Source organism: Bufo bufo, chromosome 4, assembly GCF_905171765.1.
Source record: "Bufo bufo chromosome 4, aBufBuf1.1, whole genome shotgun sequence".
Taxonomy (NCBI): Eukaryota; Metazoa; Chordata; class Amphibia; order Anura; family Bufonidae; genus Bufo; species Bufo bufo.
In genome coordinates, this window is record NC_053392.1 from 363,745,990 (window position 1) to 363,818,078 (window position 72,089).

At 43.9% G+C, this 72,089-nt stretch overlaps 1 protein-coding gene across 1 annotated transcript; it reads left to right on the plus strand.

Annotated features, from left to right (window-relative positions):
- Positions 1 to 17,267: 17,267 nt before the first annotated feature.
- Positions 17,268 to 49,521, plus strand: CENPW (centromere protein W). Its single transcript, XM_040429107.1, has 3 exons — positions 17,268 to 17,446; positions 17,529 to 17,642; positions 48,665 to 49,521. Exons 1-3 carry the CDS (start codon positions 17,357 to 17,359, stop codon positions 48,689 to 48,691), a joined length of 231 nt encoding a protein of 76 aa, XP_040285041.1. The 5' UTR covers positions 17,268 to 17,356; the 3' UTR covers positions 48,692 to 49,521.
- Positions 49,522 to 72,089: the final 22,568 nt, after the last annotated feature.

Below are 72,089 nucleotides of genomic sequence, written 5' to 3' on the forward strand. Positions count from 1 at the left end.
GAAGAGGTAAAATACAGAATAGGCTCAGCATTTATATAAAACCTGCCTTCCCTGAACTTATTGGAGGTTAGTTGGCAGCAGAAGAGGTAGCATTTAGCATAGGTTCCTATCCAAAAGAGATCACCTTGCCATATGGACAGGCACAAATGGTTTGTACAAAATGTGTTTTCTAAGAATCTTACATTTATATGAGTATAGCATTAGCACTAGTATATTTTCTATAAAGAGTATGGCAGAAATTTCTATATATATATTTTTTTGTTTGTTTGCAGAGTGCTGTTGCATTGTGTTTGCTTTTGTATTTTCAGCCATGGCAATGTGCGCCTGTGCATTGGGATGGGCTGACTTTTTTTTTTTAACTTAAAAGATTGTACAGGGGAACAGAGATGATGCTTTCACTCTGAATGCAACTGGGCAGCCTGTATTGTATGTGAACACACGCAGACTGTAGATAACAAATTAAGAATTTTTATTCAGAAATCACTGCATAAATAATTCAATTAAAAAGCCTTTAGGTTGTGCACGTTCCGGGTTTGACCAGGTTTTCATTGTAATAATAATTCTGGGGAACTATTTCTGATGTCTCAATGTTGTCCCATTCTTCTTATATTACAAGTTTATGGATAAAGGTACAGATGGGGGAAGGGGGGTGTCTCAAGTTACATATTATTAGTCCTAATGGCCAGTGTGAAAACTGCACAATTTTACATACACTGAACAAAAATATATACACAACACTTTCGGTTTTGCTCCCATTTTGCATGAGCTGAATTCAAAGATCTGAAACATTTTCTACATACACAAAAGACCCATTACTCTCAAATATTGTTCACAAATCTGTCTAAATCTGTGTTAGTGAGCACTTCTCCTTTGCCGAGACAATCCATCCCACCTCACAGGTATGGCATATCAAGTGCTGATTAGACAGCATGAATATTGCACAGGTGTGCCTTAGACTGCCCACAATAAAAGGCCACTCTGAAATGTGCACAGTTTTGCCTCACGCAGTGCAAAACATCTCCGTCGCATAGAGTTGATCAGGTTGTTGATTGTGACCTGTGGAATGTTGGTCCACTCCTCTTCAATAGCTGTGCGAAGTTGCTGAATATTGGCAGGAACTGGAACACGCTGTCGTATACGCCGATTCAGAGCATCCCAAACATGCTCAATGGGTGACATGTCCTGTGAGTATGCTGGCCATGCAAGAACTGGGTTGTTTTCAGCTTCCAAGAATTGTGTACCTATCCTTGCAATATGGGGACGTGCATTATCATGCTGCAACATGAGGTGATGGTCGTGGATGAATGGCACAACAATGGGCCTACGGATCAATGCCATCAATAAAATGCACCTGTGTTCGTTGCCCATAACATACGCCTGCCATTACCATAACCCCACCGCCACCATGGGCCACTCGATCCAGAAACGCTGACATCAGCAAACCGCTCAACCACACGACGCCACACACGCTGTCTGCTATCTGCCCTGAACACTGAAAACCGTGACTCATCCGTGAACAGAACGCCTCTCTAATGTGCCAGACGCCATCGAATATGCATTTGCGGTTACGACGATGAACTGCAGTCAGGTGCAGACCCCGATGAGGACGACAAGCATGCAGATGAGCTTCCCTCAGACGGTTTCTGACAGTTTGTGCAGAAATTCTTTGGTTATGCAAACCGATTGTTGCTGCAGCTGTCCGGGTGGCTGGTCTCAGACGATCATGGAGGTGAACATGCTGCATGTGGAGGTCCTGGGCTGGTGTGGTTACAACTGGTCTGCGGTTGTGAGGCCGGTTGGATGTACTGCCAAATTCTCTGAAACGCCTTTGGAGACGGCTTATGGTAGAGAAATGAACATTCAATGCACGGGCAACAGCTCTGGTAGGCATTCCTGCAGTCAGCATGCCAATTGCACGCTCCCTCAAACGTTGCGACATCTGTGGCATTCTGCTGTGTGATCAAACTGCACATTTCAGTGTGGCCTTTTATTATGGGCAGTCTAAGGCACACCTGTGCAATATTCATGCTGTCTAATCAGCACCTTGATATACCATCTTGGCAAAGGAGAAGTGATCACTAACACAGATTTAGACAGATTTGTGAACAATATTTGAGAGTAATGGGTTTGTTGTGTATGTAGAAAATGTTTCAGATCTTTGAATTCAGCTAATGCAAAATGGGAGCAAAACCGAAAGTGTTGCGTTTATATTTTTGTTCAGTGTATTTTGTTAAAATCTAGACAGTTACATGGAAACTAAAAATAAAAATGCAAAACCAAATATTCTAAAAAATATATGTTTAACATAAAAATGCGTTTTAAACAACTGGCCATTTTGTGATGACACGTTGGGGGAGATTTATTCCACTGGTGTAAAGGAAAACTGGCTTAGTTGCCCATAGCAACCAATCAGATTCAACCTTTAATTTTCAAAAGCAGCTGTGAAAAATAAAAGGTGGAATCTGATTGGTTGCTATAGGCAACTAAGCCAGTTTTCCTGTACACCGATTTAGATAAATCTCCTCCAGTATCTTTAAGAGGTCTGCTTATGAGTGGACAAACCCCATGAGAGGCAGGGTATTTGTTGCAGAGCCCATGAGAGTAGGGTTGGTTAGAGTGCCGGCATCAGATACATGGCAGATGTTAAGATTTTGGTTTGAGACTGTATGGAGCAGTTTCTGGTTTGCCTCACATGGACCACACCGGTCCATGTGAGGCAAACCAGAAACTAGGAAAGCAGGTTGTACCTATTATCTGTGTTTCTATAGGTTTGGTTTTCCTGTAACATTAAGAGATTGTTCCTTATATGAGGCTGAAACCAATAAGCATATTGTGCCTCTTAAAGTGACAGTATTATAATGTTTTGTATGCCACTGCATCTACAGTTGTGTTCAGTGAAGTTAAACTGTTCTATCTATCTGCAATTGACTTCTTTTAAACTAGAATGGCTGAAGGGAAGATACCTCATGATACATATGTACATCGATGGCTGCAAAAATAAAAAGGATATCTTTGTAAGTTTGTAAAAAGTCCTACACAGATCTGGTAGCCTCTCCAGTATATGAACCTTGTCATATAAAACTGCAGTATATGGATGGGAAAATTCAATTAGCCGAGAAACCGAATTTCCTTGTGCTTCGTGGTAACGAATCAATTTTCCCTGAAATAAGGAGGGGGCGGGGATGAAATAATTTGCACGCAAAGACACCGCCGTGGTTATCTTGATTGAAATCTTGCACACGATGACGTATGACGTCACGGCGTAGGATCTTCAAACAAGATGGCTGTGGCGGCCTCTATGCGATCAAATGGATAAGGAGAGTATTTTTTATTTTTCCACTGGATTAACCCCCTGAAAGCCCTCAATGTTCATCTCCGATGCCGCGATCAGCGATGAACACAGCATCTGAGGGGATCAGTGACGAGGAGCAGCACAATCGCTGTTCTCCGTCATTGCACCCACTAATTACAAAGTAATGCACTTTGTGACAAAGTAATTTGCCACAAAGCAAATTTCTTTGTGAAATTCAGCGAAGCATGAAATCGAATTTTTGATAATTTTGCTTGGCATAATTTGCACCAAATTTATCAAATGTTGCATGTTGTTTGATACATTTGGTGTATCTTCAAACCTTTTGTCAAGAAATGCTACTCCAGTTTTTCAACTCCAGTGCTCGTAACTTTTTTTACTTTTAAAGTTGATAAATCTGTTGTGAAACTCACTCTTATAGATAACCATGCCCATTTTCCCACCTACTTTTTGAAACAAGAGTAAGTGGTGTTAAAATGCAAACAAAATGAAAAATTTTTGTGCAAGTAACAGTAAAAAAGTAAAAGTTTTGTAACATTTTAAAGACAGATTTCTGGAGTACAGGGAGAGATAATGTTCCCCCAGCAACTTTATGTAGGAAGCTTCAGCTTGCGACCATGCATTTCAATACAGAATGCAACTTCAGATTCAAATGTATTCTAATTCACGGAAGCGCTATGAACTACATGTGTTTTTGTTATCCATGATGAATTGGGAACTGTGCTTTATCAGAAACCTACGGGCTGTAACATTTCAAACAAGACTTTGCGGTTCGCTCAGACAAAATGTTTGGCTCAGGATTTGGCACTGGTTGTAAGTATACTCAACCACAACAATTTATGAATGGCTTACTTTATATTGAAGCCGGATGGTAGCCCGCTAACTTATGTGCATGCGCACTCGCTGTTGGAGCATAGCTGCATAAGTAGCTAATTACTTATGTAACGTATTTTCTCTATTTTAGTAAAGAAAATACTGGAGTAAAATTTCCCATAAAATTAAATGATCGGTGCACTTAATGCAGCAATAAATAATGTGGACAGATGTGATTTAGCAGGTCAGGGTAAAGCATTTAAACTAATATAAAAGGTATTAATAAAAAAAAAAATTTATATCATTTATATTGGCTTAAAGGGGTATTCCAATCATAGACAATGGGGGCATATCGTTAGGATATGCCCCCATTGTCTGATAGGTGTGGGTCCCACCTCTGGGACCTGCACCCACAATGAGAACGGAGTGGGGAAATGAACGGAGGGCTCACCGCGCAGGTGCATCCGCCCTCCATTAATTTTTATGGGGCCACCGAAAATAGCCGAGCAATTTTCCTCTGCCCCATAGAAATGAACGTGCGCGGTGCACTCCCATTCACTTCTATGGGAGCAGCGGGGAGCAGCGCTTGGTGGTGGACGGATCCCGGAAAATACATGGTCCTCCAGCCACAGCTCTCCCCACTCCTCCGTTCTTGTTGTAGGTGCGGGTCCCAGAGGTGGGACCCGCATCTATCAGACAATGGGGGCATATCCTAGCGATATGCCCCCATTGTCTGTGATAGGAATACCCCTTTAACACCTTCACAAACTTTAAATACACATTTGGACAGCAGGGGAAATCTGAACTGTGAATGGTGTGATTTGCCTAATACTATTATAAGCTGACTTTGACCCCTTCATGGAAGTAGACAGTAGGGACAACATTATTAAAACACGACTTGTACAACATTAGTTATGTAACATGAGAGAACAAAATCAAGTCAATACACTAAATTTCATTGTAAGGGTACCAGCCATAACTTTAAAACTACTTGCCTAATATCGTGTAGGTCCTCCTCGTGCCACCAAAACAATTCGGACCTGTCAAGGCATGGACTTTACAAGACCCCTGACCAGTCTTTGGATAAATTTACACATCGTTTTTACTAGCAACAGCGAGTGTAGCCCTTTTTTCTATTTTTGGATTTATTTTGGGGACCGTTTTGGACTGGGCCCCCACTGGGTGTGCACTGTACCGCTCTCTGGCTTTATAATAGGGTGCTGTTTCCTTTTTTGTTTTGCCAGCACATCCCACAGATGCTTGAGCAAATGCAGATCTGCAACAATGTTTAGGTAGGTGGTACATGTCAAACTAGGGCAATTAATTTGACCATTTTGCTTCTGGCAGGAGGAAGATTCCATATAAAAGCTCTGCCTGTGCAGAGCTTTTCTATTTCTCCTGCCCACACCAGGATGAGTCATTGGGGGTGTGGTACAAATGCTTGCCCAGCGGACTCCACCAGAACATTCTAAGAACAATATTGTTAAGATTGGTCAGCTTTTAAAATTGCGTCTATGTTGCAGACTGAAGCTAAATTGGCGGACCGATTATCGGCTCAGACCTCTGTTCTGCCTCCTCCAGCAGTTCCTGGAGCATGGGTGACCCCCCTCCCTCAAATATCAGACTCCTAAGAGGTTGGAGGAATGCTTCCTTCAGGTCTAAACAGCAGGCCTCATCCATGAGAGACCTGCTGGAGCATCTTCTTTGGGGACTATGTCAGGTCAGGAGATTTCTGCCTTGGTCAGCATTCCTCTGACTTCAAGGGAGTGTATTGGGGTGTATTTGGCCATCCTGTCCACCTGATCACTCAGGGGAGTCATGGTAGCCCCTATGCTCTTGAAGTCCCTTAGTTGCCTGTTGTCTCTAATTACTAGTGCAGCACCTTAAAGTGTGACTGTTATTTCAGTTTATGTTTAACTCCTTAATAACCGGGAGATTTTCCATTTTCGTTTTTTTACTCCCAGCCTTCCCAAAGCCATAACTTTTTTATTTTTCCATTCACATAGCTGTATGAAGTCTTGTTTTTTTTTGCGGGACACGTTGTACTTTCTAATGGCACCATTTACGGTTGGATACAATGTAGTGGGAAGCAGGGAAAAGTTCCAAATGGGTGGAATCATAAAAAAAAACCAGAATACCGCCACAGTTTTATGGGTTTTGTTTTTACAGCGTTTCCTATGCGATTAAACTGACCTGTTACTTTCCTTATCTGGGTCAGAACGATTAAAACAATACTACAGATATATATAGATTTTCTTGGGTGTTAATATTGAAAAAAAAATTACAACTGTGGAAAAAAAATTCTTTGCATCATCATATTCTTATTACCATAACTTTTTTATTTTTACGTTTACGAAGCTGTGTAAGGGCTCATTTTTGCAGGGCGATCTGTACTTTTCATTTACGGGTGTGTATGACTTTTTGATCACTTATTATTAAATTTTTTTGCGGGAGCTGAAGCGACCCAAAAAATGGCAAATCGCCCATTTTGACTTTTTTTTTTTCCATTTCACCTTTTGCGATATAGGATAAACAATTTTATATTTTAATAGTACGGGCGTTTTTGCATGTGCAGATACCCATGATGTTTATTTTTGAAATTGTTTACGTACTCTTATTTTAATTTTAGCGAAAGGGGGGTGATATGAATGTTTATTTGTAATATTTTTAAAAACTTTTTTTTTTTGTGCCGCAATGTGTGACTTTTCTCCGCTCACGCCAGGTTTAAAAAAGAGGCGGGCATTTCCTACGCCTGTTTCAGGCACAGAAAATGATCTAAATCAGGTATGGCCAACCTGCGGCTCTCCAGCTGCCCAGACTGTCTACAACTATCAGCCTACAGCAGAGCATGGTGGGAATTGTAGCTTTACAACAGCTGGAGAGCCACAGGTTGGCCAGCCCTGATCTAAATCTATGCCAGCAAAGCCTCATGCAGACGTCCGTGGAACACGGTCCGTGAGATACCGGACTGGCATTGCAGGAGCGCACGGCGTCATAGCAACCAATGACGCCGTGCGCTCCTGCAATGCCAGTCCGGTATCTCACGGACCGTGTTCCACGGATGTCTGCATGAGGCTCAAGAGAGCTAGTGTAGATTTTGACAGGTGGTAGATACGCCGAAGTTATGTTGAGGCCGGCACCTCTACATAATTCGGCGCATCCACTGCCAGCTAAAAGGGTATTTAGACCTGCGTCTAAAATACCGGTCTTAATAAATGACCCCCTATGTTCCTATGGAGCCCTGCCACAGGCAGGGGCTCCATAGGTACTAATGTGCAGCAGCCTCCTGTCACACAGGAGGACAGCGGCTGCTGCACACACTCTCCGCTGGGGGGAGCCGGAACACTCCCGGAAGTGTGCACTTCTGGGTTTTTGAGCCTCCAGATGCCATGGTCACATTTGACCACGGCATCTGAAGGGTTAAAAGATCAGATTGGCATTACCGCCGGTCGCATAAATGAGCCCCGGGTACCTGCTGTTTAAAACAGCAGGCACCCGGCGGCTATGGAGCTCGCTGCACACGCGAGCAGGCGCCATATTTAAAGTCCCAACCGCCGATGTATATATACGTAAGGCGGTTGGGAATGGGTTAATATGGTATAAGAAAAGTGATTGTAGTATACTTCATTAATGAAAGATGTTTCTTTGTACTAAAAAACAGAATGTATAGTCTTCCTTGGAAAGCTCTAAAGGAGCGTCCCTAAGGAGAATCTGACTTCAGTCTTCAGTTCTGCTAAGCGCTGAAGATGCCTGTGTGTAACATACAGAGGCTTCCAGGGGCCTCTTGTCTCTACCCCAGTCTCTATGTATATGTGCCCTATCACTGGTATGTTACCCAGCCTAATCTGACCTGTTACACACAGATGTCTTCAGTGCTTAGTAGAATGCTGAAGACAGACTCTTCTGAGCAATTCTCAGTTACAGCTTGTGACTGAAATGCTGTCTGTGTTGTGCTGCTGATTCCGTTAAGTAATCAATCAAAAAGAGCTGCTATTATTGCTATATATAGAGAGAAGAGACCTAGATCCACTCCAGCAAAATAGCATTTCTTCATGACTTACTTCATGGAATCTGCATGCCATGTCTCACATGATCACTACTTTAGAAGAGTCTAGACTTAGCTTGGCTCAGCTGCAAGTGCAGACATACTGGGAGATTTATGAAACTGTCCAAACGAAAACCTGTCTGTTGGCCAAATCAACAGATCACAGCACAGAGCTTTCATTTCTTATAGGGTTCATGGAAAATAGACTGTGAGCTGTAGGAGAGAGAAGTGGAATACAATTCAAGATCAGTGTTATGTAATAAATGTTCTACAGGCTTCTGGTCAGACAGGGAGGTTTCTGGAATCAACCTTCCAGACATTTGGAAGGAATGTTCCAGAGACTTCCACTGGCAGGACAAGTGTTTAATATGGGATAATGATTGAGTGAAGGGGCCATAAAGCACAGCAATTGCTATTTAGACAACGGCCCGGGAGTTGTAAACAGGTGCCATGTTGTTAGAGTAAACAATGGGTGTTATTCAGCCCTTACATATCTGACCAATATCTGTCCAATAGCTGGTGTGTATAACAAAAGATCTGTGTGTCTAATTGGCCATCTGACCAATGATTTTTCAGAAAATTTGTCAGATAATCTGTTGGTGCAATACAGCCCTAAGACTACTACGAATAAATGTGGTTGAAAAATTAATCTAGTTGTAACAGTCTGCACCCTATTCTGCTCCTTGCAGTTACACACTGTCCGCTGACTCCTATTATCACAGTCAATATTTTCCATCAGTGATGACTGTTGGCCAAAACAAAAAATGGAGCCTACAAAGTCAGAGATAAGGTATAAAATTGCACCTGCTTGGTGTTTTTGACCCACTTAAATGAACACGGATTCAAAACACTAAATTCATACTATTGTATATTTGTGGTGTGCGGTCATAATCTGAAAAATCTCCCGATGTATGCTGACATGGACAGCCCAAAGACTTAAAGGCTATGTACACCTTTGCGGGCAATTTTTTTATTATTGCATTTTACTCATTTTGAGCTAAAAAAAAAAAAAATTCAATTGTTTTTTATTAAACATATGGAGTCTTTTTTCTGTACAGAGCTGAGATACTCTAGTAGCAGCCTTTGGATCTTCTGTCTTTTCCATCAGACCAGGAGCAGACGGGCTCCATATCGCTGCTCTCTGACATTATAAACCCTCATTATAGCTCAGTTCTTATCTTACTGATAGAAATGTGGCTTAACAACCTCCCGTCTGCACGTTGACTATAAACGTCTGGGAGGTGGTTCTCGATCGCTGAATGGACGTTTTAAAACGTCCATTCAGAGATCGCAGCTGCACGCTAATCATGCAGCTGCTGATCGGGTTGCCCGCTGTCAGTGACAGCAGGGCAACCCTTAGAGAAGGCAGGGACAGTGCCCAGGTGTCCCTGCCTTCTAGATAGCTGTATACACAGTGCTCGCCGAACGCTGTGTATACAGAGCAGGAAGCGCTATGCGCTTCCTGTTCCGGCCCGGCGGTCATGTGAGTGCAGGAGCGTGAGGTCTTTCAGAGACATCGATCAGCCCTGCACTGAGGCTGTACAGCGCTGTATTGCGCTGTACAGCCTCTCTGGGGGGTGTATTTCTCCTGTAACTGGGGCTACTATGTCAGTTCCAGTTACAGGAGAAATCAACTGTGAAAAAAATAAAAAAAGTGAAGTTAAATGTCCCCCAGAGGTCTTGTATGACCTTATGGGGGACGCAAAGTGTAAAATAAAAAATAAATAAATAAAGAGTTAAAAATAAAAAAAAAGGTTTCACATGTAAAAAAAAAAAATCCCCAAGTAAGGAATAAAAAATAATAAATTAAAAATAGAAAAAATAAAATAAAATAGACATATTTGGTATTGCCGAGTCGGCTCTATAAATATATCACATGATCGACCCAGTCCAAAACTGTGTCAATAAAAAGCCATTTTTGTCACCTTACATCACAAAAAGTGCAACACCAAGTGATCAAAAAGGTGTATGTCCCACAAAATGGTACCAATAAAACCGTCTCCTCATTCCGCGAAAAATGAGCCCATACATAAGAAAATCGCTCAAAAAATTAAAAAAAAACTATAGTTCTCAGAACATGGACACATTAAAACATAATTTTTTTGTTTCAAAAATGCTATTATTGTGTAAAACTTAAATAAATAAAAAAAGTATACATATTAGGTATCGCCGCATCCATAACAACCAGCTCTATAAAAATATCACATGACCTAACCCCTCGGGTGAACACCGTGAAAAAAAAAAAAAACTCTGTCAAAAAAAGCCATTTTTGTCACCTTACATCACAAAAAGTGCAACACCAAGTGATCAAAAAGGCGTATGTCCCACAAAATAGTACCAATAAAACCGTCACCTCATACCGGAAAAAATGAGCCCCTATATAAGAAAATCGCTCCAAAAATATAAAAAAATATAGTTCTCAGAACATGGACACATTAAAACATTATTTTTTTGTTTCAAAAATGCTATTATTGTGTAAAACTTAAATAAGAAAAAGTATACATATTAGGTATCGCCACGTCCGTAACAATCTGCTCTATAAAATTTTCACTTGACCGAACCCTTCAGGTGAACGCTGTAAAAATTATTAAATAAGTAAAAACTATGCTAAAACAACCAATTTTTTGGTTACCTTGCCGAATAAAGTGTTATAATGAATGATCAAAAAATCATATGTACCCAAAAATAGTACCAATAAAACTGGCACCTTATCCCCTAGTTTTCAAAATGGGGTCACTTCTTGGGAGTTTCTACTGTAAGGGTTCATCAGGGGGGCTTCAAATGGGACATGGCATCTAAAAACCATGCAGCAGTCCTTTCCTTCTGCGCCCTGCCATGTGCCCTTACATCTGTTTACGACCACATGTGGGTTGTTTCTGTCAACCGCAGAATCTGGGTAATAGATATTGAGTTTTGCTTGGCTGTTAACCATCGATGTGTTAAAGAAAAATTTGGATTAAAATGGAAAATCTGCCCAAAAATTTTAAAATTTGATCTCCATTTTCCTTTAATTCTTGTGGAACGCCTAAAGGGTTAACAAGGTTTGTAAAATCGGTTTTAAGTAACTTGAGGGGTATAGTTTCTACAATGGGGTCATTTATGGGGGTATCCACTAAGTAGGCCGCACAAAGTACTTCAGACCTGAACTGGTCCTTAAAAAGTGGGTTTCGGCAAATTTTCTTAAAAATTTTAAGAATTGCTTCTAAACTTCTAAGCCTTCTAACGTCCTAAAAAAATAAAATTACATTTCCAAAATGATACAAACATAAAGTAGACATATGGGGAATGGTAAATAATAAATATTTTATGAGGTATCACTTTCTGTTTTAAAAGCAGAGAAATTGAAATTTAGAAAATTGCGCATTTTTCTAAATTTTTGGTAAATTTGTGATTTTTTTCATAAATAAAGGTGAAATATATTGACTCAAATTTATGACTATCATGAAGTACAATGTGTCACGAGAAATCAATTTTAGAATGGCTTGGATAAGTAAAAGCGTTCCAAAGTTATTACCACATAACGTGAGATATGTCAGTTTTGCAAAATTAGGCCTGGTCAGGAAGGGGGCAAATGGCCCAGATGTGAAGTGGTTAAATAAGTGTTTATGACCTCTCAATAGTTTAGAGATAATGTTTATTAGATGACCGGCACAAACATTATTTTTAGCCAAAAATGAGTAAAATGCAATCATAGAAAATTGCCCCCGAAGGTGTACATAATCTTTAAAAGGAATCTTCTAGGACCCAGAAGGCCCTGTAGAAGAATTTCAAGTACATATACAGTCTCAAAGTTGTGTGGATTGGCTGCTCAGGCAGGGGTGTAACTACCATAGCGGCAGACCATGCGACTGCTATGGGGCCCAGGGCAAGAGGGGGCCCAGTTGGGATCATCTCCTCTTCTACTGGGAGTAAAAACCTGGTCAGAACTCTACCCTTTAAAGAAACAACTTTTAGCAAACGAGGCAGTGGAAAAAAATGGCCCATGGGTCATTAAAAGGGTTTAGGCAAAAATCCTTCTGTCCTGTGTGGGGGGCTGGTTTGGTCCTTGCTATGAGGCCCTTACTTCTCTAAGTACGCCACTCCGCTCAGGAATCTGGGCACAAGACACTCTGCTTCTGAAAATCCTGCATCCTGGGCTATGGATGGGATGTCGTTTCTGCAGACCAAGACAGGGGAGGTGTTGTGTTTCCACTTCTTGCCTTATGCACAGATAAAGTGGACTCAGGAGTTTGCGCATGCGCCAGGGAACAAGACAGTTTGGGCCAGTCCACAGCAGTTTCCCCAACCTAGGCAGCAGGCGTCATGTCCTATCCATAGTTCAGGCCATAACCTGGTAAAGGATGTCACATTGGTGAATAGAGGACTTTTAGAGGAGCGTCATGTGATAGGATTTCTGAGCATCCGAACCAATGAGTAACTTTCTTCTATAGGCGAGATATGAGTAGCTAAGGTGAGTCCAGAAAATCCCTTTGAATTGTCAAATGTAAGGCTCCATTCACACGTCCGCAATGTGTTTTGCAGACACACGGAGCCACGGATCCGCAAAACACGGAAAGCGGCAATGTGCGTTCCGCATTTTGCGGACCGCACATTGACGGCACTAATAGAATATGCCTGTTCTTGTCCGCAATTGCGGACAAGAATAGGACATGTTCTATTTTTTTGCGGAAACGGAAGCACGGATGCGGAAGTGCGGATCCGCAAATGTGGATGCGGACAGCACATTCCGGCCCCATTGAAAATGAATGGGTCTGCATCCGTTCCGCAAAATTGCGGAACGGATGCGGATCCATTTTGCGGACGTGTGAATGGAGCCTAAGCCAAATTAGGCAGTATACCGTGGGATCCCACAACCTAGACTGTATTGTAAAGCAGTCAACTGCACTTTTACAGAAAAAAATATATATATTTCTCTCTTCCAAGATCCTAAGCAAGTGGGGAAATGTATGACTAGAATTGTGGGAAAAAAACCTATACAGTGACTTTTTATGTCAATCATATGGAGCTTTATAGATAAACAGCCCTGCTAAACATAAACACCAAGGGCCTACCATTTTTTGGCCTACAAAAGTCACAGATTTTGGCGCAAATGCCGTTCTGTGGCAATTTTTTTAACTTTTTGCTGTTTTACACCACCCGTAAAAGTTGGTTTCAAAGTGCTCATGGTTAGGTATGGTAATTAGCGACATGGCAGATTCCTTATTGCACTTTTTTTTTTAAATCACTCCAGTAGGGTTGGCATAGGTAAAGTAGAGTAGCATTTCTAGACAAAAGTGTAAGGTTTAAAGATGCTTCAAATTTAACAAACATTGTGCGACTTTATTTGGCACTCCTTTCACCAACTAAAAGGGTTAAAGCAAAACTGACATCAAAAAGTTCAATCCTGATACATTCCCCCAAGTGCAGTGTGAACGTAGCCTTAGAATTCAGGCGAGCATAGCCTTTTTGTGAAAAGAATCAATATGGCTAAAGTCAAAAGGTTGTTTAAATTTGAATAGTGACCTAGAAATAGTGCATAATATATTCTGAAGATTTCTCTCTTCCAAGATCCTAAACAAGTGGGAAAATGTATGACTAGAACCGTAGAGCGTGGAGCTGGTGAAAATAGTGAAAGTTGTGTCAAACAGTCAAAGAGGTACTTGTGGCGGAATATATTTGGTATGTTTTCCTTCCTTATGCCACCTCATGACTATTACGGTGAAAACTGTGCATCTTTGGAGTTCATTTTACAACCAGTATAGATGGTCTGACTCATTTAGGAACATGTCACCAGTTTTATGGTGCTCTAACTAAGGTCAGCATAGACTATTGTCACATCACCTCAAAATGCTGGGTCACTTTCTTTCCTCGTTTTCCTAAGGACAGCATAAAACTGGTAACACTCTTTAAGGCCCCTTTCACACGGGCGAGTATTCCGCGCGGATGCTATGCGGGAGGTGAACGCATTGCACCCGCACTGAATCCGGACCCATTCATTTCTATGGGGCTGTGCACATGAGCGGTGATTTTCACGCATCACTTGTGCGTTGCGTGAAAATTGCAGCATGTTCTATATTCTGCGTTTTTCACGCAACGCAGGCCTGATCATTATTATTTTCCCTTATAACATGGTTATAAGGGAAAATAATAGCATTCTGAATACAGAATGCATAGTAAAATAGGGCTGGAGGGGTTAAAAAAAATTAAAAATAATTAAACTCACCTTAATCCACTTGCTCGCGCAGCCGGCATCTCTTCTGTCTTCATCTGTGAGCAATAGGACCTTTAATGACATCACTCTGGTCATCACATGGTCCATCACCATGGTGATGGATCATGTGATGAGCGTAGTGATGTCATCAAAGGTCCTATTGCTCACAGCACAGATGAAGACAGAAGAGATGCCGGGCTGCGCGAGCAAGTGGATTAAGGTGAGTTTAATTTTTTTTTTTTTTTTTTTTAACCCCTCCAGCCCTATTGTACTATGCATTCTGTATTCAGAATGCTATTATTTTCCCTTCTAACCATGTTATAATGGAAAATAATACAATCTACAGAACACCGATCCCAAGCCCGAACTTCTGTGAAGAAGTTTGGGTTTGGGTACCAAACATGCGTGATTTTTCTCACGCGAGTGCAAAACGCATTAAAATGTTTTGCACTCGCGCGGAAAAATCGTGCATGTTCCCGCACCTTTTCCCGCAACGCCCGTGTGAAACCAGCCTAATAGTCAAGACAGCGAGTTTTGCATATCTCAATAGTAGCTCACTAAATACCAAGGAGAAGGGGCTGACTCTGGCCAAGTGCGGTTTACATTCTTTATCTAAGGGCTCATGCACAAATGTATTTTTGTCCGTGTCTGTTCTGTTTTTTTTTTGGTCCGTATGTGAAACCACTCACTTTAACGGAGCCGTAAAAAAATTAAATAAAATGGAACATGTCCTATTATTGTCCACATTTCCTACAAGGATAGGACTGTTCTATTAGGGGCCAGCTGTTCCGTTACGCCAAATACAGATTAAACACGGCCGGTATCCGTGTTTTGCAGATCCGCAATTTACAGACCGTAAAACATCCAGCGGTATCGTGCATCAGCCTTATCGGCCAATCACAAAGCCTCTTAGACGGGCTGAGCTGCTGTGTGATTGGCAGATACTTGAGCAGTCTGCTCCTGTGCCTTGGGATAACAGAGCAAAAGAAAGACAAAGATCCCTGTAGCCTTTAGTAGATATGATGATGTATGGAAAGTCCTGCACTATTCTAGACCTCCAGGGATATTCCAATCTTAACATTATGTTTGTCCATGGTTTATGGGTGACACAAGCAAGCCTCTGTATTCACGTAGAGATTTGTATATTATATACAGTGCATTTGGAAAGTCTTTGGACCATTTCACTTTTTCCTATACCTTGTACTAAAATAAAAAAAATCAAGTTTGCCCCATCAAACTGCACTCAATACTCCTTAATAAGAACATGACAGAATTTTAGAAATGTTTGCAAATGTATTATTTTTTGCGGGTAGGACACTTTTAGACAGATTTATCATTGTGGCTTTTTGACCAAAAAGTCACTCCAAAAGGTTATATGGAGGCACACAAACAGTCATAAACCTCCAAGACACTCAGTGTTCAACTACATTACCCTCCACGCCATCTGCAGGATTAGTGAATGTGGGTCATTGTTGTAGATGCACACAAGCCATAAAGGGGCGTAAAGATTTTAACAGTGGGACCTCTCTATTAGGCCTCTTGCACACAGCTGTTGTGCTCCCGTGGCCGTATTGCGGGCCGCATACGGCAGTTCCGCAATGCACGGGGCACCGGCCATGTGCATTCCACATCACGGATGCGGACCCATTCTCTTTAATAGGTCCGCAAATCCGGAGATGCGGTGCGGAAGCACGGAATGGAACCCCATAGAGACACTACGGAGTGCTTCCGTGGCGTTCTGTGCTTCCACTCCGCAAAAAAAATAGAACTTGTTCTATCTTTTTGCGGAACAGACGGATCACGGAGCCATTCAAGTTGAATGGGTCTGGATCCCTCTCGGCCGCCGCATAGAGGTTTCCCGTGCATTGGGGACCGCAAATTGCGGTCCTCAATGCACGGAACGGAACCACAACGGCCGTGTGCAAGAGGCCTTAAAGGGACACTGACAGGCCCTATAAACATATTTAGATATTTCAATGCAGTCATAGGTCTTTTAAAGTGTCATTATTATTCACTGCGCTGGGCGGCTTGAGGGTGCCGGGTAAGGTATCCGGCGCATGCGCAGGAGGTTGGGCATGCGCGGGATCTAACAGGATCGGGGGACTAGAAAAGCCGCCCAGCGTAGTGAATAATAATGAGCTGGGCGGCGCAAGGAAACGACAGTTGGGGCGCGGCTGGGCACAAATCTAGGAGAAAAACCGCCCCTTGGGCACAAAGGCAAGTGATTGACATATGAATATAAAGTTGATTTTACATGGTCTGAAATGCGGACAGGGGGTACACTTATATCATTGGAATACACTTTAAAAGACCTATGACTGCATAGGAATATAATCTAAATATGTTTATAGGGCCTGTCAGTGTCCCTTTAAAGTAATTATCTCTGGCGCAATTGCACTGGAAATCTGGTGCCCATGTTAAGCCCACTATCTTCCCTATACCTTATTTACATGTGTTTTCCACCATTTGCAAAAAAAAAAATCTAAAATATATACCGTAATAATTGACAGTAAACCAAGGCAGTTTTGGAGGCGCGCTGTCTTGGGGAATAAGACAATGCTCTATGAAGGAAGGCTCTGTTCACACCAGCATCAGGCATTCCATTTTTACAGAATCCCTGACAAATCTTACAAACCACATTGATGTATAATTGTACTATGGAAGCCTAACAGAACCATGATACCATTGTGAACAGAATCGAACATGCCTGACCCTACATGCGCCATTTTCCCTATTCTCAGTAAATGAGCGCAGACAAGAGGCTCATGTCCACAAGTTTCTGGCGACATGTACTACTGCTTGTGTGACAGAACTAACTACTGCTGGCTTTTCCCGCTACAGGGAATGGAAAGACACGATACTTCCGCCCGTACCCGCGCTCGTCAGCTGACGTCATCAGCCCGCGCCGCTGTGTGTACGTCACGTGACAGGCCCGGGTAGTTCGAAAACGAACAGCTAGGAAAGTCGGGAGCGCCACAGAACAGTGCCGATTACCGCTATGTTGCGCACCGTGCCCCGGGCCACCGTCAGATCCGCCATTAGAAAGCGCCTTCCTCAGCTGCGGCTGGATGCCAACGTGGACCTGCTGGTGAGGAGTGGGTGCTCTGCATACAGGTGGCACTGGTAGAAGAGTTGCGAATGGTTCTAATGTTAGAGTTCTTCTTTCTTAGATCTATTTGAACTGCGTGCTGTTCCTGCAGAGACTGGCGACAGAAGCCCGCCTAAAAGCCATAGAGCAGAGATGCTCGGTGATAAAGCCTGCGCACATCAGGGCAGTGGCCAAGGTAGGGGACCAGTCAGCCACGTCCGGGTAAATGGGGACCTATGGATGCAATCCTGGTGCATGACTGGGTCACATGGAGGGTGCAAGCAGAAAACCTCTATTTATAGATCATAGCGGCCAATCTCTGCGCAGCTTTCATTTTTTTAAAGACCATGAAATGAAAGGTGCCCTATGCAGGGCCGTCTTTAATACTGATTGGACCCTGGGCAAAAATTTACTTGGGCCCCCTGGATCCCGCCTTCCCACACCCTAGCAGGCAATCACGCCCTCCACCATAACACACACACAAAAAATCCACACATCTGGTAGAGTACAGTGAATGACTAAATACTTCCAGTTCTGAAGACTCCAGCGGCTCAGGATCAGTGCTCTGGGCAGCTGGGTTCAGGCTGGAAGTGGGCACCGCTCTGCAGGAAGGAGACCGGGGCTCGGCTCACCCTAGTGTTACAGTGCACCCCAGCACCCCACAGTATGCAGTATAGCACCCTATAGTATACAGCAACCCACAGTATGCAGTATAGCACCCTATAGTATACAGCAACCCACAGTATGCAGTATAGCACCCCACACTATACAGTACCCCACAGTATATAGTAGAGCAGTATAGCAGCCCACAGTATACAGCACCATACAGTATGCAGTATAGCACCCCACACTATACAGTACCTTACAGTATATAGTAGAGCAGTATAGCAGCCCACAGTATACAACACCTCGCAGTATACAGTAGAGCAGTATAGCACCTCACCGTATACAGCACCCACAGTATACAGTACAGCAGTATAGCACTCCACAATATACAGCACCCACAGTATACAGCCCCCCAGGGTATACAGTACAGCAGTATAGAACTCCACAATATACAGCACCTACAGTATACAACCCCCCACACTATACAGTACAGCAGTATAGCACTCCACAATATACAGCCCCCCACAATATACAGCCCCCCACAGTATACAGTACAGCAGTATAGCACTCCACAATATACAGCATCCACAGTATACAGTACAGCAGTAGAGCACTCCACAATATACAGCACCCACAGTATACAGCCCCCCACACTATACAGTACAGCAGTATAGCACTCCACAATATACAGCCCCCCACAATATACAGCCCCCCACAGTATACAGTACAGCAGTATAGCACTCCACAATATACAGCATCCACAGTATACAGTACAGCAGTAGAGCACTCCACAATATACAGCACCCACAGTATACAGCCCCCCACACTATACAGTACAGTAGTATAGCACTCCACAATATACAGCACCCACAGTATACAGTACAGCAGTATAGCACTGCACACTATACAGGCCCCCACACTATACAGGCTCCCACACTATACAGCACCCCACTATACAGTAGTTTACAGTATATTAGCATAACAGCCCCTGTCACCTTTTTCTGATGTAATCTTCACAAAAAAAGCTCCACAGTTAAGGCTCCATTCACACGTCCGTGGTGTGTTGCGGACCCGCAAATTGCAGATCCGCAACACATCCGCCCGGCAACCCTATAGAAATGCCTACGCTTGTCCGCAAGATCGGGGCCGCGCTCCGTAAATGCGGATGCTGACAGCACACTGTGTGCTGTCCGCATCCATTCCGTCCCCATAGAAAATGAATGGGTCTGCACCCGTTCCGCAAAATTGCGGAATGAATGCGTACCCATTTGCGGACGTGTGAATGGAGCCTAAGGCAAACTTCTCCTGCAACACTCCTGGTAGAAAGGACCTTGATGACCTCATAGCCATGTGACCAGTAATATTGCTAGGTTACTGGTCACATGGTGATGATGTCATCTAAGGTCCTAGAGAATCACAGCTCTCACAGTACGCTGCCTGGAGTGCCGGCAGGCATGGCATGGCAGCACCCCCTGTGTAGCTGACAGCCTGACACCCGGGGCAGTGGCTAGCAGGGCTCAAGAGGCAGCTGCCTTGTGCCCCCAGGAGCAACTGGGCCCGGGGCAGCTGCCCCTTTTGCCCCTTGTTAAAGACAGCCCTGGCCCTATGATTGGTTGCTGTGGAAACCAAATACATAGTTGCCAACTGTCCCAAATACGCCTGAACTGAGGCAGTCCGCCAAAGGAGTTCTCACTTCAGGAAATGGCACTTACTAATGTATAGTGATTGTCCATATTGCCTCCTTTGCTGGCTTCATTCATTTTTCCATCACATTATACACTGCTCGTATCCAGGGGTTATGACTAGGGATAAGCGAATCGACTTCGGATGAAACATCCGAAGTCGATTCGCATAAAATGTGGTTCTAATACTGTACGGAGCAGGAGCTCCGTATAGGATTAGAATGTATTGGCTGCAATGAGCCGAAGTTATTGCTTGTGAGAACTCTCATAACTTCAGAAATTGATTTATACTGTAAAAAAATCATTTCCCAAACTTGGGTTCGGTTCCAAGTGGTACCTTCCAGTGGCATGAAAACACTACGGAGTGCTTCCATGGGGTTTCTCGACATGCCGCTGCACTGCAAAAAAAATATAGAACTTGTTCTGTTTGTTTTTTTTGAGGTGCGGACGGATCTTGGTCCTGTTCAAGTTGAATGAGTCTGGATCCGTCTGCTGCAGTCTAGCACCCATTCTCAGGCTGCATCATACCTCAGCCCCCAGCAACCATGGGGCTTCTTTGAAAAGGTCCCCATTTACTGTAAATAAAAAAAACTTCCACATACTGCGCTTTCTCCAACAGACGTGTTCGAGGTGTTACCCTGTCAGGGCTAGCATTCCTCCCTCATATGCACAGGCAAGGCTGTCATTGCACAAACCATCTCCTGGGATTCGGGGGCACACATGTTTGTAAGCAGGATCTGAGCTCCACTCAAACAAGTGCCGTAGCCTCACTCCATTTTTACCATAAGCACTGCCTACAATGCCTCTATTAGGCCTCTTTCACACGGGCGTTGCGGAAAAATGTGCGGGTGCGTTGCGGGAACACCCGCGCGAGTGCAAAACATTGTAATGTGTTTTGCACTCGCGTGAGAAAAATCGTGCGTGTTTGGTACCCAAACCCGGCTTGGGATCGGTGTTCTGTAAATAGTATTATTTTCCCTTATAACATGGTTATAAGGGAAAATAATAGCATTCTGAATACAGAATGCAAAGTAAAATAGCACTGGAGGGGTTAAAAAAATAAAAATAAATTTTTAACTCACCTTAATCCACTTGCTCGCGTAGCCCGGCATCTCCTTGTGTCTCCTTTGATGAAAGACCTGTGGTGAGCATTAACTATAGTTCAAGGACCTGGGATGACGTCACTCCGGTCATCACATGGTACGTCACATGATCTTTTACCATGGTGAATCACCATGGTAAAAGATCATGTGACGTACCATGTGATGACCGGAGTGACGTCACCACAGGTCCTTAAACTATAGTTAATGCTCACCACAGGTCCTATACAGTAAAAGAGACAGACGGAGATGCCGGGCATCGCGAGCAAGTGGATTAAGGTGAGTTAAATGATTTTTATTTTATTTTTAACCCCTCCAGCCCTGTTTTACTTAGCATTCTGTATTCAGAATGCTATTATTTTCCCTTATAACCATGTTATAAGGGAAAATAATAAGGTTCGGGTCTCCATCCCGATCGTCTCCTAGCAAACGTGCGTGAAAATCGCACCGCATCCGCACTTGCTTTCGGATGCTTGCGATTTTCACGCAACCCCATTCATTTCTATGGGGCCTGCGTTACGTGAAAAACGCACAAAGAGGAGCATGCTGCGATTTTCACGCAACACAAAAGTGATGCGTGAAAATCACCGCTCGTGTGCACAGCCCCATAGAAATGAATGGGTTGGTATTCAGTGCGGGTGCAATGCGTTCACCTCCCGCATCGCATCCGCGCGGAATACTCGCTCGTGTGAAAGGGGCCTTACATGCCCACCCTGCTCCATATACAGTGGGTACCGGCTGTTTCATACATACGGCACCTGCCTGCACCAACGGGGAGCACCGCGTCTGTCATTTAATCCCTCAGGTGCTGCGATCAACGGTAATCGCGGCACTTGTGAGTAAAGGCAGAGGAATGCGGCTCTCTCTGCCTTCGGACTCAGTGGGACTCCTATCGGTTGCCATGGCTGTCTGAACACTGCTGAAGCGATCCAGTCCTGTCATGGCAATCTACATACTGAGCTATGCATGAGGCATAGCTCAGAATGGAGACTGTAAATATGGGGGCTAATATAGTAAAAAAAATGTGAAAAAAAGTTAATAAAAAACACCTATAAATTAAAAGGTTAAATCGCCCCCCCTTCCCAATTTTACACATAAAAATATATAAACAATAAAAATAAAACATATTAGGTATATATGTCTGAACTATTAAAATTTTAAAAAAATAATTCCTGTTCGGTGAATGCCGCAATGGAAAAAAATGAAAAACATGAGATTCGCCATTTTTTGGTCATCTTGCCCCCCCCCCCTCACCCCCCAAAAAATTGAATAATGGTGATCAAAGAGTCATACATACACAAAAATTGTACTAATAAAAAATACAGTTCGTTACAATAAAACAATCCCTCATACAGCGCTGTAGACTGAAATATCAAAAAGTTATGGCTGTCAGAATATGGCAATGCAAAGAATTTCTTTATTTTTTTTTATTCTTTTATCGCCGCATTTATATTGAGCTGCAGAATAAGGATGTCAGGTCATTTTAGAAGACAGTGAACGCTGTGATGTCAAACCCCCAAAAACCTTGGTGGAATTCTGTGTTTTTAATTTCAATTTTGCTACACACAGAATTTTTTCCCCATTTTCCATTACAAGGCATGGTAAATTAACCACCTCAGCCCCCAGTGCTTAAACACCCTGAAAGACCAGGCCACTTTTTACACTTCTTGGCAAAAGACAACTTTTCCCATTTTTTTATACAAAGTTGGCATTTGACCAAGATATTTCTCTCACCCAGCATGGGTATATGTAAAAAGACACCTCAAAACACATTCCTCAACTTCTCCTGAATACAGAGATACCAGATGTGTGACACTTTTTTGCAGCCTAGGTGGGCAAAGGGGCCCATATTCCAAAGAGCACCTTTCGGATTTCACTGGTCATTTTTTACAGAATTTGATTTCAAACTCCTTACCACACATTTGGGCCCCTAGAATGCCAGGGCAGTATAACTACCCCACAAGTGACCCCATTTTGTCACACATGTGGTATCTCCGTATTCAGGAGAAGTTGAATGTGTTTTGGGGTGTCTTTTTACATATACCCATGCTGGGTGAGATAAATATCTTGGTCAAATGCCAACTTTGTATAAAAAAATGGGAAAAGTTGTCTTTTGCCAAGATATTTCTCTCACCCAGCATGGGTATATGTAAAATGACACCCCAAAACACATTCCCCAACTTCTCCTGAGTACGGAGATACCAGATGTGTGACACTTTTTTGCAGCCTAGGTGGGCAAAGGGGCCTATATTACAAAGAGCACCTTTCGGATTTCACTGGTCAGTTTTTACAGAATTTGATTTCAAACTCCTTACCACACATTTGGGCCCCTAGAATGCCAGGGCAGTATAACTAAAGTGACCCCATTTTGGAAAGAAGAGACCCCAAGGTATTCGCTGATGGGCATAGTGAGTTCATGGAAGTTTTTATTTTTTGTCACAAGTTAGTGGAATATGAGACTTTGTATGGAAAAAAAAAAAAAAAAAAAAAAAAAAAATCATCATTTTCCACTAACTTGTGACAAAAAATAAAAAATTCTAGGAACTCGCCATGCCCCTCACGGAATACCTTGGGGTGTCTTCTTTCCAAAATGGGGTCACTTGTGGGGTAGTTATACTGCCCTGGCATTTTCCAGGGGCCCTAATGTGTGGTAAGTAGGTAAATGACCTGTGAAATCCGAAAGGTGCTCTTTGGAATGTGGGCCCCTTTGCCCACCTAGGCTGCAAAAAAGTGTCACACATGTGGTATCGCCGTATTCAGGAGAAGTTGGGGAATGTGTTTTGTGGTGTCATTTTACATATACCCATGCTGGGTGAGAGAAATATCTTGGCAAAAGACAACTTTTCCCATTTTTTTATACAAAGTTGGCATTTGACCAAGATATTTATCTCACCCAGCATGGGTATATGTAAAATGACACCCCAAAACATATTCCCCAACTTCTCCTGAATACGGAGATACCATATGTGTGACACTTTTTTGCAGCCTAGGTGGGCAAAGGTGCCCAAATTCCTTTTAGGAGGGCATTTTTAGACATTTGGATACCAGACTTCTTCTCACGCTTTGGGGCCCCTAAAATGCCAGGGCAGTATAAATACCCCACATGTGACCCCATTTTGGAAAGAAGACAGCCCAAGGTATTCAATGAGGGGCATGGCGAGTTCATAGAAAAAAAAATTTTTGGGCACAAGTTAGCGGAAATTGATTTTTTTGATTTTGTTCTCACAAAGTCTCCCTTTCCGCTAACTTGGGACAAAAATTTCAATCTTTCATGGACTCAATATGCCCCTCAGCGAATACCTTGGGGTGTCTTCTTTCCAAAATGGTGTTATTTGTGGGGTGTTTGTACTGCCCTGGCATTTGAGGGTCTCCGCAATCATTACATGTATGCCCAGCATTAGGAGTTTCTGCTATTCTCCTTATATTGAGCATACAGGTAATGAGATTTTTTTTTTCCGTTCAGCTTCTGGGCTGAAAGAAAAAAATGAACGGCACAGATTTCTTCATTCGCATCGATCAATGTGGATGAAAAAAGGAGGGGAAAGGCGTCTGCCAGGACATAGGAGCTCCGCCCAACATCCATACCCACTTAGCTCGTATGCCCTGGCAAACCCGATTTCTCCATTCACATCAATCGATGTGGATGAATAAATCATTGCCGGGATTTTTTTTTTTATATATATACAAAGTGTTTGCCAAAGTATATGAACACCGCCACCTCCTCAGCTCATATGCCTCGGCAAACGTATCTTTTACTGCAGAGGAGAAATCTCGTCTTGCAGCGCCGCATACACCGACTTGCGTGTAATCTGACAGCAACGCAATGCTTCTGTCCGAATGCACATCAGTGCTGCAGCTAGTCGATCGGTTGGTCCACCTGAAAGGTAAAAAAAAACAAAAGAATAAACCAGGCCGCAACGCAATAACTTTATTAACTTTAGAACAGAACATATTAACTTTTTTTTTACTTTTTAAACTTTTTTACTTACCGGTAATTTTTTTTTTGTTTAGTTTTTTTTACCTTTATAGAACAAACCTCTCCTTCCCCATGGGACAATGTGCAAAGCGCAAATCGCCCAAAGATGTGGCAAAGTACGTTATGCACTTTATCCCAGGTGAAAGAAGAGGTTTGCAGCAGCTGTGAGTAAAAGGGCCCTAATAGCCCTGTGTGCCTGTCCTGGTGAGATGTGATCCCTATGCTAGGTGTACCTGTGTGTGGTACTTCCGGAAACACTCACCAAAGCATAGGGCAGGGTGGTCAGGACAGAAATAGCGGGTGTCACGCCTTATTCCACTCCTGCTACAGACACGACATCTTTTTCGGGGTGACGGTTGGGTTGAGGTACCAGGAACGACACTGGGGAAATGTCGCTTGTGTAGATGGCTAACTACACTGGTGGATGGGGCCACGGAACCTCCTGGGTAAAGGAGGTTCTCGATGATCTCTTCCTGGAATTTGAGGAAGGATCGTGTTCTCCCAGCCTTACTGTAGAGAACAAAACTATTGTACAGCGCCAATTGAATTAAATATACAGACACCTTCTTATACCAGCGTCTGGTTCTGCGGGAAACTAAATACGGAGACAACATCTGGTCATTGAAGTCCACCCCTCCCATGAGCGCATTATAGTCGTGGACACAGAGGGGCTTTTCAATGACACGGGTTGCTCGCTCAATTTGGATTGTCGTGTCTGCGTGAATGGAGGAGAGCATGTAAACGTCACGCTTGTCTCTCCATTTCACCGCGAGCAGTTCTTCGTTACACAAGGCAGCCCTCTCCCCCCTTGCAAGACGGGTGGTTACAAGCCGTTGGGGGAAGCCCACGCGACTAGTTCGCGCGGTGCCACAGGCGCAAATCCGTTCTAGAAACAAATGCCTAAAGAGGGCCACACTTGTGTAAAAATTGTCCACATAAAGATGGTACCCCTTGCTGAATAAGGGTGACACCAAGTCCCAGACTGTCTTCCCACTGCTCCCCAGGTAGTCAGGGCAACCGACCGGCTCCAGGGTCTGATCTTTTCCCTCATAGATCCGAAATTTGTGGGTATAGCCTGTGGCCCTTTCACAGAGCTTATACAATTTGACCCCATACCGGGCACGCTTGCTTGGGATGTATTGTTTGAAGCCAAGGCGCCCGGTAAAATGTATTAGGGACTCGTCTACGCAGATGTTTTGCTCGGGGGTATACAAATCTGCAAATTTCTGGTTGAAATGGTCTATGAGGGGCCGAATTTTGTGGAGCCGGTCAAAAGCTGGGTGGCCTCTGGGACGGGAGGTGGTGTTGTCGCTAAAATGCAGGAAACGGAGGATGGCCTCAAATCGTGCCCTGGACATAGCAGCAGAGAACATGGGCATGTGATGAATCGGGTGCGTGGACCAATATGACCGCAATTCATGCTTTTTAGTTAGACCCATGTTGAGGAGAAGGCCCAAAAAAAATTTAAGTTCGGAAACTTGGACTGGTTTCCACCGGAAAGGCTGGGCATAAAAGCTTCCCGGGTTGGCGGATATAAATTGTGTGGCATACCGGTTTGTCTCTGCCACGACTAAGTCCAAGAGCTCCGCAGTCAAGAACAGCTCAAAAAATCCCAGGGCCGAACCGATTTGAGCCGTCTCGAACCGAACGCCAGACTGGGCGGTGAAAGGGGGAACTACAGGTGCGGCTGAAGTTGGTGACTGCCAATCAGGGTTTGCCAGCACCTCAGGGATTCTAGGGGCTCTACGGGCCTGTCTGTACGGTGGCACGTGCAGTAGTTACCCCGTCGCAGCCACCGCACCAGCTTCAACTGCCCTTCTGGTGCTCGCTACTTCACCATGTTGTACGGCAGTGCTGGTACTAGGTCCAGGGAGGGCTGCGCTGCTGGTGTATGCCTCACCACGTGATCCGGCAGCGACAGCCCCACTCTGCTGCTCTTGAAGCGGATCTTGCGTAACCTGTGGTCTAGCGACACGGGGCCGGGTACGCCTGGTGCTGCCAGGGACCTCAACCTCCTCGTCCGAACTTTGGGTCAGAGAGCCACTGCTTTCCACAGGTTCATATTCTGACCCGCTAGATTCGTCAGATGAGGGTTCCCACTCCTCATCCGACTGGGTCAGAATCCTGTAGGCCTCTTCAGAAGAATACCCCCTGTTTGACATTTTGGACTACTAAATTTAGGGGTATTCCCTGAGACTACCCAAGAAAAAAAGCAAACCTGTCTTACAAAGGGGAGGCTAGCGAAGTACCGGAGGCCGCTGCGGTTGATAAAAAATATCAAAACTGATTTTTTTTATCGCTGCAGTGCGTGTAAAATGAATGTGCAGTGATCAAAAAAATATATATTTTTTGTCACTGCGGTGGGGCGGGCGTGGGTGAACGCACGTGTGGGCGACCGATCAGGCCTGATCGGGCAAACACTGCGTTTTGGGTGGAGGGCGAGCTAAGGTGACACTAATACTATTATAGATCTGACCGTGATCAGTTTTGATCACTTACAGATACTATAAAAGTACAAATGCTGATTAGCGATACGCTAATCAGCGAATAAAAGTGACTGCAGTGGGGTGGGCGCTAACTGACGCTAACTACCTAACCAAGGGGCCTAAACTATCCCTAAAACCTAACAGTCAATACCAGTGAAAAAAAAAAAGTGACAGTTTACACTGATCACTTTTTTTCCTTTCACTAGTGATTGACAGGGGCGATCAAAGGGGTGATCAAAGGGTTAATTGGGGTGCAGGGGGGTGATCTGGGGCTAAGGTGTAGTGTTTGGTGTACTCACAGTTCAGTCTGCTCCTGTGCTGGATCCAACCGACGAAAAGGACCAGCACAGGAGCAGACAAGCCATATAACAGATCATATTTACTAATATGATCTGTTATATGACTTGTGATTGGATTTTTTGAAAATCGCCAGCCTGCCAGCCAATGATCGTTGCTGGCAGGCTAGTGACGAACTTGTTCTTTTAATTTTGCCGGCCCGCGATGCGCATGCGCGGGCCGGCTTTGAGCGAAATCTCGCGTCTCGCGAGATGACGCGTATATGCGTGATTGTGCGCAGCGCTGCCACCTCCGGAACGCGAATCTGCGTACAGCGGTCCGGAGGTGGTTAAAATGCATTGCAAAAAATAAGCACTAATATAGCTATGTGAACGGAAAAATAAAAAAGTTATGGTTATTGGAATGTGGGGAGGAAAAATGAAAATAGGCCTTTGCATTAAGGGGTTAAGGCAAGTTTCACGCGAGTGTAATACGACCACATTTGTGCTCCCATATTATGACTACAGGGCCTGAACTGACAGCATGATAGATGCATTTGATGATGGCAGTTGTGGGTGGGCCAGAACTTGCGGCCATAATACAGGTGTACACATGTTACTGTACTAGGCTCATATGATGCTGACCGTAGGACTAAACCACATGTAGATTTTACCATTTAATCTGCATGGTTTTTAAATTGCTAATTGTTAACGGCGGTAGTTTACCTCCAAAATTGTGCACCTATTACTTGTCAGTGTGAAAACCATGCCAGTTTGCAGTGCAACAGCTAGGGTTGTCACGATACCAAAATTTGGATTTGATTTCAATACCATAAAAAAGTATTGCGATACTCGATACCACGCGAAAAAAATAAAAAGCCAAAAAAGCTGCGTGCATTCCGTATTTTATGGAACGTCCAGCCCATAATCGAACAGTCCGATCCTATTTTTTGGCGGGACAAGGTGACTAAAAAATGGCAAATCGCGCAGTTTTTAGAAAAAAAAATTCTGTTACAGCGTTCAACGCATAGGGGATATTTTTTTATATTTTAATAGTTTGGACTTTTCGGACATGGCGATATGTAATGTTTATTTATTGTTTATATATTTTATATGTGAAATTGGGAAAGGAGGTAATTTATACTTAATATTATTATATATATATATTTTTTACTTTTTATTTAATAACCATTTCCCCCTTAGGGGCTAGAACCTGGGATCTTTTCATCCCTTGTCCTATTCACCCTGATAGAGCTCTATGAGGGTGAATAGGACTTGCATAGTGAACACAGCAGCACGGAGCTTACCATGGCAGCCAGGGCTTCAGTAGCGTCCTGGCTGCCATGGTAACCGATCGGAAGGCCCCAGGATTACACTGCTGGGGCTCCGATCAGAAGCTGCCACTGCCACCAATGAGGAGGAGGGGACCCTGTGGCCACTGCCACCAATGATTTAATACTGGGAGGGTTGGGGGTGCACTGCGCCACCAATGATTTAATACTGGGGGAGTTGGGGGGGGCGCACTGCGCCACCAATGATTTAATACTGTGGAAGTTGGGGGGGGGCACACTGCGCCACCAATGTTTTTAAACCATTAAAGGGAACCGGTCACCGGTTTTTAACCATAAGAATCATCGGCATCCTAAGATAGTTCCCCCAATCATCCTATTTTTTTTTTTTTTTTTTAACCACCACCAAGTTCTTCTTTTACAGTCCACTTTCCCTTTTTTCAAGTTATGTAAATTAAATGTTTCACTCATCACTTCCCATTCCTAAACCCACCTCCCGTTACATGAGTGACAGAATCTAAAGATCCTACCCTCCTCCCGAACTCACGTCCCAAATCCCACGCATGTGCAGAACCAGTCACCTCACTCATCTCACACTGATCATATAATGTATACTGCGCAGCTGCGAGACTTGGAAGAGAAGGGGTGGAGATGAGCAATCGTAGAGGGTGTGTCTTATCCGTTTGTGGGTGTGGCAGCACTCCAAGAGTCAGAGAACGCTGGACTCATCTCTGAAGCATGGAGGAGAAAGGACTCATCTAAGGTGTATTTACATATATGGCAGGAACATTTATTTTAGGTTTATCTCTGAACTTTGTGGAGTGGGCTCGGCATGCGTGTTGGTACCTGCATTCCCTGGATATAATGGAGGCCATTTTGGCACCGAAGATGATAAAAATGAAAGTGGGCCCAGCATGCATGTGGAACCTACACTCCCTGAATTGTATGGTAGCTGTCATGGCACATAACAGGTAGAATTTAGTGTTAGGAACCCGTCTTACAGAGATCGCCTTGACGTGCGGCAGACAGGCTCAAATAATTTTGTACAAAATTTATACAATATTTGCCAAGCATCTCTAATTTATAAGTATAGCATTAGCAATTATAATGCATTTTTGTACTTTATTTGGTTTGCAGAGAGCTGTTGCATTGCATGTTTTTTTCTATGTTGTGTTTTCAGCCATAGTAACGTGCACCTGCGCATTGGGATGTGCTGACTGACCCCCCTTTTTTTCCCCCTCTCAACTGATAGTTCGTTCAGAATTGATTTTATCCACTTGACATTCACATAGGATATAAACGTCCATTCAGAGATCACAGCTGCACGCTAATTGTGCAGCTGCCGAGCGGGGGGGCCGCTGTCGGTGACAGCAGGGCACCCCAGAGAGAAGGCAGGGACAGTCCCCAGGTGTCCCTGCCTTCTAGATCGCTGTATACACAGTGCTCAACAAGCGCTGTGTACAGTGGGGGAAATAATTATTTGACCCCTCACTGATTTTGTAAGTTTGTCCAATGACAAAGAAATGAAAAGTCTCAGAACAGTATCATTTCAATGGTAGGTTTATTGTAACAGTGGCAGATAGCACATCAAAAGGAAAATCGAAAAAATAACTTTAAATAAAAGATAGCAACTGATTTGCATTTCATTGAGTGAAATAAGTATTTGAACCCTCTAACAAAAAAAGACTTAATACTTGGTGGAAAAACCCTTGTTTGCAAGCACAGAGGTCAAACGTTTCTTGTAATTGATGACCAAGTTTGCGCACATTTTAGGAGGAATGTTGGTCCACTCCTCTTTGCAGATCATCTCTAAATCCCTAAGGTTTCGAGGCTGTCTCTGTGCAACTCTGAGCTTGAGCTCCCTCCATAGGTTTTCGATTGGATTAAGGTCCGGAGACTGACTAGGCCACTCCATGACCTTAATGTGCTTCTTCTTGAGCCACTCCTTTGTTGCCTTTGCTGTATGTTTTGGGTCATTGTCGTGCTGGAACACCCATCCACGACCCATTTTCAGTTTCCTGGCAGAGGGAAGGAGGTTGTCGCTCAGGATTTCACGATACATGGCTCCGTCCATTTTCCCGTTTATGCGAATAAGTTGTCCTGTGCCCTTAGCAGAAAAACACCCCCAAAGCAAAATGTTTCCACCCCCATGCTTGACGGTGGGGACGGTGTTTTGGGGGTCATAGGCAGCATTTTTCTTCCTCCAAACACAGCGAGTTGAGTTAATGCCAAAGAGCTCTATTTTGGTCTCATCAGACCACAGCACCTTCTCCCAGTCACTCTCTGAATCATTCAGGTGTTCATTGGCAAACTTCAGACGGGCCTGCACATGTGCCTTCCTGAGCAGGGGGACCTTGCGAGCCCTGCAGGATTTTAATCCATTGCGGTGTAATGTGTTTCCAATGGTTTTCTTGGTGACTGTGGTCCCTGCTAATTTGAGGTCATTAACTAACTCCTCCCGTGTAGTTCTAGGATGCTTTTTCACCTTTCTCAGAACCATTGACACCCCACAAGGTGAGATCTTGCGTGGAGCCCCAGAGCGAGGTCGATTGATGGTCATTTTGTGCTCCTTCCATTTTCGAACAATCGCACCAACAGTTGTCACCTTCTCTCCCAGCTTCTTGCTAATGGTTTTGTAGCCCATTCCAGCCTTGTGCAGGTCTACAATTTTGTCTCTGACATCCTTGGACAGCTCTTTGGTCTTTCCCATGTTGGAGAGTTTGGAGTCTGCTTGATTGATTGATTCTGTGGACAGGTGTCTTTTATACAGGTGACTAGTTAAGACAGGTGTCCTTAATGAGGGTGACTAATTGAGTAGAAGTGTCTAACCACTCTGTGGGAGCCAGAACTCTTAATGGTTGGTAGGGGTTCAAATACTTATTTCACTCAATGAAATGCAAATCAGTTGCTATCTTTTATTTAAAGTTTTTTTTTCGATTTTCCTTTTGATGTGCTATCTGCCACTGTTACAATAAACCTACCATTGAAATGATACTGTTCTGAGACTTTTCATTTCTTTGTCATTGGACAAACTTACAAAATCAGTGAGGGGTCAAATAATTATTTCCCCCACTGTATGTGAACGCTAAGGCCGAGAGAATGCAGGAGCTGTCAGGTCTTTTTTAATGTCCCTCAGAGGTCTTGTATGACCTTATGGGGAACACAAAGTATAAAATATTTTTTTTTTTAAAACAAAGTGTTTTAAAAAAAAAATTAAAAAAAGTTTTCACATGTAAAAATTTTTTTTACCCAATTAAGTAATAAAAAATAAATAGAAAAAATAAATAAAATAGACATATTTGGTGTTGCCGCGTCCATAACGACCGGTTCTATAAATATATCACATGATTCACCCCGTCGGATAAACACCATAAAAATAAAATAAAAACGGTGTAAAAAAAAAGCCATTTTTTGTCACCTTACATCATAAAAATGACAACGCCAAGCGATCAAAAAGGCGTAAAAATAGTACCAATCAAACCATCACCTAATGCGGGAAAATTGAGATCCTACCTAAGACAAAAACCTAGGTCAAAAAAATAAATAAAAAAACTATGACTCTCAGACAATGGAGAAACTAAAATATGTATTTTATTATTTTTTTTTGCTTCGAACTGCTATTATTGTGTTAAAGTGAAATAAATGTAAAAAAAAGTAGACATATTAGGTATCGCCGCATCCGTAACAACAAGCTCTATAAAAATATCACATGACCTAACCCCTCAGAGGAACACCGTAAAAAACAAACAAACAAAAAAACAGTGCCTAAAAAGCCATTTCCATTACGCCCCATGACAGCACCTGTGAGAGATCCTCTTTCCCTTTTTTTATTTATTTATTTATTTTTGGCCATGGGGGGATTCCTGGCGGCCACCTCGTTCCCTTCATCCTGTAGGCTGGGCGAAGTTCCTTTTGGGAAGGGATACGTCCTCTCCTAGCTTGCTGGTTGGCGAGTTCCTACAGGCCTTGTTTCCGGCGGGTGCGCCGGAAATGACACGTGCGTTCCACGCTAAACAGGGCAGGGTTGGGGCCGAGAAAACATGGTGGGCGGTGCACGGCCTGTTAAAAAAAAAAAAAAAAGGGAACGCCGGCCAGCCATCAAGGAGGGAAGTGTAGCAGCAGCGTGACAGGTTCAGAAGGACATACAGTTATTCCTTCCGGATTCCCCTTGGATGCGCAATCAAGATGCTGAAAAAAGGGGAAGTACAACAACGCAATGAAAAACAGGATCAACACTCCAAACCCGGCATGGTACTCCTGGGGGGTAAGTGGGGTTGTACCCCACAGTCTCCTTTTAGGGGAGATTATTTTATTGTGTTTCTGGTAACTTATTGTGGGCTATGTATTGATGCAGGTTAAGGAGGCCCCCAGGAAAGCTACCCACAAGATGAAAGGCAGAGAGTGTGGGATATGCAAAAAGAATGTTAGTACGTCTTGCCACAAGACATGTCAGCCCTGCCTGGATAGACTGGTAGCGGAGAAATCCCCATCCTTGTTTCAGAATATTCAAAATCTGGTCAAGATGGAAGTCCGTTCCTCAGTGGAACAATTTAAGATGTCGCTTCCTGGTCCTTGTAGGCAGAGGAAGGCTCAAGTGGCTGAATCAGACCTTACTGAGTCATATTCGTAGGAGGAGGGGGTCTTATAAAGTTCAGATTCCTCTTCTGAAGATCTTATGGGAAGGCCCCTGATAGAAAATCAGCGCTACCGTTTGAGGATCTGTGTTCCCTTAAAGATCCGATGGATAAAAGGGCAGACACCTATCTTAGAAAGAATTGGGAAGCATCTACATCTTCTTTTGAACCAAATATTGCTACGACATCTGTTGCTAGATCGCTTAATGTCTGGTTAGGGGAGTTAGAATCTCATATCGCTAACAGAACCCCGAGGGATCAACTGCTGGAAGCAATACCTACAATGTTAAAAGCTGTAGACTTCATTTCGGATGCGTCGGCTGACGCTCTAAGGTTATCTGCTAGAGCAGCGGCATTATCAGACTCGGCCAGAAGATCCCTTAGGCTGAAGGGATGGTAGGGAGATCTCTCTTCTAAGTCCAAATTATGTGCCCTTCCTTGCCAAGGAAATTTTTTATTTGGTCCAGCTTGGATGACATATTAGACAAAGCATCTGATAGAAAAAAGGGATTCCCAGTGCCCGTCTTTCCTAAGCGGAGGAAGCCATTACGGATTAGAGATAAGAGATGAGGCTAGATACCAAAAAAAAGGCAATGAGTGGAGAAGCCCCAGTCTTCCAGTGTTTCTCAGCAATGACGCCAGGGCACAGGTGGGGTGTCGTCTGTCTTTATATTTTCAAGCCTGGCAAAATATCACATCAAGTGCTTGGATAAAAGATATAATAAAGGAAGGATACCGTTTAGAATTCAAAAGGTCCCTACCGGAAAGGCAAAAAATTACGGCGTTGCATCAACATTCTCCAAAACAGGTTGCCTTATTGGGGGAAATAAGAAATCTCCTGGACAAATCCTTTCTAGTCCCAGTTCCCACAGAATAAATAGGGGAAGGGTTTTTTCCCCAGTCGTCTCCATGACACCAAGTCCTGAGATTGACTTCCTTCTGATTGGACAGGAAAAACACAGAGAGGTTAAAACCCCCACCCCCTCCTCACATCACCAGTGTTTTTCCTGTCCCATCAGGATAGGAAGCAGGAGAGGTGCACGGAGCTCGTTTGGGCTCACCTGGAGTTATTTTTTTCATCTGGGCCGAGGTCGGATCTGCAGTGCAGCTCTCCCTCCTCCGTTTGGTTAGGCCTGGGCTCGGGCACATAGGTAGTGCCCCTGCGAAGATTCCCTCTGCGGCGGTCCCGGAGGGCTTGATGCAGAGGGAAGGAGGAACACGGCGGATCGGCACTGTGATGTGTCCCTTCCGGCCGGCAGGCGGATGACGTCAGACGCCGGGGGCGGAGCTAAGCGCGCTGACGTCATCAACATGCGCCACAGGTCCTGCAGCATGAGAAGCACATGGAGACACTATAAAAACGCTCAGGACCTGTGTAACGGCGCCCTGCATAGCGCGGCTCACATATTTTGGTGAAGCATCTCTGAAGCGGTCGGGAGTCAAGATGAGCACCCCCCTCACGCCGGGCTCTGGAACCGAGCCTGCATCAAACCCTGGGACAGTGAGTAACCTGTTCTCAGGTACATGCTTTGTATGGTGGGTTCAGTCTGCTCATCCTTTCCTCCCTTACCATTTCAGGGAGAAAAGGATTCGGCTTCTGCAGCCAAAAAAACTAGAAAATGTGGTATTTGCTGCAAAAGATTGTCTAACACTGGATCCAAGCCCCTGTGTAAAGAATGTACTGCCAGTGTCATCAAGTCTGAGTCTTCTAGTCTAATTGAAGACATTAGAAAAGTGGTAAAAGAAGAGGTTCAGCTAGCCTTAACTACCAGAGAACCTACTCCCCCCAAAGTTCCCCCCACTCAGGACGCCCGTAGTGTTAAATCACTTATCCTGGATTCCGACTCTGAGGGGCTGGCGGTCTCAGACTCCGAATCTGTCCAAAAACACCCGGCATCTTCAGATGAAGAGGGCGAATATAAGCGCTTCTTGTTCAATCCTGAAGATATTGATGAACTTATCAGGGCCACCATTCAGATGGAGATGCCTAAAACCCCTAGGTCTACCCAGCAAGAAATTTTTGGGGGTCTAGGTGAAAGGAAGAAGGCCGTTTTTCCAGTCCCTGATAGTGTCCAAAAATTAATTAGGTCTGAATGGGAAAAACCGGATAAAGGATCCTTTATCCCAAGAGGAATTAAGAGGCGCTACCCCTTTAGCCAAGAGGACTGTACGGATTGGGAGACCATTCCCAAAGTAGACGCGCCAGTGGCCAAGGTAGCAAAACATACGGCCCTACCGTTTGAAGACTCAGCACAATTGAAAGATCCTCTAGACAGGAAAGCGGAGAGTCTCTTGCGAAAGACCTGGGAGACTACGGCGGCCCTTCTCAAGCCGGGCGTTGCCTCCACATGTGTGGCCAGAACACTGAACCTTTGGCTAGACCAGCTAGAGATACATCTGGTCAATAAGACACCACGGGATCAAATTCTAGAGAGCTTGCCTCTATTAAAGATGGCAACCTCCTTTCTAGCAGACGCAGCTGCTGAATCAGTTAAACTGTCCGCCCGTACAGCTGTTCTCTCAAATACAGCGAGAAGGGCACTATGGCTTAAAGCGTGGTCAGGAGATATCACATCTAAAAATAAATTAATCGCACTCCCCTTCCACGGTCAGTACGTTTTCGGAGAAGATCTAGATAAAATCCTAGACAACGCGACAAATAAAAAAAGAGGGTTTCCAGAGGAAAGATATAAACAAAAAAGGCAGCCCTTTCGTGACCGATTTTTTCAACCCGAAAATAAAAAAGATAAAGGGAAGACTGGGAGGTGGAGCTATGCGAAGGGAGGCAGGGGGAGAAGCTTCCTCTTCAACCCAAATCGGGCCGAAGCCTCCTCATCCAACAACAAACAATGACGCCATACCAGTGGGGGGAAGACTCAGCTCCTTTCTAAGATCTTGGGAGCATGTAACAAACAGCTGGTGGATCTTAAGTATTATACAAGAGGGTTATCTGATAGATCTTCTCTCTTCCCCTCCACAGAAATATGTGATCACTACCCTTCCCCCATCTCAAACTGCGACCTTAAAAAAACGACATAAAAAACCTATTAACCTTGGACGCCATAGAGCCCGTCCCGAAAAATCAGACAGGACTGGGATTCTATTCCCGCCTCTTCATTATAAAGAAACCAAACGGGAAATCCAGGGTAATTATAAATCTGAAACATCTAAACAAATACGTAAGATATCAAAAATTCAAAATGGAGACCCTGAAGTCAGCAGTGAAACTCTTAAAAAAGGATGCAGTGATGGCCACAATAGATTTAAGCGACGCCTATTATCACGTCCCAATTCACAGGTCATCAAGGGAATTCCTAAGGTTCGCAATAGAATTGGAGGGAAACATTCAGCATTTCCAGTTCAGGTGTCTCCCCTTCGGGATCTCTTCTGCCCCAAGGGTTTTTACCAAAATAATGGCGGAAGCCTTGACAACCTTGAGAGAAAAGGCAATTTGTGTGATCCCCTATCTGGACGACCTACTGGTAGTGGCGGACAACATAGAGACCATGGGAATCCATCTCGGGTTAGTCCTGGATCATCTACAGAGCAATTGGAAAAAATCGGATTTAATCCCATCCAAACGGAAAGTTTTTCTGGGCATTACTCTAGACACAGTCTCCCAAAGATCCTTTCTACCACCTCAAAAGATAGTAAAACTTCAGACAGCTTTGAGGAAGTTCAAGAAGGAGAAATTCTGTTCAATAAGACAGGCTTGAAGGTACTAGGGAGTCTGTCCGCTTGCATTCCAGCAGTTGCCTGGGCACAGTTCCATCTAAGACCACTCCAGAAATTCATCTTAGACAAATGGAACAGATCGCAATTAACCCTAGAGAGGAAAATATTCTTAGATGCAGAGACCAAAAAATCACTAACTTGGTGGCTCAGCAATTCGAACCTAGAAAACGGGATTTTCTGGGCACAAGATCTCCCTCTAGTCATCACAACAGATGCCAGCCTCCACGGGTGGGGAGCGGTCGTCCAGGGGAACTCCTACCAGGGAACATGGGGGAATTACGTGAGCCAGCAATCCTCAAATTTCAAGGAGCTGAGGGCAGTGTGGGAAGCACTGAAACACACAAGTCAGCTGGCAAAGGGTCGTCACGTCCTAGTCTACTCGGACAACGCTACAGCCGTGGCCTTTATCCAACACCAGGGAGGCACAAGGCATCGCCTGCTACAGAACCTGGCAAACAAAATCTTTTCCTGGGCAGAAGGCAACATTCAATCTCTTTCAGCGGTTCATTTGAAGGGAGTTTTAAACATTCAGGCCGATTACCTAAGCCGGCACAGACTAGACCCAGGGGAATGGATGTTAGCTCCAGAAGCCTTCCATTTAATCACAAAGAAATGGGGCAGGCCGACGATAGACCTGTTTGCATCAAGGAGAAATCATCAGCTAAACCAGTTCTTCTCCCTCAACCCCAGGGATCATCCTCGGGCAGTAGACGCCCTCAACCAGAGTTGGACAACAAACTTAGTCTACGCCTTCCCCCCATTTCCGCTTATCCCCAGAGTGTTACAGAAGTTCCTAAAAGAAAAGTGTACACTAATCCTGATAACCCCCTTCTGGCCCAAGAGAAGTTGGTTCTCCCTCTTGAAAGCCCTCAGCGTGGAAGCTCCTCTCCTTCTACCTCAGAGGCCGGACCTTCTAAGTCAGGGGCCCATTTCTCACCTAGACCTGAAAATACTAAAGTTAACAGCCTGGATTCTGAAGAATCCAACTTATTAAACTTTGGTCTATCAAAAAAAGTAGTGAACACCTTACTCCTTAGCAGGAAACAGAGTACCAACGACAAGTACCAAAAAATATGGAAGAAATTTGCTGATTGGTCTGGGACCTCCTTCAACCAGTTTAGAGCCAACATCTCACTAATCCTGGATTTTCTTCAAGAAGGGCTAGATTTAGGTCTATCCCCCAATACCCTTAGGGTCCAGGTATCGGCTTTAGGAGCACTATATAATACCAAGCTAACGGAACATCCCTGGATATCCAGATTCCTTAAGGCAGCAGATAGGATCAGACCTACAATTAGAAACATGGTGCCACCATGGAACCTTAATACGGTACTAGGGGGTCTAACCTCCGATCCATTCGAACCTCTGGACTCTATCCACATCAGATGGCTTACCATTAAAACGATTTTTCTGGTGGCAATAACCTCAGCCAGAAGGGTCTGTGAGCTGCAGGCCTTGTCCATCCAAGAACCATTCCTTGCAATATTTGAGGACAAATTAATTTTCAAATTAGATCCGACTTTCCTCCCCAAGGTAGTCTCGACCTTCCATAGGTCTCAGGACATTGTTCTCCCCTCGTTCTGTGACGATCCGAAAAACGATCAAGAAATCACTTACCACACATTAGATGTCCGGAGAGCGGTCTTAAAGTACCTGGAAGCTACCAGCCTTTGGAGAAAAGACAAAAATCTGTTTGTCCAATTTTCAGGTCCTAACAAAGGGAAGAGAGCGGCAAAAAGGTCCATCTCCAGATGGATTAAGATGGCAATCTCCGAAGCATATAAAGCTCAGGGAAAAGACGTCCCTGCTTCCCTAAAAGCACATTCTACGAGAGGCATGGCTGCCTCCTGGGCGGAAAAAGCCTCAGCCTCCTTACAACAGATTTGCAGGGCAGCAACATGGAAAAGAGTTCATACTTTCACTAAGCACTACAGACTAGATGTAGCTGCTAATGACGACCTAAGATTTGGACGTAAGGTCCTGTCGGCAGTCCCCCCCCCCTAATTGTATCTTTGATATTGTCTCAGGACTTGGTGTCATGGAGACGACTGGGGAAAAGAGTATTACACTCACCGGTAATCCGGTTTCCTGGAAGTCTCCATGACACCACATATATCCCACCCTTTTTTTCTGCTATTAGCTATTATCCTTTCATCCTGGGGTTCTTCGTTAAAATACACTGGTGATGTGAGGAGGGGGTGGGGGTTTTAACCTCTCTGTGTTTTTCCTGTCCAATCAGAAGGAAGTCAATCTCAGGACTTGGTGTCATGGAGACTTCCAGGAAACCGGATTACCGGTGAGTGTAATACTCTTATTCAACTCCTTCTGGTCCCCAAACCAAACTGGTCCTATCGAACTATAATAAACCTGAAGGACCTAAATTTATACCTAACGTATCAGAAATTTTGCATGGAATCAATCTCGTCAACAATTCTGCATCTATTTCCGAATTGCCTCATGGCATCAATAGATATCAAGGATGCCTATTACAATGTACCCATACACCTCTCGTCTCAAAAATATCTCAGGGTAGCGGTACGGGTAGAAGAGTCTGTTCTCCACCTACAGTTCAGAGCCCTCCCCTTTGGCATATTGCAGGCACCAAGAATTTTTACGAAACTAATGGCAGAGGTGATGGCAGAAATAAGGAGATAGGACATTATAATTATACCATACCTAGACGATCTGCTAGTGGTGGGAGTCGCCGAGTTCCCTTTCAGCTCAGATTCAGGAAGTGTTAAAGATACTGACGAGCTTGGAATGGATAGTTAACTGGGAGAAATCATGTCTGACGCCGAGTCCCCAATGTACCTTCCTGGGAATTCTGCTAGATTCCGTGTCCCAAAAGTCATACCTCCCGGTGGGGAAGTGCTTTTCAATGCAGCAGAAGATAAGGGAATTCAGCAAAACCAGGATGACCACTCTAAGGGAGGCAATGTCAATTCTATGTTTAACCACTTCCCATCTGGGCCCTTTGCCCCCTTCCTGACCAGGCCAAATTTTGCAAAACTGACATATCTCACTTTATGTGGTAATAACTTTGGAACGCCTTTATTTATCCAAGTCATTCAGAGATTGTTTTCTCGTGACACATTGTACTTCATGATAGTCATAAATTTGAGTCAAAATATTTCACCTTTATTTATGAAAAAATCCCAAATTTACCCAAAAATTTGAGAAATTCGCAATTTTCTAAATTTCAATTTCTCTGCTTTTAAAACAGAAAGTGATACCTCATAAAATATTTATTATTTAACATTCCCCATATGTCTACTTTATGTTGGCATCATTTTGGAAATGTCATTTTATTTTTTTAGGACGTTAGAAGGCTTAGAAGTTTAGAAGGAATTCTTCAAATTTTTAAGAAAATTGCCAAAATCCACTTTATAAGGACCAGTTCAGGTCTGAAGTCACTTTGTGGGGCCTACATAGTGGATACCCCCATAAATGACCCCATTGTAGAAACTACACCCCTCAAGGTATTCAAAACCGATTTTACAAACTTTGTTAACTCTTTAGGCGTTCCACAAGAATTAAAGGAAAATGGAGATCAAATTTTTAAATTTCACTTTTTTGGCAGATTTTCCATTTTAATCAATTTTTTTCTTTAACACATCGATGGTTAACAGCCAAACAAAACTCAATATTTATTACCCAGATTCTGCGGTTTACAGAAACACCCCACATGTGGTCATAAACTGCTGTATGGGCACACGGCAGGGCGCAGAAGAAAAGGAACTCCACGTGGTTTTTAGATGCCATGTCCCATTTGAAGCCCCCTGATGCACCCTTACAGTAGAAACTCCCAAGAAGTGACCCCATTTTGGAAACTAGGGGATAAGGTGCCAGTTTTATTAGTACTATTTTTGGGTACATATGATTTTTTGATCATTCATTATAACACTTTATGGGGCAAGGTGACCAAAAAATTGGTTGTTTTAGCACAGTTTCTATTTATTTATTTTTACAGCGTTCACCTGAGGGGTTCAGTCAAGTGACATTTTTATAGAGCAGATTGTTACGGACGTGGCGATACCTAATATGTATACTTTTTCTCATTTATTAAAGTTTTACACAATAATAGCATTTTTGAAACAAAAAAATTATGTTTTAATGTGTCCATGTTCTGAGAGCTATAGTTTTTTTATTTTTTGAGAGATTTTCTTATGTAGGGGCTCATTTTTTGCGGGATGAGGTGACTGTTTTATTGGTACTATTTTGTGGGACATACGCGTTTTTGATCACTTGGTGTTGCACCTTTTGTGATGCAAGGTGACAAAAATTGCTTGTTTTGACAGTTTTTTTTTTTTTTTTTTTTTTTTACGGTGTTCACCCGAGGGGTTAGGTCATGTGATATTTTTATAGAGCTGGTTTTTACGGACGCGGCAATACCTAATATGTATACTTTTTTTTATTTGTTTCACTTAGGGATGTCCCGATACCGATACCAGTATCGGTATCGGGACCGATACCGGGCATTTGCACGAGTACATGTACTCGTGCAAATGTCCCCGATACCACTGCCGATACCTGTGCACCGCTTCTATGTGTCCGTCCGCGGCCCCTGCATCTCCCACAGCTAACAGCTTCACAGGCAGCAGCAGGCAGTGTAATTGGAGCCTAGAGTGGAAGCTAGCCCCGCCCCTCCCCGCCCTCCAACCAATCAGAGGCAACCAGCACTGACTCACAGCACAGGGAGCGTAGTGCAGGGATTCTTAAAAGAATCCAATGAGTCACAGACTGTGTCATCGAGTCCCTGCCAGACCTCCTGCTCTGCGGCTCCCTGTAAGTCCGTCCGGGGGGAAGGGGGGGCATTATTAGCATAGCATGTAGTGTAGCTGTGTGTGTACAGGGTGCATGTAGCAGAGCAGGAAGTCTGGCAGGGACTCGGTGACAGTCTCTGACTCATTCGATTCTTTTTAACTAATAAACTCTCAGACGATTCTCTGAGTCCCTGCAATAACTATACATTGTAATTACATCACAGTCTGCTCCACTGCATTCACTGCAGCAGAGCTGTGTTTGCCAGGAGCAAGTCCCTCTAAAAGTGATAGTGTCTGTCTTCTATGGCCCTGGTCCTTCCCTTCCTGCCTGCAAGCTGCACATTGATCTCTAAAAGCAGGCATTAGGGCAAGAAGAAATATACATTACTGTATGATGGCCAGAAGACTATTATACTGAGGAGGGGGGCTTCAAAAATTGTTGTCCTGACTCCTTACAGTATAGCGTCTCCTTGTGGCCGCCCCCATACAGTGTAACGTCTCCTTGTAGCTGCCCCATACAGTGTAACGTCTCCTTGTGGCCGCCCCCATACAGTGTAACGTCTCCTTCTGGCTGCCCCCATACAGTGTAACGTCTTCTTGTGGCTGCCCCCATACAGTGTAACGTCTCCTTGTGGCTGCCCCCATACAGTGTAACGTCTCCTTGTGGCTGCCCCCATACAGTATAATGTCTCCTTGTGGCTGCCCCCATACAGTATAACGTCTCCTTGTGGCTGCCCCCATACAGTATAACGTCTTCTTGTGGCTGCCCCCATACAGTGTAACGTCTCCTTCTGGCTTTCATTTATACAGTATAACGTCTCCTTGTGGCTGCCCCCATACAGTATAACGTCTCATTGTGGCCCCCATACAGTATAACGTCTCCTTGTGGCTGCCCCCATACAGTGTAACGTCTCCTTGTGGCTGCCCCCATACAGTGTAACGTCTCCTTGTGGCTGCCCCCATACAGTATAACGTCTCCTTGTGGCTGCCCCCATACAGTATAACGTCTCCTTGTGGCTGCCCCCATACAGTATAACGTCTCCTTGTCGCCCCCATACAGTGTAACGTCTCCTTGTGGCTGCCCCATACAGTATAACGTCTCCTTGTGGCCCCCCCATACAGTATAACGTCTCCTTGTGGCCCCCCCATACAGTATAACGTCTCCTTTTGGCTGACCCATACAGTGTAACGTCTCCTTGTGGCTGCCCCCATACAGTGTAACGTCTCCTTGTGGCTGCCCCCATACAGTGTAACGTCTCCTTGTGGCCCCCCCATACAGTATAACGTCTCCTTGTGGCTGCCCCCATACAGTATAACGTCTCCTTGTGGCTGCCCCCATACAGTATAACATCTCCTTGTGGCTGCCCCCATACAGTATAACATCTCCTTGTAGCTGCCCCCATACAGTATAACGTCTCCTTGTGGCTGCCCCCATACAGTGTAACATCTCCTTGTGGCTGCCCCCATACAGTATAACATCTCCTTGTAGCTGCCCCCATACAGTATAACGTCTCCTTGTGGCTGCCCCCATACAGTGTAACATCTCCTTGTGGCTGCCCCCATACAGTATAACATCTCCTTGTAGCTGCCCCCATACAGTATAACGTCTCCTTGTGGCTGCCCCCATACAGTATAACGTCTCCTTGTGGCTGCCCCCCATACAGTATAATGTCTCTTTGTGGCTGCCCCCCATACAGTATAACGTCTCATTGTGGCCCCCATACAGTATAACGTCTCCTTGTGGCTGCCCCCATACAGTGTAACATCTCCTTGTGGCTGCCCCCCATACAGTATAATGTCTCCTTGTGGCTGCCCCCCATACAGTATAATGTCTCCTTGGAATGTTATAGTTCTGTTTTTGGGCCTTTTGGTTGGTCAGTGGTCAGAAAATACATGTGTGTGTATTTTATTGTTAAAATTAGTATCTGTAATTGGTATCGGTGAGTACTTAAATAAAAGTATCGGTACTCGTACTCAGTCTTAAAAAAATGGTATCGGGACATCCCTAGTTTCACTTTAACACAATAATAGCATTTTTGAAACCAAAAAAATGATGTTTTAGTGTCTCCATGTTCTAAGAGCTATAGTTTTTTTATTTTTTGAGAGATTTTCTTATGTAGGGGCTCATTTTTTGCGGGATGAGGTGACGGTTTTATTGGTACTATTTTGTGGGACATACGCGTTTTTGATCACTTGGTGTTGCACCTTTTGTGATGCAAGGTGACAAAAATTGCTTGTTTTGACAGTTTTTTTTTTTTTTTTTTTTACGGTGTTCACCCGAGGGGTTAGGTCATGTGATATTTTTATAGAGCTGGTTTATACGGACGTGGCGATACCTAATATGTATACTTTTTTTTAATTTTTTCTATTTTTAACTTTTTTTTTCATTTCTTACTTGGGGACTTTTTTTTTTTTACATGTGAAACTTTTTTTTATTTTTTTATTTTCAACCTTTTATTTTTATTTTTTTTATTTTACACTTTTCGTCCCCCCATAAGGCCATACAAGACCTCTGGGGGACATTTACTTCACTTTTTCTTTTTTTTTTCACTGTTGATTTCTCCTGTAACTGGGGCTGACATAGTAGCCCCAGTTACAGGACAAATGCACCCCTATAAAGGCTGTACAGCAGCAATCCTGCGCTGTACAGCCTCACAGCAGGGATGATCGAGGTCTCTGAGAGACCTCACACAGCTCCTGCACTCTCCGGTCACGGCGGTCACATGACCGCCGGCCCGGAACAGGAAGCGCACAGCGCTTCCTGCTCTGCAGACACAGCGCTCAGTGAGCGCTGTGTCTGCAGCGATCGTGAAGGCAGGGACACCTGGGAACTGTCCCTGCCTTGTCTTAGGGTTGCCCTGCTGTCACTGACAGCGGGCAACCCGATCAGCAGCTGCACGATTAGCGTGCAGCTGCTATTTCTGACAGGACGTTTTAAAACGTGCTGTCAGAAATAGACGTCCACCCATAGGACGTTTATAGTCTATGGGCGGACGTGAGGCGGTTAATGACATCTTGCATACCAGCGGTAAAATGGGCTCAGTTCAGGTTCAGAATTCTTCAGATGCATATGCTCTCACTCTGGGACAAAGAGCTGGTATCCTTAGATCACAAATGTTTAATGCCCATGTCCGTAAGAATTGCCCTGCAGTGGTGGACAAGGTTAGAAAACCTGAGTCAAGGGGTAGAATGGATAAGGGACAATCCCTTAATCACAATGGATGCCAGCTCTCAGTGGTGGGGGGCTCACTCAGTTTTGGGGTTTTCCCAAGGTCAGTAGTCAGGGGTGGAAATCAATCGGTCCCAGAATTGCAGAGAATTGAGGGTGATATATTGTGCCCTGAAGGAATGGTTTCCCTACCTTATAGACAGACATGTCAAGATTATGTCAGACAGTGCGACAGCAGTAGCCTACGTCAACAGACAGGGGGACTCGAGATCTCCTCCGCTACTAAATATCTCGTAAAAAAAAATTCTGATACTAGAAGGGAAAGCCCCTTCTCTTTCAGCAGTACACCTAAAAGGTTCAGAGAACTCTCAAGCAGACTTCCTAAGCAGGCACAAGCTCAGTCAGGGAGAATGGCGCCTTTTCCAGGAGGTGTTCAACCACATAGTGCTTCTGTGGGGGACCCCGTCTATAGACCTTTTTTGCTTCCAGAAAAAACAAGAAATGCAAGAGTGGTTTTTTTTTTTTCTCTCAACCCAGACGGTCAGGCCCAAGGGATAGATGCACTGTCTTAACCTTGGGGTGGGGATCTGGTCTATGCCTTTCCACCCCTCAATCTTTTACCCAGAGTAATCCAGAATATAAGGAAGGAGGCGGCAACGGTAATCTTAATAGCCCCCTATTGGCCGAAAAAAGTATGGTTTACTTGGTTAAAGAAGCTGTCTTTCAGATCCATGGATACTTCCAGAGAGGGAGGATTTGTTATTCCAGTGGCCTCTCCCAAGATAGGGAAACTTAATTTAGCGGCCTGGATATTGAGAGGGAATTCCTTAAATCCAGAGGTCTGACAGAACAGGTAGTAGAGACTCTCCTAGCCACCAGGAAAAAAGTTACATTCAATATTTGTTTGAGAATATGGAAAACCTTTATGGTGTTTGCTGGGTCGGATTTGGATCTATCAGCTCCTCCAGATATCCCATTAATTGTAAGATTTTTGTAAGAAGGTCTCAATAAAAAATTAAGACCCAGCAGGTTAAAGGTTCAGGTCTCTGCTCTGAGTGTTTTGCTTGACTGTAGTTTGGCAGCGCATCCATGGATCAAACTGTTCATAAAAGTCTCTATCAGATTAAACCCAGATCATCTCCCTGTGATTTAAATATCGTTCTTTCCATGCTGACCCAAAGTCCCTTTGAACCTTTAGACTCAGTTTCTATGAAGATGTTGTCTTACAAGACAGCCTTCCTTGTGGCCATTACCTCAGCCAGACGGGTAGGAGAGATTTCTACCTTATCTGCTGCCTCTCCTTATACCTCGATCTTGTAAGACCGGATTGTTTTTAGTCCAGATCCTGCCTTTCTCCCTAAGGTGGTTTCCGATTTTCACTGGTCGCAGGAAATTATCTTACCCTCATTCTGCCAAAATCTAAGAAATGCTGGAGAGGAGGGGTTCCATACACTAGATGTAAGGAGATGTGTGTAAATACTTGGACTCAACCAAAGAATGGAGAAAAGCCCCACAGTTATTTATTCAGTTTCAGGGTGCAAACAATGGTCTAAAGGTTACAAGTCGTACTATTGCCAGGTGGATAATGAGAACAATAAGCCTAGCCTACGCTTCAGTAGGTCTTCAGGTTCCTTCGTGGTTCTCGGCCCACTCAACAAGAGCTATAGCTTCTTCCTGGGCAGAGAGGGGCTGTGCCACTATTGACCAAATTTGTAGAGTAGCTACATGGAGTTCCCCAAACACTTTTTACAAACATTATAGATTGGATCTATCTTCTGCGCAAGACTTGGGGTACTTTCAGACTAGTGGCAAGGAACTCCGGCAGGCTGTTCCGGCGGGTGAACAGCCTGTCGGATCCGTGCTGCCACTAGTGCACGCGTGCCCCCGGACTACCGCTCCAGCCCCATTGACTATAATGGGGACGGAGTTCCGGCGGCAGCTCGGCAAACATGCTGAGAGACGGCCGGAATAAAACTACGACATGAGGAATGAAATATGGAGGACCCTTTTAAAGATCTGGGAAGTTCCTGTTTCCTGTCCGGAAGGGGGAGGATCTCTTTTAGGTGCTGTCGTGGGCTCATGGAAAACTGATTACCGGTAAGAGTAATCGATGTATTTTTTGTCACCCTAACATCACATAAAGTGCAAAACCAAGCGATCAAAAAGGCGTATGCCCCCAAAATAGTACCAGTCAAACAGTCACCTCATCCTGCAAAAAATGAGACCCTAACTAAGGCTACTTTCACACTAGTGTTTATACTGGATCCGGCAGGGTCCAGCAAAAACGCTTCCATTACTGATAATACAACCATCTGCATCCGTTAAGAATGGATCCGGTTGTATTATCTTTAACATTGCCAAAACAGATCCGTTTTGAACTCCATTGAAAGTCAATGGAGGACGGATCCGTTTTCGATTGTGGCATTGGCCATGACTTGCATTGGCGGTCATGACGGATCAGTTTTTTCCAGGACTGTACAAAAGTATTGATTACCCAGTGCAACCCTAGAAAAGGCATGCTACCACGTTTTTGGCCATAATATACCTACTACATGCAGACTCAAATTTAGGATTTGTTGCATTTTATTTATTTTATTTTTATCATATCTTTATAAGGCTTTGCCATATTCCTCCTCCCCCAGAAAACACTCATTATTGAATAGATGTCCATAGATGGAGGTCTAGAAACATTTCCTACAGCTTGCAAATCATTGTTGGAGAGATGTGGAACAAAAGAGTCAGTGGCTGCCATCTAGGTGCTCATCCCTTAAAGGGGTTGTCCTCTTGTTATCTTGAGGACTTATCCTCAGGATAGGTCATCAATATCAAATGTATGACAGAGCCTTCCCACTGAAGTGAATGGGAACTGAGGAGTTGTAATCACACCCAGTCACCACTGCAATGTCAATCGCAAGCGGGTAAACATAGAAGAGAACGCAGTGCTCGCACGATCACTGCGTTCTCGTCAAACAGCTGATTGGAGGGGTGCCGATAGTTGGCTCCTCACCAATCTGATATTGATTCCCTATCCTGACCTTAGGTCATCAAGAGGACAAAAGAGGACAACCCCTTTAACAGCCACTAGGGTCAATTTTCATGGGAAGCCAATTTACCTCTGTTTTCAGTCTGTGGGAGGAAACTTGCACAAAGCGGGTGGAAAGCATACAAACTGTAAGGGGAAAAAAATAAATTTCCACTGTGTATCATCATGTACTATATATTTCTCTATATTGGTGCAATTTTTCTCTTTATTGGAAGCCAATTTACCTGTTTTCAGACTGTGGGAGGAAACTTGCACAAAGCGGGTGGAAAGCATACAAACTGTTAGGGGGGAAAAAATAAATTTCCACTGTGTATCATCATGTACTATATTTTTCTCTTTATTGGTGCAATTCTGGGGTGGATTTGTGTTTACTTGGTGTTTGAACAGGACCTTCCAAAGTCAGCTGTACAGAAATCAACTTTTTAAGTTATTTCTTTATGTTCTGTTCTGTATTTTACAGGTTGTCCTGAAGAAATCAAGAGGTTAACAGTTTCAGTAAAGAAGCGATCTTAAAACATGAGAGACTCAGATGAAGCTCTTGTTATAGCTTATAGAAGCTCTGCTCTATGCCTTGTATATCTTATTGGGTTATTTACCTTCTAAATTTGATTTGGAGTTGTTTTTTGCTCCACTGTCATGAATGTGCTTTGCAATAACTTATGAGGACATAGTAATCCAGTTGCTAACAGTAAGGGATGAAGAAGAAACTTATTTTGTCTCCCTTTCAAATAAGAAATAATTTTTGGTAACTGCAATTTTTGGGCAGCTAATAGTGATGGACCATGGGCACAACGTAAGTCAAGGTAACATAATCCTTGTGTAATAAGCAAGCTGCTTTGTAAAAACTGATGAGTGCGGTAAACTGTACCTGAGGTGCTGATTTGGGAATGTATGCATTGTAGTGAATAACACCTTTTAAGATGCAAGATGGCCTACTGGCATTGATGCCCCTCTGGATAGGTCATCCGTATCTGATTGGTGGAGGTCTGACACCCTGCCGAGCAGCTGTTTGGGAAGGCAGAGGTGCTCGCAGTAAAACAATGCGACCTTCTCCACCTTGCCTAGGCCATGTCACATCTTGTTCATCAGTCACATGGCCTAGGAGCAGCTCAGCCCCATTGAAGTGAATGGGGCCTGCTGCAATACCGAGCACAGCCGATATACAATGTAGGGCACTGTGCTTGGTTAGCTAAGAAAAGACCACTGCGCTACCATGAGCACTTATGCTTTCTCCAACAGCTGATCAGTGGGTGTCCCAGTTGTTGGACCCCACCGATTAGATACTGATGACCTTTCCAGAGGATAGGTCATCAGTAATTTTTTTTTTAGGAAAACCCCTTTAAGAAGGTCCAGTTTTAAAGCGAACCTTTCACCAGGATTTCACCTAATAAACTATTACCAGTACCTTATAGATTATCCTCATTGTGTTTCAATTCATTCTTGTCCCGCTTTCCTGGGATGTATATTGATGAAAAAAACGACTTATAAAGTCCTCGTCTGCAGCTCCTGCAGTCACGCTAGAAGTCAAGGGGGTAGCCCTTCCCTCACTCCGGGCTGTAACTCCCCTGCCCTCTAAGTAGTGTAACTGACACCCGGCTCAGTCGCCGGGACCGCACTTGTACTGGTGGCGCATGCGCCGTCGGTCTCAGTAGCAGCGCGATCCTGTCTATCGTGCGGACTGAAGCGCGATGCTGTAACTGAATGGGGCATGCGCCGTCCGTCCCCGATGCCTGCCTGTCTTCTGTTCTTCAGGCGCGCTGCTACTGAGACCGACGGAGCATGCGCCCGCCAGTACAAGCGCGGTCCCGGCGACTGAGCCGGGTGTCAGTTACACTACTTGGAGGAGGGGTTAGGGCAGGGGAGTTACAGCCCGGAGTGAGGGAAGGGCTACCCCCTTGACTTCTAGCGTGACTGCAGGAGCTGGAGACAAGGACTTTATAAGTTGTTTTTTTCATGAATATACATCCCAGGAAAGCGGGACAAGAATGCATTGAAACACAATGAGGATAATCTATAAGGTACTGGTAATAGTTTATTAAGTGAAATCCTGGTGAAAGGTTCGCTTTAAACATGCTAGTCATATATTTATAAAAGTACTTGTGTGAATTTGCAAATTAAATAAAGAAGAAATTGTATTTTTTATTTTTTTTGTTTCCTAAACAATCTTTTAGGGATCGACCGATATTGATTTTTTAGGGCCGATATAGATACCGATAATTTGTGAACGTTCAGGCCGATAGCCGATAATTTATACCGATATTCTGTGAAATTTAATTTTTGAAAAAAAAAAAATCCTACACACATCTGCTGAAAATGAATATTTTTATTGTTAATGTGTAGTTTATTTGTTTTTGTAAATCTTTATTTTTTATTTATACTTAATATTTTGGTGTTTATTTTTTACTAACTTTTAACCCCCTTAGGGACTAGAACCCTTGTCCTATTCACCCTAATAGAGCTCTATCAGGGTGAATAGGACCTCACACTGTCCCTGCTGCTCTGTGCTTTGTGCACACAGCAGCATGGAGCTTACCATGGCAGCCAGGGCTTCAGTAGCGTTCTGGCTGCCATGGTAACTGATCGGAGCCCCAGGATTACACAGCTGGGGCTCCGATCGGAGGAGGAGGGGAGAGAGGACCCTGTGGCCACTGCCACCAATGATTAAAACTCGGGGGGCTTGGGTGGGGGGCGCACGGCGCCACTAATGTTTTTAATACTGGGGTGGGGAGCGCACTGCGCCACCAATGTTTTTAATACGTGGGTGGCTTGGTGGGGGGCCACACTGCGCCACCAATGAACATAAATCTCTAATTTATTCATATACAGGAGGCGGGAGCTGGCTGCAGAATCACATAGCCGGCTCCCGACCTCTATGAGCGGTAGCTGCGATCCGCGGCACCTAAGGGGTTAACTACCGCGGATCGCAGCTACCGCTCATAGAGGTCGGGAGCCGGCTATGTGATTCTGCAGCCAGCTCCCGCCTCCTGTTCAATTTGAATGAATGAGTAAGTCAACATCATTGGTGGCGCAGTGGCCACAGTCCCTCCCCTCCTCTTGTCTTCTCTCCTCTCATTGGCAGCAGCAGCACAGGGGGAGGGAGACACTGCTTCCTTCTCCCCTGTGCTGCTGAGGGAACACAGAGAGCGCTGAGAGCAGCGCAATCTGTGTTCCCCATACGTTATCGGAATATCGGCAAAATAGATGCCGATACCGATAACTGTCAAAATCCTGAATATCGGCCGATAATATCGGTAAAACCGATAATCGGTCGATCCCTACAATCTTTACCATAAACTTGCATAAATAAACATTTATTTATTTTTAGTGGTAGGTTGTGGTGGCTCACTAGCAAGTAGTTAAAGCAAACCTTTCACCAGGATTTCACTTAATAAACTATTACCAGTACCTTATAGATTATCCTCATTGTGTTTCAATGCATTCTTGTCCCGCTTTCCTGGGATGTATATTGATGAAAAAAACGACTTATAAAGTCCTCGTCTCCAGCTCCTGCAGTCACGCTAGAAGTCAAGGGGGTAGCCCTTCCCTCACTCCGGGCTGTAACTCCCCTGCCCTAACCCCTCCTCTAAGTAGTGTAACTGACACCCGGCTCAGTCGCCGGGACCGCGCTTGTACTGGCGGCGCATGCGCCGTCGGTCCCAGTAGCAGCGCGATCCTGTCTATCGCGCGGACTGAAGCGCGATCCTGTAAGTGAATCGCGCATGCGCCGTCCGTCCCCGATGCCTCCCTGTCTTCTGTTCTTCAGGCGCGCGCGACGATGAGAATAGTTAATCTTTTACTGTAGAAATTTTCTTCTGTATGGCCATACAGTATTATCGGAGGCTTTTCAATGCAGGTACATCACTTGTTTCACCATACGCGTTACGGGTAGATTCACTCTCCCTTCCTCAGTGGTCAATTCACTCTTCCTTCCCCTTCCTCAATGTTGACCACTGAGGAAGGGAGAGTGAATCTACCCGTAACGCGTATGGTGAAACAAGTGATGTACCTGCATTGAAAAGCCTCCGATAACACTGTATGGCCATACAGAAGAAAATCTCTACAGTAAAGGATTAACTATTCTTATCGTCGAAAGCTGCACCAAAGGAAATTGCGGAACAGAGTGGCAACTCCCGCGATCTTTGGAACTCCCGCGAAATTTAAACCACCTTGCTGTATGGAGCGACTGAATAAGCCGGCAAATATTTAAAGCTCCATTGGAGCAATAGGGAGACAACAGACGCTAGACGGTAAGCCAAATATCGATTTAAAGTTTTCTTCGATTTAAAGCTCATATCGAGCTTAAAAGGATCAGCTATAAGAGACTTTTCACATTATCAGGATTCCTGTGGACACTTTATGAACATATTGCGCTCCCAGTGAATACACCTACAACATTTTCAGTGACATTCAGTTTCCCAAATTGGGATAGAGCGCTAGAAGATAATACCCCCTCTTTCCCAAGCATATACTTGAAGTTTTTTGGTGTCATATATATTATTGAATTTATCGACACTATTAAGTGGTATCGAATATTCTATCAAATATTTCAACATTGAATTTTCTACCATTCAATTTATCGAATATTTTTATTGAATATATTTTTATCGAATATAGTATCGATCATATCTACCACAATATATGTGACTGTAATGTTGTATATTATTGCTACATTGTTCTTATAAATTTTATTACTTGTATTTTATGGGGATTTAATAAATATTTTCTGCACATGTCAATCTGGTTGCCAAGTGTATGAGTGCTCGCTCATTTTCCTATTACTACATTTATTTATTTTTGTTTTTTATATACTTGGCTATCTGGTTCTCCTGTCAAATTATTATGAGGCCAAACATTTTTAAAGAATAAACTTTCTAATATACTTGCATTTTAAAAACATGTGTACAGCGAGTCATGTGATCCTGGAGGCTGCTTGTTTTTCAGGTCAGGTGGTTGGTTTCTGGAAGTTCACTACCCCAATGTACAGCAGGTCATCAACGAGGTCCTGTGTAACCATGACTGTAGACTGCAGTCAGGAGCCTGGCACTTGACCGCTGCAGCCAAGCACTGTCCTCCGTGATAGGCCACTGAGGACAGTGATTGGCTGCATTTGCCCAGTGCCTTTTACCGGTACATCACTGCAATTTTAAACGAGCAGGAGGACCAGGCTGGCGGTGCAGGGGACAGCACCGAAGAATCAGGGAAGAACTACATTTATCTTTTTATATTGGACCAATTGGGTGCGATAGGTGTTAACCATTTGGGGCTTGCTCAGATTCCTTTAATTATCTTGGACAACCCCTTTAAATATTGATGCCCTATCGTCAAGATAGTCATCAATATCTGATTGGCGGGGGTCTGACAGATGGGACTCTGCCAATCAGCTGTGAGATCATCTCGTCTCATGTGCAGCGGTGGAGTAATGTAATTACAAGCACTTGCTCCATTCACTTCGGAGATTAAGTGCAGTGTAATGAAGAGGAAGTGGCGCTCGCATGGAGAGCCGCCTCCTCTTCAAACAGGTGCCAGGTGTCAGACCCCGCCAATCAGATATTGATGACCTATCCTTACAATAGGTCATCAATATTAATGGCTGGATGACCCCTTTAACTTACAGTTTATGCCCATTTCCTGCAAAGTGCATTCTACAAAAACAAATGAATCATGTGCCTAAGTGAAATCATTGTGGTCAGAGCTCTGCCATATCCTTCTGTTTATTAAATTGCTAATCTTGTAATGTGGTTAGTGTGGTCACCCAAATGACACATTAAACTCTAGATTCAGTTCTGTCTCACTACCAACAGCAAAACATAGTGGAATGTTTTTAGGCAATTCACATAATAAAGAAAAAATTAAGTATTGGGGCGGCCACATGTCTGAGGCTTATTTTACTTTAAATAATGCGGCCAGATATTAGCTGATACGGTAATGACTAAAAATGGCTAGGAAAAAATGTATGTTAAAAATTGGCTAAAAAAGCCACCCAAAAATGTTTTTGTTTTTTTTTAGAGCCAAAAAGATCCACAAATACGTGTGTGAAGGAAGCCTTTTGGCTATATCCACACCTAGGCATATGCTTGTCAATGGTGTGATCTTGCGTTGTTTGCTTCCAGCTACTTTTTCTTGGGCCACCCTGTATAATGTAGTTAAAAAAATTAAACACTAGCTGCAGCATTGTCATGGTCCTTAACCCCCTTACAATCAGGCGTTGTAGATGTATGGCTCTTGATCCTGGGCATTAATCCAGAGCGCTATACATGTGCAATCGAGCAGGTCCGGTCCCTTGCTGTCACTGATAGGCGAGGACCCCAAGGAGTAGACAGAAGCAGTTTATTACCGGTTCTGGTGTCTCCGGTGCTCTCAATGGCTATATCTAGAATGGAGAGCCCATAGTTTAAGAGAGTGCAACCACCCTCCATTGATTTCTATGCAGAGCTTAGTGTGTCTATTTTTATAATCTGACACTTTCTGTGCGTGAAGAATTGTGTAAGCTGTGGTAACTTATAAGGTCATACTTGCAAACACTTTTTAACAAAACACATTTGTGAGTGCATTCTCTCCTGGATAGAAGTGATTAAAATGGCACTACAAGTTCATGTTCTTAATACGTTCAAGTCCCAGAAGGAATAACAGATCATTTTATGCAGATCATAGATAAATTAACAGATGCTTTTGATTTACAATTTTACTTGGCTGTAAATTATAGAAGATTGGTAAGACTTAACATTTAAAAGTAAAAAAAAGAAAAGCAGAGGCTGCTGTGACCTAAAAGGTGTAACAGCTGGATTCAATTCTGAGATCTTTTCTTTTAGCATTGGCCAATAATTGACACGAATAGTGGCTCATGCACATGGTCATCTCATTGCATGAACCGTATTGTAAGAGCCAAGTTAGGCTCCATTCACACGTCCGTGGTGTGTTGCGGACATGCAATTTGCAGATCCGCAACACACCAGCCCGGCACCCCTATAGAAATGCCTATTCTTGTCCGCAGACAAGAATAGGACATGTTCTATCTTTTGTGGAGCTGCGGGACCCAAAGATCGAGGCCGTGCTCCGCAAATGCGGATGCGGACAGCACACTGTGTGCTGTCCGCATCCATTCCGTCCCCATAGAGAATGAATGGGTCCGCACCCGTTCCGCAAAATTGCGGAAACGGATGCGGACCCATTTGCGGATGTGTGAATGGAGCATACGGGGTTGGATTCCATCCTGTGAGAACAGGAAAACCTTTGGAAATTGAGTCACATCCTTGGCTCTAAACATGTGACTGATTGTGACGAATACCACACCTCGTGCCCGCTTGACGTCAACTACGTCGAGCTCGCAAGACGCTGTATTGTCCCTGGTTACCAAAAATGTGTTGTTACGCCCTCCGGGAGGAGCAGGTAAGGTCAGGTTGGTACAGTTTACACACACACACCTCCTGTCCACGTCGGCACAGAGAGGCAACAAGCTGAGAGCCTTTTAACTGCCGCAGTGAAAACAGCGCTGTCTCAGCCTGGGAAATCTGCCACCAGCTTCTCGTTTGATAGCAGCCTGGTCCGCTAACGGGATTATATAGGGTCAGAAACCAACTCGCGGTAGCTTATAACTAGCCCAAAACACGCGGGGATTCGCGATCGAGATACAAGATTAAATTATATATTTAATCGCCGTAAGGGCACACTAGATTTAACACAATATACATAGAGAATATACACAGTGGTCTGAGGTTACAGATACGGATTATATGGGTACAACAGGATTAAGCAGTGTAAAAGTCAGTTACCGGGTAAGATGAAAGTTCCTTTTGGTTGTGAGATGTTCTTTGCTGGAGTCCACATGAAAGGCCGTGATCTCAGCTAGTTCCTGGGTCCCTCTAAACACATTAGTAAGATGTGACCCTACTTCAGAGAAGGACCCGGCCGCTTGCTGGCACAAGCCTTTTAACCTGTAGCCGGCCTCCGGGAGGGGTCCACTCCCCCTCTTCTGGGCTGGCAGCAAATGACCCACAAAACCCTTTAGGGTTCATAGCTCCAGACCAGAGGGTCACAAGGAGATGGTTCTGGAACCAACGGACCTGCCTGGGTTCCGGCTACAAGTAGAGTCCATACCTGGTACCGTTATGTGATTTCTATGGGGAGATATGCATATCTCCCTCCCCTGACCGTCCCACTAAACAAAGACCATGGGCACGTACATCGTGGCCACTAAGACACAAATATGTATCCGGTTTGCGCCTGCGATGGCCAGGCGATTCATAATTCCTTATGAAAGGTAGGTGCCAACATGTTTGGGAAGTCTCATTGATCCTGGGCAAGGGCTGATACCTCCTGCTGGGGTTTTTTCTGCAGCTCGTCGTCTTTCTTCTTCTTTGAGGACCTGGGAGGAAAAGGACCTTTGGTGACGTCACTGCACTCATCACATGGTCCATCAATAAAATAATAAAATCTACAGGATACCTAACCCAAACCCGAACTTCAGTGAAGAAGTCCGGGTTTGGGTCTGGGTACCACATTCAGTTTTTTCCTCACACGCGTGCAAAATGCATTGCACTCGTGTGGAAAAAACAGAAGAACGCAACGCAATTGCATACAAAACTCACCCCACTCACAGGCAAAATCGCACTATTTTCCCGCGACGCACCCGCATCCTATCCGGCCCTCACACGCGACGCCCGTGTGAAAGAGGCCTAACTAAACCTTTATGTAAACTTTTAATGTGTTCTTCCTAGTACCCTAATAAAACTGTCTCTAATATACTTTATTAATTAATTTAAAATTTTTACTACACTTTTTCCTACCTAAAGCGCAACATTCACTGTGCGCTTAAAACTCTGTTCTCCCACTGACAGCTCAGTGGTGTACAGAGTACATATTATCAATGGGCAACAGCAGCGCAGTGAGTACGGGCAGGAGAGCACATTGCTGCTCCTCCCCGTGCTCCCTGGACAATTACTAACTGATTAGCTGAGCGGAAGGGGCTCCTGCTTCTGCCTGCTCTGCTAACCTAAGAGCTGACATGCAAGACGCTTAGCGGAGCAGGCAGAAGCAGGAGCCTGCTCCGCTCAGCTAATCCTGGCATACTGCATGGGTACAGGGTACCCATGTGCTATGCCAAGAGTTAGTAATCATCCAGGGATCACGGGCAGGAGCAGCAATATGTGCTCCTGACCGTACTGGCATCGCTGCTGCGGCCTCATTGATAAAATGTACTCTGTACACCGCTGAGCTGTCAGCGGTGTACAGAGAACAGAGTTTTAAGCACACCAGATAATGGTGCTCTTTAGGTAGGAAAAAGTATAGTAAAAATAGAAAATTTATGAATAAGGTATATTAGAGAGAGTTTTATTAGGGAGAACATATTAAAAGTTTAGTTACTCTTTAAAACACATATTAAAAAAAAGCCCAGCTTTACAGTACATGGGATGAATTATGCACATTTAAAACGAAAGGTGAAAACTTTCAGACGATCATGTGCAGACTGGAAATAACTTTCCTTTCAATAGTCTGTATGTAGACCCAACACATAACATAGTCACCATCTACTTTTAGTAATTGGCCGATGAATGAGGATAATGCCCAAAGATGATATTTATAGGTGTCAAATCTAAAAAGACCGCAATAAATTATCACCTAGGGAAAAGTTAGTGTCAAGAGTAAGAGAGGTAATCCAGTTTTTGCTTTTTTAATTTATTTGTTTATTCAGGGTGGCCCACGAAAAAGTAGCCCACCTCCGATATCTCCAAATCAAACTGACTAATAGTAAATCTGTCTTAGTTGTCCATAGCAACCAATCAGAGCTCAACTTTCATTTTTTTCAGAGCCCTGTAGGAACTGAAAGCTGAGCTCTGATTGGTTGCTATGGGCAACTAAGACTGATTGATTAGTTTGATAAAAGTGACCTATTGTGTCAGAAAGATGGTGTTCTCCCTGGAACAGCGAATAGTGATTGTGGAAGGCTATGTGTGAAGCAGATCGATTAAGGAAACACAAGAGCCAACAAGTATCCAGGAAGAAAACCACCAGCTAAACATTTTATTCAGAGTCTGGTTCGGAAATGGCATCAAACTGGCTCTGTTGCAAACATGAAGAAACCGAGGCCTCCATCTATCAGGCTGGCTGAAGTTGTGCATGAAATTCAGCAACGGATTGCAAGTAGCCCCCAAAAATTAACTCGAAGACTGTCTTAGCAAGTTTCTATATCACGAATGACATGTCAGCGAGTGCTGAAATTTCTGAACCAGTGAATGTACTGAATAACGTGTGTGCAGGAACTGAAAGCTGGAGCAACATGCCTCACCTCACGGAACTCACTGGCACAGGTTCATGAACTGTTTATGGAGGAGCGAACTGTGAGCAAGGGGTTATGGCCACCACATTCCCCAGACTTATCCACATGCTACTTTATCTGTGGGGAAATGTAAAACAGAGAGTGTCCACTAACAATCCACATCCCCTGGAGAACAAAGGGGAGAAGATTCCTTAACTTGCTGCAGGACAACTTTATGGGCCAGTTCATAGAAGCTCCCACTAGGGACAATGCTCTGTTTGATCTGGTAATCTCTAATGATGCAGAGCTTGTTGGAAATGTTACTGTTCGAGAAGCACTAGCTAATAGTGACCACAATATAATTATATTCCCCCTAAACTATAAGAAGCAAACTCCGTCAGGCAGAGCAAAGAGACTGAATTTTAAAAAGGCTAATTTCCCTGGGTTGAGGGCAGCATTTCAGGCCATAGACTGGGAACAGCTACTGTCACATAATAAGACTGAGTATAAATGGGAGAGCTTTAAATCCACATAAATTGCACTAAAAAAATTATTCCTTTAGGTACCAAGTATAAACGACTAAAATTAAACACCCCCATGGCTTACAGCTACCGTAAAAAGGGCAATAAAAAACAAAAAAAGGACATTTAAAAAATACAAATCTGAGGAGTCAGCTGTAGCATTTGAAGTTTACAAAGGGCTTAATAAAATCTGCAAAAAGGAGATAAAATTAGCAAAAATACAAAACGAACAGCAGGTGGCAAAAGAGAGCAAAACAAATCCCCAAAAATTCTTTAAATATATAAATGCTAAAAAAAAAACAAGGTCCGAGCAGGTAGGTCACCCCTAAAAAAAAATGGTAAAGGGGGGTTAGTCACAGAGGGTAAGGAAAAGGCAGGGTTACTAAATGTTTTTTTTAGCTCTATATACAAAAGAACAGAAAGGAGTTGATATCTGTGGTGCTGGGGCTGTTAGTACACCCAGTAATATACTCCATTGGCTAACTGTAGATATGGTCCAAAATAAGGTAAATGTGAACAAGGCTCCGGGTCCAGATGGATTAAACCCAAGAGTGCTTGAAGAGCTCAGTTCAGTCACTGCTGTGCACCTGTTTATAATTTTTAAAGATTCTCTAGGTACTGGTACTGTGGTGCCCATATAAAAAAAAGGATCTAGATCCTCCACAGGTACGGTAATTATAGACGTCTATAGGCTTGGAAAGTATAGTCTGTAATTGGATTGAAAACTGGTTGAAGGACCGTGTCCAGAGAGTTGTGGTCAATGATTCCTATTCAGAATGGTCCCGGGTTATAAGTGGTGTACCCCAAGGTTCAGTGCTGGGCCCTCTATTATTTAATTTATTAATGATATCGAGGATGGGATTAATAGCACCATATCTATTTTTGCAGATGACACTAAGCTATGTAGTACTGTACAGTCTATGGAAGATGTCCATAAACTACAAGCTGACTTGAACATTCTGAGCGATTGGGCATCAACTTGGCAAATGAGGTTCAACATGGATAAATGTAAAGTTATGCATCTTGGTAGTAATCTCTGTGCTTCATATGTCCTAGGGTAGGGATTGGCAAACTGCGGCTCTCCAGCTGTTGTAAAACTACAAATCCCAGTATGCCCAGTCTGCCTACAGCTATCAGCCTACAGCAGGGTATGATGGGATTTGTAGTTTTACAACAGCTGGAGAGCCGCAGTTTTCCCATCCCTGTCCTAGGGGATGTAACACTGGGGGAGTCATTTATAGAGAAGTATTTAGGTGTCCTTGTAGATGGTAGATTAAATTACAGCATACAATATCAATCAGCTGCTTCTAAGGTCACCAGGATATTGTCATGCATTAAACGAGGCATTGACTCGCGGGTCAGCAATGTAATACTACCACTTTACAAAGCGTTGGTGTGGCCTCATCTGGAATATGCAGTTCAGTTCTGGGCACCAGTCCATAGAAAGGATGCACTGCAGCTGGAAAAGGTACAGAGGAGAGCGACTAAAATGATAAGGGGCATGGAGGGTCTTAGTTATGAAGAAAGATTAAAAGAATTTAATTTATTTAGTCTTGAAAAGAGATGTATAAGGGGGGGACATAATTAACCTATACAAATATATAAATGGGCCATACAAAAGCCCTCAGGAGACAAGGGGGTACTGCCTCTGACTGGAGAAGAAAAAGTTCAGTCTCTGGAAGCGTCAAAGCTTCTTTACTGTAAGAACTGTGAATCTGTGGAATAGACTTCCTCAGGACGTGGTCACAGCAGGAACAGTGAACAGTTTTAAAAAGGGTTTAGATGAATTCTTAAAAGTAAGAAATCTGAGTCTCATTCCTTCTGGGATTCGCGTCCCCACATATCCCTTTGGTAGGACTTATGTCTTTTTTCAACCGTATCAACTATGTAACATCACAAACACTATCCTCAGCATCACAAGCAGTATCAGCCAACATAATCCTGTGTCCAAAGATGCATAGACGTAAACGGGGACCGTTTTCAGCATCTTTTGTGATTTGTGGGATAAAAAAAAACTTCCCTTGCTCGTTCATCTTGTCATACTATCGCTGGAGTCAGGCTTCTTTTTCTTGGGCCACCCTGTATAATAGGAAATTATACAATTTTCTAATATCCATGTATTTAAAATCCTTTATACATACCTTTCTTATATCAGACAGCTGACGCCTATATGCAATAGAACGTTATAGCCCAGGGATTAACAACCTTCGGCACTCAAGCTGCTGTGAAACTACAACTCCCAGCATGCACACAGGCTATGCTTGTAACTCCCATATTAGTAAAAGGAAGATTCTGGGAGTTACAGTTTGAGAACAGCTGGAGTGACAGAGGCAGCTTATCCCTGGTATAGCCCATGTATGAGTTCTGTGTATTGTATCCATGGCATGAGTCATGTCACACTCTTTACATCATAGAATCCTTAACCCTTTCATGACCAAGGGTCATTGATGCCCCAGCGTCCAGGTCAAAATTTACAAATCTGACATGTGTCCCTTTATGTGGTAATAACTTTGGAATGCTTTTACTTATCCAAGCCATTCAGAGCTTGTTTTCTCGAGACATATTGTACTTCATAAATTTGAGACAATATATTTCACCTTTATTTATGAAAAAATCCCAAATTTACCAAAAGTTTAGAAAAATTCACAATTTTCAAAATTTCAATTTCTCTGCTTTTAAAACAGAAAGTGATAACTCATAAAATATTTATAACTTAACATTTCCCATATGTCTACTTCATGTTGGCATCATTTTGTAATTGTCATTTTATTTTTTTAGGATGTTAGAAGGCTTAGAGGTTTAGAAGCATTTATTAAAATTTTTAAGAAAATTTTGAAAACCCACTTTTTAAGGACCAGTTCAGTTCTGAAGTCACTTTGTGAGGCTTACATATAGTGGACCCCCCCCCCATAAATGACCCCATTGTAGAAACTACAGTCGTGGCCAAAAGTTTTGAGAATTACATAAATATTGGAAAAGTTGCTGCTTAAGTTTTTATAATAGCAATTTGCATATATCAGATGAATTGCATAGTCCTTCTTTGCCATGAAAATTAACTTAATCCCCCAAAAAACTTTCCACTGCATTTCATTGCTGTCTCTAAAGGACCTGCTGAGATCATTTCAGTAATCGTCTTGTTAACTCAGGTGAGAATGTTGACAAGCACAAGGCTGGAGATCATTATGTCAGGCTGATTGGGTTAAAATGGCAGACTTGACATGTTAAAAGGAGGCTGATGCTTGAAATCATTGTTCTTCCATTGTTAACCATGGAGACCTGCAAAGAAACGCGTGCAGCCATCATTGCGTTGCATAAAAATGGCTTCACAGGCAAGGATATTGTGGCTACTAAGATTGCACCTCAATCAACAATTTATAGGATCATCAAGAACTTCAAGGAAAGAGGTTCAATTCTTGTTATGAAGGCTTTAGGGCGTCCAAGAAAGTCCAGCAAGCGCCAGGATCGTCTCCTAAAGAGGATTCAGCTGCGGGATCGGAGTGCCACCAGTGCAGAGCTTGCTCAGGAATGGCAGCAGGCAGGTGTGAGCGCATCTGCACGCACAGTGAGGCGAAGACTTTTGGAAGATAGCCTGGTGTCAAGAAGGGCAGCAAAGAAGCCACTTCTCTCCAAAAAAAACATCAGGGACAGATTGATCTTCTGCAGAAAGTATGGTGAATGGACTGCTGAGGACTGGGGCAAAGTCATATTCTCCGATGAAGCCTCTTTCCGATTGTTTGGGGCATCTGGAAAAAGGCTTGTCCGGAGAAGAAAAAGTGAGCGCTACCATCAGTCCTGTGTCATGCCAACAGTAAAGCATCCTGTAACCATTCATGTGTGGGGTTGCTTCTCATCCAAGGGAGTGGGCTCACTCACAATTTTGCCCAAAAACACAGCCATGAATAAAGAATAGTACCAAAACACCCTCCAACAGCAACTTCTTCCAACAATCCAACAACAGTTTGGTGAAGAACAATGCATTTTCCAGCACGATGGAGCACCGTGCCATAAGGCAAAAGTGATAACTAAGTGGCTCGGGGACCAAAACATTGACATTTTGGGTCCATGGCCTGGAAACTCCCCAGATCTTAATCCCATTGAGAACTTGTGGTCAATCCTCAAGAGGCGGGTGGACAAACAAAAACCCACTAATTCTGACAAACTCCAAGAAGTGATTATGAAAGAATGGGTTGCTATCAGTCAGGAATTGGCCCAGAAGTTGATTGAGAGCATGCACAGTCGAATTGCAGAGGTCCTGAAAAAGAAGGGCCAACACTGCAAATACTGACTCTTTGCATAAATGTCATGTAATTGTCGATAAAAGCCTTTGAAACATATGAAGTGCGTGTAATTATATTTCACTACATCACAGAAACAACTGAAACAAAGATCTAAAAGCAGTTTAGCAGCAAACTTTGTGAAAACGAATATTTGTGTCATTCTCAAAACTTTTGGCCACGACTGTACACCCCTCAAGTTACTCAAAACTGATTTTACAAACTTTGTTAACCCTTTAGGTGTTCCACAAGAATTAAAGGAATATGGAGATGACATTTCTAAGTTTCACTTTTTTGGCAGATTTTTCCATTTTAATAATTTTTTTTCTTTTAACACATTGAGAGTTAACAGCCAAACAAAACTCAATATTTATTACCTTGATTCTGCGGCTTACAGAAACACCTCACATGTGGTCGTAAACTGATGTAAGGGCACAGAAGAAAAGGAGCGCCGAATGGTTTTTGGAAGGCAGATTTTGCTGGACTGGTTTTTAGATGCCATGTCCCATTTGAAGCCCCCCTGATGCACCCCTACAGTATAAACTTCCAAAAAGTGACCCCATTTTGGAAACTAGGGGATAAGGTGCCAGTTTTATTCGTACTATTTTGGGGTACATATGATTTTTAATTGCTCTATATTATGTTTTTTGTGAGGCAAGGTAACCCAAAAAATTGCTGTTTTGGCACTGTTTTTATTTTTTACAAGATTCATCAGACAGGGTAGATCATGTGCTATTTTTGTAGAGCAGGTTGTTTCAGACACAATGATATCAAATATGTCTACTTTCTTTGTTTGTTTCAGTTTTACATAATAAAGCATTTTTTAACCCCTTAAGGACTTATGACGTACAGGTACGGCATGTTTCCCGAGTCCTTAAGGACCCATGACGTACCGGTACGTCATAACTTTAAAACTAGATTGCGGTGCGGCGGGGGTTAATAGGAACAGGATGTCCGCTGAAATCATTCAGCGGGCATCCTGTCACATCCTGCGGTTTGCTGCGTTTCCGGTCCATTACACACCACCAATCACAGTCATAGCATTTGGGGGCGGCGGTGCTGTCCTTGGTGCTGATTGGTGCGGGGAGAGAGGCAGAGATTCAAACTCCCGGCGCTCCTTTCTCCCCTCCTCTTCGTGCTCCTGCACTGTGAGGACCGTTCTGCACCAGCTCCTGTGACCCCCCCCCCGTCGGCACCCATCACCCTCCAGGTAGGTTAGGGTCAGTGAGGGAGAGGTATGATTAGGCAGGGATAAAAGGGAGAGTTAGAGGGAAAAAATAACTTTAACTGATTCAGTGTTTCTGGTGGTTGGGGTCCACAGCACTTAGCTGTGAGACCCTAGACCCACCAGGAGTACCGCTGATCAGCAAGTTTTAACTTTTCTAACACTTGTCCATTTATTTTTTTTTACTTTAGCTTTTTAGTACGTGTACACCCGTGCCCCCACACACACACGCACATACAATAAAGTTTTACACACACGCACACTCACATACCCATGGCCCGCCGGATGTTCTCGGTGAAGGAGGCGTATGCCCATATGCTCTCCGACTCAGAGAGCCCCAGTGAGGATGAGGATGACCCCACGTTCCTCTTGTCATCCGCATCCTCCTCATCATCATCTGATGACGATGAGCCCCCAAGGCGGCGGAGCCAGGGGCCCAACATGCTAGGGACCCTGTGGCCCACACCAGTACGTGCAGCCCTGGGGCTCGTACTGGTTTCCCGGCCCACCAAATAAGCCCACCGGAGCCCCCTACCGATGAACTTAGCTGGTGTCCCCAAGTGGATTTTGAGCCCGAGATTCCGGATTTTGTTGGCAATCCAGGAATCCAGATTCCCACAGTGGGCTTCACTGAAATGGACTTTTTTAGTTTTTTTTTCAGTGACCCATTTGTGAATCTGATGGTGGAGCAGACGAACCTGTACGCCCAACAGTTCGTTGCTCAGCACCCGGGCTCCTTTTTGGCTAGACCCGGTGGCTGGACGCCGGTCAGTGCAGCCAAGATGAGGACGTTTTGGGGCCTCGTGCTGCACATGGGTCTAGTGCAAAAACCGAGTGTCAGGCAATACTGGAGTGAGGATGTACTCTACAGTATGGCCATGACATGCCCCCGGTTTGAGGCCATCCGGAAATGCCTGCATTATGCAAATAATGCAGCATGTCCCCCCCCAAGGTGATCCTGCCTATGACCGTCTGTATAAGATACGGCCGGTCATCGATCACTTCGGGGCCAAATTTGCAGAAAAAAACTAAAACTGTAGCTTTCAGGCTATGGAGATACTAAAATAATTTTTTTTTTTGTTCCTAAAATGATAATATAGTGTAAAATCTAAATACATTTTAAAATGTAGACATATTAGGTATCGCCGCGTCCGTAAGAATCTGCCCTATAAAAATAACAGACCAAACCCCTCGGATTAACAGCGTTAAAAATATAAAATAAAAGCGGTGCCAAAACTTTTTTGGGCAAAATTTCCATTTGAATCCTTTTTTTCCGGTAATAAAGCAAGGGTTAACAGCCAAACAAAACTAAATATTTTTTGCCCTGATTCTGTAGTTTGCAGAAACACCCAATATGTGGTCGTAAATGGCTATATAGCCACATGGCAGGGCATAGAACGAAGGGAACTCCAGATGGTTTCTGGAAGGCAGATTTTGATGGACTGGTTTATTTACACCATATCCCATTAGAAGCCCCCTGATGTAGCCTAGACTAGAAACTCCAAAAAAGTGACCCCATCTAAGAAACTACACCCCTCAAGGTATTCAAAAGTTACTTTACAAACTTTGTTAACCCTTTAGGTGTTCCACAAAACTTAATTGCGAATGTAGAAACAATTTTAGAATAAATTTTTTTTGTTACCTTGCCTTAAAAAAGTGTAATATAGAGCAACCAAAAATCATATTTACCCTAAAATAGTCCCAAAACAACAACCACCTTATCCCGTAGTTTCCTAGATGGGGTCACTTTTATGGAGTTTCTACTCTAGGGGTGCAGCAGGGGGCTTGAAAGGGTACATGGTGTAAATAAACCAGTATAGCAAAATCTGTCTTCCAAAAACCATATGGCGTTCCCCTTCTTCTATGTCCTGCCGTTTAGCCAAATAGTAGTTGACGACCACATATGGGGTGTTTCTGCAAACTACAGAATCAGGGCAACCCATATTGAGTTTTGTTTGGCTGTTAACCCATTTTTTCCAGTAATAAAGTAAGGGTTAAAATGGAAAATTTTCAAAAAAATAGTAATTCTAAAATAGTTTCTCCATCTGCCATTAACTCTTGTGGAACACCTAAAGGGTTAACAAAGTTTGTAAACCCAGTTTTGAATATCTTGAGGGGTGTACTTTCTTAGATGGAGTCACTTTTTTGGAATTTCTATTCTAGGGGTGCAATGGGGGGCTTGAAATGGAACATGGTATAAACAAAACCAGTCCTGCAAAATCTGCCTTGCAAAGACCATATGGCTTTCCCCTCCTTCTATGTCCTCCCGTTTAGCCAAACAGTAGTTTAGGACCACATATGGGGTGTTTCTGTAAACTACAGAATCAGGGCAACCCATATTGAGTTTTGTTTGGCAGTTAACCCTTGCTTTGTTCCTGGAAAAAATGGATTATATTGGAAAAATTTCAAAAAAATCGAAATTCTTAAATTTTATGTCCATTTGCCATGAACTCTTCTTGAAGACCTAAAGGGTTAACAAAGTTTGTAAAATCAGTTTTGAATACCTTGAGGGGTGTAGTTTCTAAAATGGGGTAATTTTTGGGTGGTTTCTATTACGTAAGCCTCACAAAGTGACTTCAGACCTGGACTGGTCTATAAAAATTGGAATTTGGAAAATTTCTGAAAAATTTCAAAATTTGCTTCTAAACTTCTAAGCTATGTAACATCCCCAAAAAATAAAATGGCATTCCCAAAATGATACAAACATGAAGTAGACATATGGGGAATGTAAAGTCATCACAATTTTTGGGGGTGTTACTATGTATAACAGAAGTAGAGAAACTGAAACTTTGAAATTTGCTAATTTTTCAAAATTTTGGGTAACTTTGGTATTTTTTATGCAAAAAAGATAACTTTTTTGACCCAATTTTAGCAGTGTCATGAAGTACAATATGTGACGAAAAAACAATCTCAGAACGGCCTGGGTAAGTAAAGGCGTTTTAAAGTTATTCACACATAAAGTGACATTGGTCAGATATTAAAAAAATTGCCAAGTCCTTAAGGTGAAATAGGGCTGAGTCCTTAAGGGGTTAAACAAAAATTGTTTTTGTGTTTCCATTTTCTGAACGCCATATTTTTTTATTTTTCTGCCAATCGTCTTGTGCAGGGGCTCGTTTTTTGCAGAAAGAGTTGAGGTTTTTTTTGTTACCATTTTTGGGTACATAGGATTTTTTGATCATTCATTATTACACTTTATGGGGCAAGGTGGCCAAATAAATTGGTTGTTTTGGAACCCTGAGGGGTTAGGACATGTGACATTTTTATAGATCAGATCTTTACGGATGTGGCGATACCTAATATGTATACTTTTTCTTATTTATTTAAGTTTTACACAATAATAGCATTTTTGAAACAAAAAAATGATGTTTTAGTGTCTCCATAGTCTGAGAGCCATAGCTTTTTTATTTTTTTACCTATTGTCTTAGGTAGGGATCTCATTTTTTGCGGGCTGAGGTGACGGTTTGATTGGTACTATTTTGGTGGGCATTTGCCTTTTTGATCGCTTGGTGTTGCACTTTTTGTGATGTAAGGTGACAAAAATGGCTTTTTTGGCCCTGTTTTTATTTTTACTTTTTTACGGTGTTCACCTGAGGGGTTAGGTCATGTGATATTTTTATAGAGCAGGTTGTTACGGACGCGGCAATACCGTTTTTTTAAAATTAATTTCACACTGCACAGACTAACCAATCGGGTCGATCTCCGGCAAGGGACCACTCTGATTGGTCCCTTGTCGGCATTACTGCACTGTATGCTGTCCGTGACAGCAGCAGTGCAGGGACAGAAACTTTAATCCAAACGTTTTGCAGTGCTTGGATTAAAGAGCTGCCTGACGTCTATACACGTGCTAGTTGCAGGGGGCATGTGCAAATAGCATGTATATAGCTGTATGGCAGTCGGGAAGGGGTTAAAGGATATGGACGCCTTTGTAAAAAAAAAAAAGTGGATTTACAGGGAATCCGTCATCTGTAATCACTCCTTGATCCACACGAGAAAGCGCATTGTCTCCCTCTCCCTCCTCCAACTCCCCCCCCTCCCCTTCAGAATGGCAGAGCGGAGAAGACTGTCAGCTGTAACATACAGCTAACAGTCTGCTCCAAACTGCAGACCTAACCCCTACCATGCCGCAGTCTTTAGGGACCGCTGTATGGAAGGGACTAACCATCGGGCCGCTGCTCTGCTGTGGCATTAACACCTCTCTTTCCCCTCTTTAGGATGGCCATCACCCCCCCCCAGCCCTAAGGGCTAACCATCGGGCCACTGCTATGCACCCCCCCAGGATGACCAAGCGGCACAAGCTCCCCCACAACCCTCCTCCCTTTCAGGGTGGCAGCGGGGCAGAGTGTTAGCTGTAATGTACAGCTGACACTCTGCTTGAAACGGCCGACATCGGTGCTGGCACCGATGTCGATCGTTTAACCCCTTCCATGCCGTGGTCCTTAGGGATCGCTGTATGGAGGGGCTAAGCATCGGGCTGCTTCACTGCTGTGGCAGCGGCCCGATGCTTGAAAGGTAAACTGAGGGAGGGGGCTCCCTCCCCATCGGGCCGCTGCGCTGTGGCAGCGTCCCGATGGTTTCCATGGCAACAGGACGCCTTCACAGGCATCCGGCTTGCCGTGGTATATCTAAGCCTGATCAGGCTCCTGTTAAAGGCAGGAGTTCAGAGACCCGGAGGACCTCCCGAAGTTCCTGGAGATCTTCTCGCTCCCCCAAGTCACATTGCCGGAGTGGCCGGCAGTTCCGAGGCCTGCGCCACTGTCTCAGAGGGAGAGGTGGTCCGAGGTCTCCCCTAGAGCCTCCAAGCAGAGGAAGACGCCATGACTGTAGGTCTGTAGGGGTCACATTAATGGCGCAATTGCTGATTATCTGGGGGGTTACAGTTGGCAGGTTGCCTTGTTATGTTCTCTCATGAAGAGTTGCTCAATGTCAGGGGACTCATGGGGAACTAGAATTATGTTTATATGGGGTCTGTTTTTTCCTTATATAGTATTCAGGGGTGTCGTGGGGCTCTAAAGGTTAACAACTGTATGTCAGAAGCAGGATGTATTCTTGCTATTTGAATAGCGTTTTCTTGGATGTTTATTTGTCATATTTCATCTGGGGATGGTGGGGAGGGGCCTTCTTTGCCAAATGGGGCTTCCTCTTCTCCGTAGGTTCTTTGGGCAGTGGATGGGCATTCTAGTCCACCGCCTAGTTTTACTTATGTGTTCTATTATTGCCTTGTATTTCGAGGGTTTACATGTTTTACATGTTAGTTTTGTGCTTCCTCCGGTGTGTCTTGTCTTCCCTTGTGTGTTGTTCCTACCCCACAAATTGTGGCAAAAGAAGAAAAGTATAGCAGCACAACAAAAAATATATATTGTTCCTTACTGTGGTGGTGCCCGCTGTGTCAGAAGCCAGTCTTAAGCTTCCCTAATTCCAGATGCAATTGTAACAGAAAACTGCAGCACTCTCCAGCCTTGGTCTTTACAAAGCATTGTTAAATTGCTTGAGAAAGATCACACAGATCGAAACGTCGCATTGAATTGGTGAATAAAGTTTGTAAAGACCAAGGCTGGAGAGTGCTGCAGTTTTCTGTTACAATTGCACCCCACAAATTGTGGTATCCATACTCTTTTGTGATTATTATTCTACAGCGCTATGTCTTCTATTAAGGTTTGCTCTTACAATGTTAATGGCCTGAATGAACCGGTTAAGAGGAACTAGGTGTTATATAACCTCCACAAACAGAGAGTGGGAATCGTTTTTTTGCAAGAGACCCACTTTAAAACGGGCCATGTCCCCACCTGTAGAAATAGATATTTCTCCACGTGGGCTCACAGTACCTATGCTGATTCTAAGTCCAGGGGGGTTGCCATAGCCATTCACAAATATGTCCTGTGCACCATTCTGGACTCTACCCAGGATGGCCAAGGCCGCTATCTGTTTTTTAAAGTAAATATTGCCTCTAGATTGCTGGTTCTTGCTAACATTTACTGTCCCAACACTGGTCAGAAGGGTTTTGCAGATGCGGCGTTGGAGGACTTTGCGGACGGCCTGTCGATTGTCCTGGGTGGGGACATTAATCTCCCTCTGGACGCTAAATTGGACACGTCTTCAGGTGGGTCTTCTATCTCTTTTGGGGTGGCTCGGGGCTTCCAGAGACACCTACATTCGCTCCATTTGGTGGATGTCTGGCGGGTTCTTCACCCTACGGTGAAGGACTTCACGTTCTTCTCCCTAGCTCATAACTCGTACTACCGCCTGGACTATATATTCATTTCACACAAACTGTTAGACTTGCGCCCGACAGCAGGGATAGAACCTGTCCTCTTCTCTGATCATTCGCTGACGTCGGTTGCTCTGGGTTTGGGGGATCCCACCCGTACGAAGTGCTCTTGGAAGTTAAATGATAATATGTTGAGGGATAGTGTTTGTGTGGCTGACATTAAAACAGCTATCTCGGACTTTGTGGAACTCCACAAGTCGGACCCCTCTAGTCCTACCATTAAGTGGGAGGCTCTTAAATATGTGATTAGGGGTCGATTGATTTCACACGCATCCAGGTTAAAGAAGATGCGCTCCATACAGATTGCTGAGCTGTTACAGAAATTGGTCACGTTAGAAGGGCGCCATAAAGACAGCCTTGACCTGAGGGTCTATCAGGAGCTGTGTGATGCTAGGTCAGCCTTGCGGAAACTCATTGACCAGAAATACCTAGTGGCTAGAGATAAGCTCAAGCGGTTATTTTATGGATTGGGGGACAAGAGCGGTAGGCTCCTAGCGAGGACATTGCACCTGCAGATGGCCTCTGGTTATATTCAATCCATTAACTGCAGAGTGGGAGGGAGGGTGCATGCTACCGGGGATATGCTGAAGGAGTTTCAGGCCTACTATGAGAAGCTGTATAATCTGAAGGGGAAATACGCGGACCTGGCCCCTGAACTTAAAGCTCAGAAGATCAGACAGTACTTGTCAAGGTTGAAGGGGCCAAAACTGTCGGCTGAGGAAAGGGAAGACTTAGAGAGGGAAGTGTCTGAGCAGGAGATTCAGGGGGTTGTGAAACAGCTAGAGGTGGATAAGTGTCCGGGCCCGGATGGGTTCACGCCACGTTTTTACAAATAATTTCTGGACGAGGTGACAGGTCCTTTGACGGATATGTGCAATTCCATTGTGAAGGGCTCTCTGTTCCCGTCGCAGGCCCTGACGTCACACATCTGCGTACTCCCTAAACAAGGGAAGGATCCTTCGGTTTGTAGTAACTACCGACCAATCTCTTTAATTAACATAGATGTAAAGATCTATGCTAAAATTATAGCTAACAGACTGAAGGTCCATATACCTTCCCTGATATACGCAGATCAAGTGGGGTTTGTCCCTGGTCGGGAATCGAGAGACAATACTATTAGATCCCTAGCACATATTGCAAGGGCTTCGTCCACGAACTCGCCTTTATGCCTTCTCTCAGACGACGCGGAGAAGGCTTTCGACCGCGTCTGCTGGGATTTCCTGAGAGAGACCCTGAGGGCATTCGGCCTTGGTCCTAACATGGTGCTAAGAATAATGGCTCTTTATCATAAGCCAAGAGCCCAGGTGAGGGTGAATGGTGCTTTATCATCCCCTTTTGAGATCCACAA

Coding starts and splice junctions, on each gene's coding strand:
- CENPW (XM_040429107.1), top strand. CDS start 17,357: ATGTTGCGCACCGTGCCCCGGGCCACCGTCAGATCCGCCATTAGAAAG. Junction 17,447..17,528: donor ATGCCAACGTGGACCTGCTG/GTGAGGAGTGGG, acceptor CTTCTTTCTTAG/ATCTATTTGAACTGCGTGCT. Junction 17,643..48,664: donor ACATCAGGGCAGTGGCCAAG/GTAGGGGACCAG, acceptor TGTATTTTACAG/GTTGTCCTGAAGAAATCAAG.